General features: G+C 34.1%; 4 protein-coding genes, 1 long non-coding RNA gene and 1 pseudogene across 6 annotated transcripts; 3 read left to right on the plus strand and 3 right to left on the minus strand.

Moving 5' to 3' along the window:
- Window positions 1-232: 232 nt before the first annotated feature.
- LOC120154015 (transcription factor PIF1-like) lies at window positions 233-4,013 on the plus strand. The gene is made up of 6 exons (XM_039165875.1): window positions 233-1,090; window positions 2,794-2,889; window positions 2,988-3,057; window positions 3,122-3,186; window positions 3,313-3,696; window positions 3,824-4,013. The coding sequence occupies exons 1-6, from the start codon at window positions 257-259 to the stop codon at window positions 3,917-3,919; spliced, it is 1,545 nt and encodes a 514-aa protein (XP_039021806.1). The 5' UTR covers window positions 233-256; the 3' UTR covers window positions 3,920-4,013.
- A 3,157-nt stretch (window positions 4,014-7,170) lies between these two features.
- On the minus strand, window positions 7,171-8,643 carry LOC120154016. Its single transcript, XR_005518846.1, has 3 exons — window positions 8,586-8,643; window positions 8,045-8,086; window positions 7,171-7,572 (listed from the first exon to the last, which is right to left on the minus strand). It is a non-coding gene; the product is annotated as an uncharacterized LOC120154016 (long non-coding RNA).
- Window positions 8,644-9,529: 886 nt separating this feature from the next.
- LOC120154014 (26S proteasome regulatory subunit 4 homolog A-like) lies at window positions 9,530-12,571 on the minus strand. 2 transcript variants are annotated; one of them, XM_039165874.1, is made up of 6 exons: window positions 12,005-12,571; window positions 11,286-11,531; window positions 11,016-11,185; window positions 10,709-10,946; window positions 10,489-10,614; window positions 9,530-9,762 (listed from the first exon to the last, which is right to left on the minus strand). In XM_039165874.1, exons 1-6 carry the CDS (start codon window positions 12,485-12,487, stop codon window positions 9,679-9,681), a joined length of 1,347 nt encoding a protein of 448 aa, XP_039021805.1. In that variant the 5' UTR covers window positions 12,488-12,571; the 3' UTR covers window positions 9,530-9,678. The 2 variants fall into 2 exon arrangements, 1 of the variants encoding a protein (XP_039021805.1); XR_005518845.1 differs by having other exon boundaries at window positions 9,679-9,762; window positions 10,489-10,627; window positions 10,730-10,946; window positions 12,005-12,569.
- Window positions 12,572-14,377: 1,806 nt separating this feature from the next.
- Window positions 14,378-14,873, minus strand: LOC120154055 (annotated as a pseudogene).
- A 21,426-nt stretch (window positions 14,874-36,299) lies between these two features.
- On the plus strand, window positions 36,300-44,433 carry LOC120154228. Its single transcript, XM_039166044.1, has 9 exons — window positions 36,300-36,529; window positions 36,727-39,924; window positions 40,005-40,091; window positions 41,463-41,615; window positions 42,491-42,654; window positions 42,737-42,884; window positions 43,194-43,316; window positions 43,409-43,496; window positions 44,104-44,433. The coding sequence occupies exons 2-9, from the start codon at window positions 37,108-37,110 to the stop codon at window positions 44,301-44,303; spliced, it is 3,780 nt and encodes a 1,259-aa protein (XP_039021975.1). The 5' UTR covers window positions 36,300-36,529; window positions 36,727-37,107; the 3' UTR covers window positions 44,304-44,433.
- A 1,863-nt stretch (window positions 44,434-46,296) lies between these two features.
- LOC120153890 lies at window positions 46,297-47,872 on the plus strand. Its single transcript, XM_039165753.1, has 5 exons — window positions 46,297-46,601; window positions 46,679-46,739; window positions 46,843-47,282; window positions 47,378-47,603; window positions 47,709-47,872. Exons 1-5 carry the CDS (start codon window positions 46,596-46,598, stop codon window positions 47,726-47,728), a joined length of 753 nt encoding a protein of 250 aa, XP_039021684.1. The 5' UTR covers window positions 46,297-46,595; the 3' UTR covers window positions 47,729-47,872.
- The last annotated feature ends 11,325 nt before the right edge of the window (window positions 47,873-59,197 follow it).

Genomic DNA, 59,197 nt, shown 5'->3' on the forward strand with positions numbered 1-59,197 from the left:
CATCAGCCAAGATAACACTCGCTTATAAGTTAGTATTTTTTAGAAGAATAGGAAACAATTCTCCAATTTTACAGTGTTAAGAGAGATAGTAGAGAGGATGAATCCCTGCTTACCTGATTTTGAAATGGAAGACGATTATCCAATTCCTTCATCTTCTACCTCAGCTCGCCCTAAGAGACCTTCCATGTGAGCTCATACTTTCTTTCTTTCCTTTTTGTTTAATCTACTATTGGGGGGAATTGTGGTTGATAAACTGATGAAGTTGCGAAGCAGGCCGGAAGACGGAATCATGGAGCTTTCGTGGGAAAATGGTCAAGTTGTTATGCAGAGCCAAAAAAACCAAACATCTCTCAAGAAGTCTCCGACGTTTAAATTCCACGGCGCCGGCCAATCAGCTCCTAGAGAGATCCGAGCGTCGCCATTGTCTCATCAGCAGCAACAACTATCGGTTACCGATCATCTCTTCGTGCAAGAAGATGAAATGGCTCCGTGGCTTCAATATCCTCTCAACGATGCCAACTTCGACCACGATTTCGGCGCTGATCTCCTCTATCATTCCACCGCGGCCTCCGTTCCTCCGCTCGGAAAAGTTAATCAAGTTCCTGGCCCTGCTGCGGCGTCAGGTTCTAGGCCCCTGATGCCGCCTCCGAGGAGGAATGAGTTGGAATCGACGACGATCCATAACTTTGTTCACTTCTCCAGGCATAAAACGGCGAGGGCGGAGCAATCTCAACCGTCAAATTTGAAGAGCGTAGAGAGGCAACTGACGGTTGTCGATTCCAGCTATACTCCATCGATAGCTCCCGAACGGGGCGCCTCCCAGGCCAGGCCAAGCAACACCGAGACGGCATCTGGTGGAAACAACAACAATGCCAGCGCCAACATGGGCGCCGCTCCAGTTGCCAACGCTAGATCAGCAGGTGTCACCACGGTTGCCAACAAGGACAATTTAGCCACGTGCGAGGTCAAGGTGACATCACCACCTAAAGGCTACAGTGCCATCCCCGAACCGAGGGCTCAAAAGGCGGCCCCGGCTGAGGACCGGAAGCGTAAAGGAAGAGAACCGGACGAAGCCGAATGTCAGAGTGAGGTTAGTTTATTAGAGTAAAATTCTTTCCTCGCTACTCCGCTAACGTGCGCCGCAGTTGTTCGTCTTTTAATTTTGCACTGTTTGTGAAATATACACGTTTCATCATTATCCGAGTTGAAATATGCCACGTGTTTGATACTATTGGGGTAGATAGGGGAGGTCAACATGGATTTGGTGACGGTTGGGGAGGATTAAAAAAAATAGACAAAAGAATGGGGCTTAAAGTTTTAAAAAATAAATTATTGGATTAATGGCGCGTATCACGGGACTGGGGTTTCCCCTCCCAATTATTCCCCTGATTGTCATTGTCAGTTTGCTTTTGGATAGTTTTTACTCTTTGGGATTCTTTTGTTGCTTAAAACATTCTTTAGTGTTTTCCAGTTTTCGTTTAGCTTAATGTTACCTTTATCATGCATGTCAAGGGACGTAGGGACTTGTGAAAGAATTAGCCATTTAGGCAATATTAGGTAATCATAATAACGGGCACAAAATTTATACTAATTAACGAATTTCTAAAATTTCAAATAGAGATAGACTTCTAAAATTCTACGGGTATGAAAATATTTTTAATAAAAAATACATAAAAGACATAAGGGGTTGTATATAAATGATCCTCGACTATAAGACGTTATTTTGTTAAGTCTTTCTACTATTAAAAGTTACAGAATGATCCCTCCACTATATGATGTTTTATTGAGTCTCTGACTATTAAAATTTACAAAATAATCATTTGACTATTCATATGTTCTAAACACGTCTTTTTCTGTTAGAAAATTGACGATAGTCTGAGCCGAAAGTTAACTTGATGACTGAGATATAATCTCAAACTACTATTATATCCTAGTTAGCATATTAACGTTCAGCTTAGAAGTCCTTCAATTTTTAACAAAAAAGGACGAGTTTCGACATATGAATAGTTGAGTGACTATTTTGTAACTTTTAATAGTCGATGGACTCAACAAAGTAACACTCTATAGTCTGAGGACTATTTTGTAACTTTTAATAGTCGGAGGACTTAACAAAGCAACACCTTATAGTCAGGAGATCATTTGTGTACTTTACCCAAAATATAAAATACACGATAATTTCAAATTTTCAGGGGATAACTACCCCAGCCATCCCCCTTAGTCCATCTTTAGGTATTGACATGTAGGACTTACACAGAGTTTTATGTTAGGTAAGACGAACTTTTAAAATTTTAGAATGTGATAAACTTATAAATTTCCGAGGAATGAAAATAGATAATTTGTAGAAAATATAAAGAAAATTTAAAAGAAAAATTAGCTGACCCTTTTTTCCCATATGTAATGGGGTAACGGGGAGGTATGATAGTAGGCTGCCCCCAACGTCAAGTTGATAGCAACTTCCGTAGAGACCTCCGAATTATGAAATGCTCTCCGTGGGACTCGATCTTACGACCACAAGGTTAAGAGCCTTATGTTCTACCAACTGAGCTGGACGGGCATTTTAATTTGAAATTTTAAGAGACGATTATTTCACTTGTTCACCTTAGTCCATCCCTGTTGAGACACATTAATGTGGGATTTTTTCATTAAAAAAGGGGTTATTTTACATCATGTTCTACATGTACATGTTGGGAACCAAAATAGATTTTAATTATGGAGGCATCAAACATTTTTCTTTTCTTCTTTCTATCAAAATTCCTCTCTTGCCTTTCACTGATAATCTTATGATGGCCAAAGGATGCTGAGTTTGAATGCGCTGACACAACGAAACCACGTGGATCAACGTCTACAAAAAGGTCTCGTACTGCAGAGGTCCATAACCTCTCAGAAAGGGTTAGATTTCATTAACGCTACACTACTGTTAATGAATTTGGCATTCTTGTGTAACCGCATTCCCTAGTTTAGAGGTGTAATATCCCATTCATGTGCAGAGACGGAGAGACAGGATAAATGAAAAGATGAAGGCTTTGCAAGAACTTATACCTCGTTGCAACAAGGTTTGTTATTCCTGATTTAGTTATTCCTCTTTCTAACGTTATTGACTTCGCATATTCCCGAGTCTTAGTCAGACAAGCATCAATGCTGGATGAGGCAATTGAATACCTAAAATCACTTCAGTTGCAAGTTCAGGTAATTGTTTGGTTAATGTTAGTGACATACTTTTAAATTATGATTGTTATGTACTATTGACATTTCACGTAATGATGCGGAATGAGCTTGAAAATTATATTTGAGACTAGACTCAACTTTTTGTAGATGATGGCCATGAGCTGTGGCATGGTCCCAATGATGTTTCCTGGTATTCAGCAATACATGCCAACAATGGGAATGGGAATTGGGATGGGGATGGGCATGGCCATGGGAATGGATATGGGAATAAGTAGGCCAATGATGCCGTTTCCCAATGTCTTGGCTGGCTCAGGATTACCGACATCAACTGCTGCGGCACATTTGGGTCCAAGGTTTCCTATGCCAGCCTTTAATATGCCACAACCAGTTCCAACTTCCGATCCATTGAGAACCCAACCGAACAACCAGCCAGATGCAATGCTAAACCCGAACCAGCCACAAGTTCCAAATTTGGCTGGTCCTGATCAGCAGCATCTCAGTCTTCAACAGATGCAAATACTCCATCCACAGGTAAATTTCTAATTTTGTCCTTCCTATAGAAAATTTTCCTAAAATGTCTGATCTAACCAGCTCAAACACATTAAGATCACAGTTTTGATGAGCATGCAGTATTGATTACGAATTTCAACTTTTACAGGGTCAAGCAACGGCACAGCCAAGTTCTAGTAAACCTAGTGCCAGCTCGGCCGAGAATCTTGAAAATCACCAATCAGGTGCGTGCGTTCTTCTATAGTTGTACATTATTAAAAGATTGTTGCCGAAAGCATTGTGTGGATGGGAAATAAGAAGACGGTAAATGCCATGAACCCCCTCTAATAGACTTCATGATCAGGGCCTGCTGGCATAAGTTTACCAAGTATATAGAACTCGAATAGTACGCTGAAATGGTCCAATCATGGATGATTTCTAATACAATGTTTAGGATGTTGATCCATTGTTGCTTCAGCACGATGCTCTTTTCAAGGGTTGTTCTGATGTGCGGTGGTCTAATCTAAGGCTAATTTATGGTCAGATTTTAACCTAAGATGTTACCATGCCCAACATAAAAAGTTATACAATTGGTAATAATTTCGGTTACAACCGATAATGTTATATTTCGACAGATTTTAGCCTAAAATATTAACTGTCTATTCTAAAAGATTATACAATTGATAATAATTTAGACTAAAATCAAAAATGTCTTGATGATAACCTTTTAAGTTGTAACCGGAATAATCATGTAATTTAGATGAATTATTATGAAAAACATGATATTTTCGATTTCAACATAAAAAATTACCCAATTTACTCTAAAAAAACAACGCTATACTAGCTTAAAGAGAACATTTCTACCTTTTTTCAGTCTTATATTAAACAGTTATATTTTAGACTCATCCCCTTTTCAATCCACAACATTTTCCTATGCATTTGCAGGTTGAAAATCATGCATGGACACTCTCTGGATAAGGTTTTGGTCTTTCTAAAGTGCTGTAAAGAGAACATTAGCTAACATGTAAAATTATTATACCACCAGTACAAATAATTTCCTTGTTCTCTTATTTGTCTCCCCCTCCATTTTCTCCAGATTTTATTATGATTGTAATCCATAAGGTATATATATTTATTTATTTTGTTTAGTTTCAGCAGAGATGTAAATATTCAAACAGAGTTTCAGAACATTTTAAGAGAATTTTTTGCTTTAGCCTTTAGGTCTCAAACCTGTAGACATGAGGCTGTATCTTCCCCAGCTGTCTTCTGAACCTCAAAAAGATGCAAAGGAGAGAAGGCTCTATGTTCCCTTAAAATTTCTTTTTTCAGTTTCAGCTTTTATGTTGAACTTAGAGATGGCAACGGGTCGGGTTTTTTGTCAACCCGACCCGAAAATTTGCACCCTCCACCTGAACTCGACACGAAATTTTATACCCTCCACCAAACCTAACTCGACTCGAAAAATATATACACTCCACCCGACCCTACCTGATATAAAATAAAGACTTAATTAAAAAATAATAAAATTTTTAAGGAAATTACATTGTTATCCCCGGTTCGGAGTTTTTTCACCCTCCACCCGAACCCGACTCGATCTCACCCCTTAAAAAGTTCAACCCGCCCCGACCTAAACCCGAATTTAAAAAAAAAAATCTGATCCTATCGGATCAAAACCCGTCAAATTCGGGTTAAATTGCATTTTAGTTGAACTTTGCCCCAATTCTCTGAACCTTGAAAAGGTGAACATGAAGAATGGTCATTGTTCCCAATTTTTTTATTACTCTTTTTTCAGTGCAATTTGAGGTCTGGGACAATGTTCCCCCAGTAAAGGCAGGCCCACCAATCATCCCCCAACCAAGAGAAGCCGACATCTCCATCAACCAACTCGAGTTCAATTATGTCGAAATTCAATTAACACTACTCAACTTGAGCTTTAACTCGATTCAAATTTTTAATAAATCAAAACGAACTACTTGATAACCATCTTGAGAAGCTCACTAGCAACTCAAAAAAATACTCCGTGTATCAAATTTTTAATTTTTTAAATTAAATTATTAATAATATTAACTTTTACATGTTATAAAAAATATAATATAAGATTTTCATGTACTTAATGTTCATGTTCGAGCTTAATCGAACTTGAGTTTAAGCTTAAATCAAACTCGAGTTCAAGCTTCAATCGAGTTAAATCTAAGAATGTTTTAAGTTTAAGTTTTGGAACTCGATTCGGACTTCAATCTTTAATTTCGAGTTGAATCGAGCTCAACAACACTCTGCTCACTCTCCTGTTCGTTAGGCTATGTGAATACTTGATAGAGATAACTGAAACTGTAGGGCAGGACTGTATGGGCAAATCTGAAAATGTCAGAAGATGGAAGATAATGAGGCAAAGAAGACAATTCTGTTCAGGATTCGGAACGTTGACCGACATCCTATGGCAGATACAGAGTTCATTCTATAACAATGATAGGCCCTTGAGCCCTATGTTAGCAGATTGCTCGATTCGGAATAATCAATTTTTACATATTTGAGAGATCTCATAATTCACAATGTTAAAACCCCATCCTCGTAAACAAAACTGATCTTGATGCAATAAAACAGTGTACACAAGAGCATATGAATATTATTGAAGTAGATGTACAACTAAAGGATTGCACAAGTTGAAGATAGTAAAATACCTTATCACTCAAAATGCGGAAAACATCCACTCCCATAGCTTTGTCAAGCTCCTAACAAGAAGCAAAACCGGATTTAGCAGGCACGTGACTTGACCATCAGCAAAAAGGAATCAAGGTTTTCCAAGTAGGAAGAACAGAACCGACATTCAATGCGTCCGGGGAGCTATCAATATCGTAGAGAAGTTTTTGAAGATGTTCATCCTTCAAAGCTTCACGGACTTCACCGGAAGACGCTGCATGACGAACATGGTAGCTTTAAACAGTTGTGTGAAGGGATTTAATCAGTTTTGGCATAAAGACAGTTTTATCTAGAGGTTCTCTGGATCAGGAAAACATTGAACAATCATCCTAAGCTGGGTCTCATTCAAGCTTCTACTGTACATCTAAATCGGGGGCGGAACGAAACCCAGAGAATCAATTAGCTGATGTGGATAATCTTTTTGGGTCCAGGTGGAAAAACTTGATGCGAACCAAATCTAGCTAAAAGCAACGCATTCGGCCTACTCTCAAATGCAAAAATTATTCTACTAAAGTCTAACACAATGCCAATAGCCTGCATCTGCGTTATTTGTAGCACTTCACTCGGGTCATCAACTTCTAGTTTCCTTTCCACCTGAAATCCTGGATTACACCTAATAGATATGAAACAAATAACATTTGAGCTTTTGAAAGTTCCAGGAAAAGAAAAGGAGGGCTTGAATAAGTTGTTTGAGTTGGGATGATCTCCAAAAAAATTTACACTGTAACATGTCAAGCAAGCAAGCAAACATGTTTCCTTTGCACTGCCTTTAAAACCATAAAAGTACAAAAAGCATTCGATCTTAAATGCAATGGTAGCTTTCATTGATGATAAGTCTTGATGAAGGTTCTTAAGAAGCATTAACAGATATTGAAGTTCATAATATAGCACATACGAAAACAAAGTACGAATAAGGTTTTTAAACGTTGTAGCAGACAATTGACAAGGAGAACGATTCATCAAAAGACTGTTTATTTACCAAATTTTCTGAAAAAGTGAAAATAAGCATCCAAGGATAAACATAAAACACAGTTTTTGAATTTATATACTATGGAATTAAATCAATCGAAAACAAGCAATTGATGAACAGAGTGCTTACTGGATCTTCCTTCAGATAATTCTGGCTTGACACCGGGGTTCACCGCATCATTAATGTGGACTCTGACTTGACAATAGTTGTTACAACTTCATCAACAGACCCTGAGTTCACACTAGGGGTTCCTGCAGTATTCAGAGACAATGATTCTAAATTAGATTACTCTGGTACGATAGAGCAAAGGCCAACATGAGCTAGAAATAATCAATCTTTTTTTTAATGCTCGCTTCCTGAAATAGACCCCTTAGCTAAGTTATTTTCTGGTTAAACCCAACTCGAGTTGAAATACATATCAGTTATATTTGCAGTTGATTTCCAGTTACATAAACCTTGGTACGGATTACTGAACAGACCAGAAGAGGAGTGTTGATATTATTGATACCAGCAAAGCAGAAGAGAAATTATGAATTTATCACAAGAAAAGCAACCCCAAGGCCCCAACCTCGGTATGAAATAACTTTTTACCTTTCAACATGTACCAATCTATAAAAAGAACATTTTTAGAACACCAAATACATTAAAAGCGCAAGCATCATTAACGAGAGAAAAGAAGCATGATATTTACTGAGAAACATCCAGTTGAGTCAAAGTTCTCACCAGATTTTTCTTGAATGGACTCTGGCTTCACACTGGGGGTTTCTGCATCATCCATAAAAGATATCAGCCCCCATTTCTAACATCACAGGTGACAATGCCAACTTATGGCTTCAGCTCCAAAGTGCTAGCAGGTTAAAAGGACAATAAACCCAAAATTTCCTTATAATCTTTGTTTGCAAAAACTTGACCATAAACCATTGGTTCGGTTCTTTAAGGCAACACATATTCAACTTCACCAGAATGCTTTCTTGCTATTGGTAAAGAAAAAGTATAATGCATGCTAAGCTAATCTTTTTACAGAATACAAGTTGATGAGAAAGCATTAACCCAAGAAACGCCCGTAATTTAAAGCAAAATTCAAAAACTTAGCAACATACGTGAAGAAAAGATGGAATGGAAGAAATTGTGGGAATCATATTCATACCTTTATGTGTCTTGAAACATGCCACAGAACAACAACAAAATGGAAGGTGTAAAATAAACAAATACAGCCATAAATGAAAACAGTTAAAAGAAGAGGAAAGGGAAGCGAAGAACTTACCAAGGAAGAAGACGGGGGGGCACTTGTAATGTAAAAGCCTTGTGGACGACAGTTGGGGAAATTGGATTGGAATTTGGAGGCCTTTGATTAAAGTTTTAAATGAAAATGAATGTTTAAACTATTTTATTTAAATCATAATATTTCTATTTTATAATTTAAAATATTTTAAATCAAATCAAATTAAAAAAATACTTTAAAAAATTAAATCAAATTTTACTTAACAGTCGCACCCAGTAATTCCAACAATCTTGGAAATTATTGTTGAGAACAATAATTATTTTTAATACCTAAATTTAAAAATAAAACAAATCTAAAAGATTAAAAATCATTAAAATTATTTTTATTTGATACTTTCATTCTACTTCCAATTTATGAACAAATTTACGACTACATATTAATTAAGAAAGTTATAAACAAATATAATCACTCTACAATGTTAAAAAAATTTACAACCCCACATTTATATCATTGAAATTTGCAGATAAACTTTAAAAATCTTATTGAATTTTAATTAAATTTTACAATTCGATATTGATTTTGGATGATCTGAAGAAAAGGTAATACTAAAGAAAAGTCATTCCAAAATTTTGTTTTAATAATTAACAAAATAATTTTACAAAAAAATAAAACTAATAAAATAACGATAATTTAACTAACAAAATATTTAAAAATTATTTTTTATTAATTTCAAAAAATTATAGTAATTTGTTATCGTTAATCATTAAAATAAAATTATAAAGGTATTTTTACTTGAGTTCTATCTCAAAATTAAAACTGAATAATAAAATGGCTTTGCAACCAAATACCCTTTTTATATTAATTTCCAAAATCTCTAATTATTTATCTACTACCAACCCTTTTCTATATTCTCATTCTTGCCTGAGATAATATTAAAATTAAAAGAAGAGCATGAACTCTCAAGCCTTAAAGCAGCAGCCAAGAAATCACGCAAAGAAGTCTCCTTGTAAAATGTCTCAAAAGGTTTACAGCTTTTTTAGGCTTCAAAATGCTTAAAAAGGAGGAAGAAGAACAGAAGGAATCCAGAATAACAAGTACAGCACTGAGGAAATATTGCTAAAACCAAGTAATTCTGCTACATATAAAGTCCTTCTGGAACCCCTTCTTTCTTTTTAAACATCACCTTTTCCTTGGCCTTCTTAAAGTCTGCATGTGTCACCTGAAACAAACCATCTTTTAAAATCAGCCACAAACCAATAGATGACATATAGGAGATCCTTTGCATCTATATTCTCACCGTCTACACTCTAATACAGCCACACATTTGCAGTATTATCACTGCATTATAAGTAGATTACCAAGAAAAATAACCTAAAATTGATGTGTGAAGCATTCTGCTTGCTGAGAGGGGAGTTCAATGCGGTTTCTTAAAGACCTTTGAAGCTTGCAGTGCCAAACGTTTTGACAATATAGTTTACACTTTTTCCCACCTTTATTATTATTATTTTTTTGAAAAAAAACCTAGATCTTAACTCACACAACCCTGCAGACTGCTCGAACGAGTGTAACAGAATATTTCTGTAATGAATCCTTTTCCCCCTCGCTAATAATGATATATAGCATTATTTCAGCGTATCGTATGGAAAAAAATAGAAGAGAAAGCATAATTAGATGCACGAATGCATGCATGGCAATTTGCAAAAGATTTGCTATTATAATTGCCATCAGACCAGCTTTTGATTTTAATACATGCATATCGAGAATGTAACCTTGAAGTGTTGAACTTGTATGGTAGTAAAAGTATCAATCAGGTTTCAATTCCATTACCTATGGATCGAGGGTGTAATTTTGTAAATTAAGCTTAATATGTCAGAAAATATACCTGCATATATTATAAGAAAAGAAGAGCAAAAACTTTCATTATTATGAATTTAACAAGTCTAACCTTCATGCGTCGCTCTCTTAAAGCAAGCAAACCAGCCTCAGTACATATTGCCTTTATATCAGCTCCAGAGAACTCATCTTTAGTCATCACAAATTCTTCCAAGTTCACATCATCAGCCAGCGTCATCTTTGATGTGTATCTGTAGTCCAAAGATTTGAAAGAGCAAAACTTTATGAGTACAAGAGAATAATGAAACATGTTTGATACAGAGAATCAGCACTCTCATGAGATAATCACATACCTGGAAAATGCGCCTCCTTGTTTTGATGTCGGGCAGGGGGAATTCAATCTTCCTATCAATTCGACCAGGACGAAGCAAAGCTGGATCAAGACTTTCAATTCTATTTGTTGCAAGAATCACTTTGACATCTCCTCTTGAGTCGAAGCCATCTAATTGGTTCAGCAACTCCAACATGGTCCTCTGAATTTCACGTTCACCACCAGAATGGGCATCATACCTGTATGGCAGATTAATGAGAAAGATTCCAAGGTATATCCATCAAGGTATAACTTTTTCACCGACTTGCCTCTTAGTACCAACTGCATCAATTTCATCAATAAAGACAATAGAAGGGGAAAGGTCATCGGCAACTCTGAAGAGTTCCCTAACTAACTTGGGACCATCTCCCAAGTACTTCTGAATTAATTCACTGCCAACAACACGTAAGAAAGTTGCTGATGTAGAATTAGCCACAGCCTGAAAGTACATAAAGTGATATAAAATAAGATCTAACTTTATACGAAAAAAGATCTACAGAAATGCTGTAAGAGTATAAACTTCAAACACAAAGACGCACCTTTGCGAGCAAGGTCTTGCCTGTCCCAGGCTCTCCATACAAGATAACCCCTTTTGGAGGCTTGATACCAATGTCTTCATATAGTTCAGGGTGGGTAAGAGGGAGCTCAACTGCCTCTTTAATCTCCTGTATCTGAGCATCCAAACCTCCTATATCGGCATAAGATTCCAAAGGAGCCTTTTCGACCTTCATCACTGATACCATTGGATCAACATCATCTTGCAGAAGTCCAACAACAGAAAGAACCTGAGAACATACAATAACCAATCATAAATTTCTTTCGAAAACAAAGAAATTACGAGGGATCGAAGAGATGCTAAACCCTCAAGATAATAAGAGCTGTATACTAATATTTTGGACCAGCACTCTGAGATGATACATCCCATGCTTGAGCTCGTTGGACCCATTTAAGAATTAAACAAGTAACTAAAAGTTCATCTTTGTAAAGGTCATCAATTTCACAAGAATTCTCTCACATAAGATATTAACCCAATCATCATTCTAAATTGCAACAGTTCTTTTAGCTTGCAGCAGCTGATATAAAAATAATATAATCACCCAGCACTGATACTAAATTTATAAATATAAATATACACACACCACAATAGATCAGTGTCCTTTCGGATGAAATACTTCAGTTTTCCTTTAAAAATCTCAGATCCTTAACCATAAAAATAAAAAATAAACAAAAATCCAGAAAGCTTAAGCCTTTAATTTACCTTATTGTGCATCAAAATAGCACATCCAGGCTCCAACTGATCCTTATCCACAAAAGATAAAATCCCAACATAATACTCCGGTCCAACTGACGATGAAACAATCGCATGATTCTCATCGATCAGCTCCTCCAAATTACCCACGCTCATGGGCGATCCTCTCAAATCGTCGACTTTAGATCTATCTTCCTCGGCTTTCTCTTCCTGCGGCTTGAGCCGTTCCTGATTAGCAACGAACTCTTCTTCCATAAGTAAGTAGTCCTTGACCCGCTCCAGTTTCAACAGCCGGAGCTTACACTTGGTATGCGGCGTCACAGTCGGGATACGCGCCGCCGCTTCGGGTCCTTTTTGTTTTCGTTGCTTACGACCCACCCTGGCTGGAGGTGCCGCCGGCTCAAATTTCTTCTCCTTTTTATCAGATCCATCCTGTTTCCGGTCCCCTGGAAAGCCTTGCCGATTCAGACCGCCGGGTGTTCCCTGACCCATGATTTAGGGTTGTTTTGAACGAGATTTCGAGGACTTTTTTTTCTTTTTTGAAAATAGGGTGCTTTCTTTTAAAAAACAGGGGAAGGGTTCTTATCTACTAATTCATATATTAAGGCGCATTTCGGTCCTAGACATATATTGCATTTCCATTTTGATCCTTTTTTTAGTTATGACCCATGCGTTAAAAGAGGGACGAATATTTTGAGTCAATAAAATTGTAATCACATACTCTTATTTATGTAATTATTTTAGTTTATATATATATATATATATATATATATTAAATATTTTAATTTGGAATTTCATTTTTTAAAGATTTAAGTATAAAAAAAAAGTTTCTACACTATAATTATTTTCACGAATAAGTATTTAAAGTATTTTCAATCTATTTAGGTACCTTACGTTATAAATATTACCGTTTAAACCGTAACGATCGTTAAATGAAAATCATTATCTATTCATTTGTTGACACGTGATCATTATTTGAATTTCATTTCTAATTTTCTATAAATTTCAAATATATAAAAAATAAAATATTAAAATTAATATTTTAATCCTAATATTAAAACTAATCTTTTAACCTAAGGGTGCGTTTGGTTCACGGAATGTAAGATTACCAGTGGGAATAAAATATTACTAGGGAATAGGATTACTGTGAATGTTGTATTTTGTGTTTGGTTGGTTTAGCATGAATGTAAGATTACTGTGTTTTGTTAAATGAATAAAAGATTATTGAAATGTATATTTAACAAAATTGTCTTTATTATATTTGTTTTTTAACAGGTTGGAAAATATTTATATTTTTTTTAAAAATTTAAATTCATAAAATTTATATAATTTGTTTTACAAAATTAAAAATATAAAAAGTTTTAATGAAATGGTAAAATTTTATTTTAACACCTAAACTTCATATAAAATTTTAATTATAGAATTTTTTTTTGTAAATCTAAAATAATTTAATGATAAATTTGTAATTTAATCTTCTTATAATTTTTATTATTCAATGACAGAATAAGAATATTTTTTAAAGAAATTTTTTTAAGGGCATTTTAGTCCAAAAACGCCGGTAATCCAACAATACCTAAGGAAAGGGAGGTAATGACATTCCCGGTAATATACCCAAAAAAATACACTATTGGTAATGTAAGATTACCGGGAATGACATTTCCGGCCAACCAAACGGGGGAATGTGGATTCCATTCCCCCAACCAAATACACCCTAAAACTAAAAAACCTAAGGGGATGTTTGAATCAAGGAATGTGGAATTCTCATAGAAATAAAATCCATATTCTCATGTTTGGTTGGCCGGGAATTTCATTCCTGGTAATATTTTACGGATAGTAGATTTTTTTGAGGTATATTATCGGGAATGTCTTTACCTCCATTTCCATATGTATTGTTGGATTACCAGCGTTTTGAACTAAAATGCCCTTAAATTTTTTTATTCAAAATATTATTCTTCTGTCATTAAATAATAAAAATTCTACAAATATTAAATTACAAATTTATTCTTAAACTATTTTAGATTTATAAAAAATATATAATTAAAATTTTATATAAAGTTTAAAGATTAAAATAAAATTTTACCCTTTCATTAAATATTTTTATATTTACAATTTTTTTTAAAAAATATAAATTTTATGAATTTAAATTTTTTAAAATATATATATAAATATTTTTCAACTTATTAAAAAAAAATATAATAAGGATAATTTGGTTAAATATATATTCTAATAATCTTTTATTTCTTTAACCAAACTAAAAAAGATTACATTCCTACTAAACCAACCAAACACAAAATACAAGATTTTCAGTAATCTTATTATCTAGTAATCTTACATTCCTACTAATAATCTTACATTCCTATTGATAATCTTATATTCCGTGAATTAAACACCCCTAAAATTAGCACGATCCCCTCCTCCATTTTCTGCTGAAACTCTCTTCCTCCCCCATTCTCTTCTCCTCCTCCGACCCAAAAACCTAGCAATGGGAGGCGTGAGCGCGATGGTGAACGGAACAAGAACAGGGAACAATGCCTTGTTACAAATCACAGCCAATGCAGGAGCTCCGCCAGTGGAAGCAGCAAGCTCAGCCGTCCGATTCCTTTGCTTCTCCTCGACCCTTGAATCTTCCATAAAAAAATCCATTTGATTGTGCAGACGGGTTTTGGTCGTAGGAGAAGCCCGAGAGATGTAACTTGTCGAACAATGATTCGACTTCGACGTTCTGCTTGATTGCCACGAAAAGGCCGGTTATGAAGGCGGAGGAAACTGAGAAGTGGACGCCAAGTGCCACTTTCCCGTATTTCTTGAGGAAATCCTTGAATCGGCTTCCACTGAAAGCAGCAGCCATTTCTTGAAGCTTTGTGGTGGGTTAGTGCGTTTAGGGTTTTTGCTTTCAATGGATTTAACGGATCCAAGAATTAAAAAATAGGATCCAAAATCGAGAGTGTTTTGATAATTTCATCTAAATGTCACAGTACTCAATATAATTGTTTTAAGGGTAAAGTATAGTAATGGTCACTGAACATTTCTGAAGCTTGCATTTAGATCTCCCAACTTTTAAAACTTGCAATACAGTCCCCCAATAATTTTATTTTCTTATTAAATATAGATGTATAGAAAATAAATGATTCAATTTATATTTAAATGTATGAATCATTTATATTTTTGATATATTTTATTTTGCAATATGTTCCCCAACTTAAATCACTGTTAGAAAATTAGGGTAAATTATATAAATGGTCATTGAACTTTTCAGGCACTGGAATTTAGGTCCCCAACTTTTAAAACTTGCAAAACAGTCCCCCAATAATTTTATTTTCTTATTAAATATAGATGTATAGAAAATATAAATGATTCAATTTATATTTAAATGTATGAATCATTTATATTTTTGATATATTTTATTTTTCTTGTATAAACTAGTATTTAAAATATGTTTATATTTTAATCAAAATATTTCAATATACGAATAAAAATATATTTATATAAATGTATATTTATATTTAGATGTATAAATAAAAAAAATATTCATATATTAATGTATGAATCATTTATATTTTTTGAATATTTTATTTTTAATAAGAAATTAAAATTATTAATTATATTAGAAATACTCAACTTAAGATTATATATATAATCATGAATTATAAATATGAAAAATATAATTATTAAATTAAGTTTAAAAATATATAAACCTTAAATTTATTCTTTTAAAATATTGTATCAACTAATATTTAAAAAATATATTAAATCTATCAAACAATTTATCAAATATAATATTTTTTATTGTAAAAAATATAATATTTTCCCATCATTTATTGCTTTCAAATTTTTTGCCGAAGTTCAAATCTCATTATTTCCATTTTCCATTATATTCTTTTTTTCTGGCATTGGTCATACTATTAGTATAGTATTATTGTATATCTCTTAACACAAACGATGGTGTTAGTTTAGTGGCTCCACCCTGTATCTTTCATTTGCGTGACTCAGGTTTGAGTTTGCCCAAGACCCAAATTTTACTTCTTTGTAACTTAATTTTCTTCTAATTAGGTGGTGACATGTGTCACCAATAACATATATCATGATCATGTGTTAACACATGTCAGGTCCTGGTTAAATGATTAATTTATTAAATTTTATTTAATTTAGGACCAAATTGATAGCATATATAAATAATTAGGTGGTGACATGTGTCACCAATGACACGTGTCATGATCATGTGCTAACACATGTCAGATCCTAATTAAATGATTAATTTATTAAATTCTATTTTATTTAGGACCAAATTGATTATATAAATAATAAAGACTGAATGTATAATATCAATTCCTTTTAACTGCCACTTCATCATTTGTATCAATTGGTAACGACTAGTGGCTTAGTTGAAACAGTTAAATAATTATGTTGTATGATTGATAAATTTAAAAGATCGATGACAAAAGTAAAAAGGGCTAGATAGTTAAGTTGTCAACCTAGTAGTTTACACTTTTATTTATACGTCAAAATAACATTTTATAAATTTAAAATTCGAATTATTTTCAACCTCTTCTATATCCTAACTACTTTTTTAATTAAAAAATTTCTTCAACAGATAAGAATTATACTATTATATTTATATAAAAAATACGTATCACATGAAATAAGATGAAATTAAATAATAATAAATCTGACATAATTGAATTTAATTGAATTATTTTGGAATTTAGGGTTTAGAATGAAATTGAATTACTTTGGAAATTAGGGTTTAGCATGAAATTGAGGACTGCTTTGCAAGTTTTAAAATTTGGGGGGACCTAAATTCAAGTGTCTGAAAAGTTCAATAACCTTTTATATAATTTACCCTAATTTCTAACAGTGATTTAAGTTGGGGATCATATTGCAAACGAAATAAATGTTGGGGGACTGTATTGCAAGTTTTAAAAGTTGGAGGACCTAAATGCAAGCTTCAGAAATATTCAATGACCATTACTATACTTTACCCTTGTTTTAATTAACTATATAACCTACTAACTTATTTGACTAAGTGCCCCAATAAAAAGAAAGATGGTCAACCTTTTTTTTTTCAACTTTTAAACTTTTTAAATTTGAAAAAAATACAATCAGATTAAATTCTTCCCAATAAAATAAAACACATTTGTTCTATAGCTCTTATGACAAATAAACGTTGAAACTAATAGAAAGAGTGTGCATAAATTTCAACAACAAAAAATTTATATAAAAAAGTTAAATACAAATGAAAAAGGTGTATATAATTTTTTATTTTTAATATAATTATTAACTATTGATATTTTTTAAAATAAAATAAGTATACAGATGCTATCTTGTGGGCCACATAGATCTGCCCCTGGTTTATTGAGGAAGAACGAAGGAGGATGAGAGTTTCAAAAGTGAATGGGGGAGGACAGTTGAAGAGGAGAGGTGATTGACGGTAACTTTTACATTTTTACATTTAGGTTAAAAATTAGTTTTAATATTAGGATTAAAATATTAATTTTAATATTTCATTTATTCTCTTTTTTATACATTCCAAATTTATAGAAAATTAGAAAAGAAATTTCAAATCATGGCCACCTGTCAATAAATAAATAGATAACAGTTTTTATTTAACGACCGTTACAATCTGTGTATATAAAGTAGTAATATTTATAACGTTAGGCATTTTATAAGTCAAAAAATACTTTAGAATACACTTATTTATGAAAACATGTATAATTTAGACACTTATTTTATACTTAACCCTTTTTTAAAATAATTATAATTATATAAAAATTACCAGTTAAATAATAACTAATATTTAACATTAACATAATAAATTCAATGTGTTCAAAATATTAATATTATATTTTTACTTTTTTAATAGAGACAATTATTTTTATTAAAAAAGTGGAAATATCTAAAATTATAATAACAATTTATAACTACCATCGTAAATTAAATATATAATTTGAACAAATTTTATAACATTGAAACAAATCACTTTAGATTATATAAGAACAATTCAACAAAACCTATAACAAAATATATATAGGAACAAGTATGGTTGCATCGACAAACAAACCACAAAACAATATTAGACTATTGAAAGACCACTGAGAACAACAAATCAATTCGAGCGTCGTGAGAAACTATTAACGTCGCGAGAAAATATTAACGTCGCAAAATCGCGTATTCAAATTCAATTTGGGAGTCTATAGCATGGAAGATCAATAGGATTACAAATAAGCATCATCTTGATCAGTCGTGATGTCATCAAATCCAACACTGAAAAATATAAAATAAAAAGAACGACCAAACGACCGATGAAGAAAATGAAAAATGTTTCACAAAGACAGAAAAATTATGCCACAAAAAAAGAATTATTCTTATTGAAAATTAAATAAAGAAAATAAAGATAAAAGATAATCGACAGTCGGTACCCAACATCAAAATCGATGTTATCACCGACTAAACAAAATCAAAAAAGAAAAAAATAAATTTAATTTATAGAAAGCGATATAAACTCTAAAAAAATTATTATGTATATATAAATAATAATATATGTCATATATTTAAAATAATGTCGTGACATTGCAAAAAAATCTCATTTTTTTCCTTTGATTGATTTTATAATATACATGTCTTTTCCATTTTGGTTATATAGTTGGTGTTACAAAGATAGGCATGGGTCGGGTTTCGGTCAACTCGATCTCACCTGAAAATTTTACATCTTTCACCCGACCTGACTCAACCCGAAAAATATATATCTTTCATCCGATCCGAAATAATAATAAAATATTATTTTTATTCAATAAAAACAGTAATTTAATTAAAAAATAATATATAGAGATATTATTGTAATTATTCTTAAATATATAAGGTAAAATTATATTTTTTTCGTGTCTCATATCCATCCTTATATTGAGTGAAATATAGAATGATGAAAGGAAATCAAAATATTTCATTATAGTGCTTATTAGCTTTTCATCTGTTGGGTTCGAAAAGAAAAATTGGATTTAAATAAATTAGATCAGGTTTTTTTCTCAACAAGGCAGCCTGAAGAAATTTTGCATTTTGTATTACGACATTTTTTACAGTGAACGGAACTCGTCACGTCAAGGTGACAAGTTCCATTAAAAAAAATTTATTCAAACTTTTTACCTTAATATGATAAATGAAGGAAATGCTCTCGACATAAGATATAAGGTATGTTTTCGTCGAAAATTTCCTTGCCTTGATCGGGATTTTTATCTTGTTTTCTTATGTTTGCTTTGATTTTCATAGTGCTCTTTTGATTTTGTTGGCTTTTGATGGATTGGAGGAAGTTGTTTGAGGGAATAAGGAGCAGTCGTTGGAGTTTTTTCCACCGGAGATTAGTGAGGGTTTTGTTAAGGCGCGTTCGTCAACAGATGTTCTAAATGAAGGAATTTCTACTTGGAAGCACTCGTTGGTGGCTATATTTCTTAGACGTACTCCTAATTTTGGGGCTATGCAGTTAATGGTGAAATCCTTATGGAGTAAAGTGGGTGAGTTTGAAGTGAGTCTTGCTGGGGAAATCTGTTTGTTTTTCAGTTCGGGAATGATTCGACCGTGGACTAGGTGTTGGAGAATTGTCTATGGCATTTTTTTTTGCTCAGCAAAGTTATGTTTTATTAAGGATTTGAGGGATAAAACCCAAGACCTAAGTTGTGTGCCTCGATAAAAACGTCCCTACACTTAAATGAAGGAAAAGAGTAAAACACAACTAGATAACAAAAATAATTGGATAACTGATTTAATGGACCATCGCAAAAAAAAAAAACGATTTGTCGATACATATGACAATTCAACTTATCACACTTACACCCATGATTATTGCTAAAGAATGTTTCTTATCACTATGCTATTCACGAGTTTTCGAGTCGAATCGAACCTAATTTTAAATTTTTCAAATTTGAGTCGAGCTCGACTCGGTTCGTTTACAGTGAGTTGAAAAATTGGAACATTTAAAAATTATGTGGTTGAAAATTTATGAATTTTATTTTTAAAACAATCAAAGGAAATTAAAAATTAGACCACATATCAAACACATATTGATTGATTTGAATTTTTTTAATGATCGTAATCGATCAAACACTTAAAATAATAACATCGGAAATGTAAAGCACGTTCTTTGACATAAAAGAATTTAGACACCTAGACGATGAAAGATGTATTATTTGAGATTTTTTTATAACTAAGCCAAAAGATGATAATGAAGTGCATTGTAAATTTTGTCTTAAATTAATTCTCTATTATAATATAGATCCATTCAGTCCATATATTGGTAAAAAAAAACAAGGCCAAATGTTATATAATAATCTATATATCTATAAATAGTAAATGTTAATTTAAAAATTAAGATTCATTTTACTGATATAGAAATAAACTGAACTAAAGTAATAGAAGGATTAAATTGAATTATCTAATAGTAGAGAGATTAAATTGATACAGTTAATGTAATAGAGGGACCAACATCATGAAGGTACTTTCCCTGTGTAAAATTGATCTTGAATTAATACTAAAATTAAAATAAAATATTATGTTTTTCTTATTAATTTATAATTTTAATGGATTTAATTTTTTTTCTTTGGAAAAAGCTATCTAAGATCCGGCCCAACTAAAGTATGAGAAATGACGTCTCGTAATTTTGGCAGGCCTAATAAAACGATGGGCAAGTGCCAAGTGGGCATTATCATTTTCTTTTTCAATTGGGATGTAGTGGAAGACAACGAGGCAACGTGAGGAGGACGTGGACAAGCAGCAGATACGACGAAGCACCACCACCACCACCACCGGAAGGAACAAACATGGGGGAAAGTCTAAAAAAAGTTAATTTAAGATTAAAAAAATAGTGAAAATGATGGTGATAAAAAATGTTATGAAAGTATAATATTTTAGGTTTGATGTAACTTAAAATATTATATTTTTTATAATATTGTTTGTTAAAAAAATATTATGAAAAATAATATTTTAGATTGATAATAGAAAATACTGCAAAAAATAATATTTTAAATTCAATTAAAAATATTATAAAAATATAACATCTTAAATTATATCTAATACAAAATATTATATTTTTATAATATTTCAATCGTAGTCATTTTCTTCGTTTTTAATATTAAATTAGAACTACTCACAAAATTGTGGTGTAATAAATAAATAAATAAATAATACTCCATAAACTTGTGGTAGAGGTTGGTTTGGTGGTGACAGCTGATACGACTGACACAATTAAAACCCGAGGGCCAATTGTTCCCAGGTTTCTGCGTCTTATGAATCAAATCAACCACTCCCAGTATCACATTGCAAAACTTTTCTATTAGGGATGATACTTAGGTAATTTTATATTAAAAATTTCAAATAAATAATTATTTCAAAAATAAGGTCTTTTAAGAATTATTTAGAAGAATAACCCTAGTATAGTTCACATAGAATGATCTCGTAGCCTGTAAATGGTAAGTCAAATCCTCGTATCTTTCAACACGTGAGATATGTCCGACGTTGGTGAACTTTTCAAGTAAACTAATAAAAGAATTGGATAAAATGACCTCGCGCATTGCGAATAGCGAGGTAGCCTGAGAACCAAAATATCGTGAGATTTATAAAAGACCTTGCGGCCTGCAAAGCGCGATAATTTTTTAAATTAAAATTAATAACAAATAAATATAATTAATAATATTAAATATTAAATATAATAAATAATAAATAATTAAAATATAATAATAAATAAATATAGTAATTAAAATATATATTTTATAAATAATTATTATAATATATTTTATAAATTTTGAAATAATGAAAAATTATATGTATACTATATTAAATATAATAAATAATATTATAATTATAATATATCTTGAAATTTATAAGATAAAACTGATATTAATTTTTTGATAGCAATTTTTCGCCTTGCAAACGGGAAAATATATTTTGAATTTTGAATTTTTAATTATAAACATGTTGTGTTGAAATTTATTTTTAAGGTGAGTATAATATCATTATATATGAGACATTTTAAGTAAAAATGACGTGATAAACAATCAATAATATATCGCTTTAACAACAGACATGATAGGAAAATGACGCACTTCCTTTAGTGATTAATTTATTACCTCAGCCAAGTTCGTTGTCATATCACCATACCGTCTACCCCCATCAAATGATCGAAGTCATTTCTCATTTAGGATTCTAGCAAGGTACTTGTAGCCATCAGAATTCATGTGTCTCAGTTCCTGCAGCAAATCCTCAAACTCACGTACGGACTGTGCGTGACCTATCAATAAAAATGAAACAATTAATTTGAAATAATTTTTTTGTAAATATATGGTAAACCAAAATGGTGAAAGGCGTACCCATTCGAAGTACCATTAGGCGCTCATATTCGCTCTTGAACTTCTTCAAATAGTTTACGACAATATGTCGTAAATAGTATCGATGATAAATATTAGGGGTTGGAAAACAAGCCCATACGTTGGAGTGTGTATTTGATACAACACCTTTGTCAGAAATAAGACAAATCTTTTCATCTCTATCCTGCATCACATGTGATAAAACATATGTTTATAAGTTTGTAAGGAATAATTCCTAAGAGTTGATATCTTCCTTTTCAACAATTGCGAAGCCGATGAGAATAGTTTTTCTATTGTCGTCTTGTGCAACTGCCAATACCATTATTTGAGTGTATCGACCATGTAACCAAGTGCCATCGATTTGAACCATCGGCTTGTAGTGTCAGAAGGCATTAATGCATTACGAAAAAATCCAAAAGAGTCGGTATAATTGGAAGACACCTTGTACGAAACGATCATTTTCGTACGTCGGGATTATTTCCAATTTAACAATTGTTCCTGGAATATGTTCTTGTATCAGTTTAAGCCATGGTCGCAATTCATTGTATGATTCCTCCCATTGATCGAACAATTTTTGTTGGGTTCGATACATTGCATACCATGCTTTGTGGTAGTCAACAGTGTACCCGTATAGTGATGTAACTGAAGCAATACAGGTTGCAACTGTAACACGTTGATTTGATTTGAGTAGCGGAATAAAGGCTTAAGAAAGTATGTGTATATCCAAGTTATGATGATCTTGATTTAGGATGTTGACGGTGCATGTATATGGTTGAACGTATTTTATGAGTTTCCAAAGGTTGTTTATCGTCTTCAACCGTGATACACAAACCCTCTAATTACATCTCTGCTTCTTGTGGAGACATTCAGTGATGTACTTATCCGCATCAATTTTTTCATAGTTGACATGACAAAGTGACATATATTGTAGTTCTTGATTGCAACCATATCTTATTTTCCTAAAACTCATTCGTAAAAAAGAGTAAATAAAATTGCCAACTTACAAATAAACAAATCAAAATAAATAAAAAAATAAAACATTATATTAACCTGAAAACCATTCCAACTTAGTGATTACCATCACTACGTTGATTGCATTGCTCAATGTGTAGGAATTAGGAAAATTTCGGAGCGTTAAATGCTTCCAAATCAATTGTTGTAAAGTGTGATGGTGGCTGGTAATAAGAAATAGGCGTGGCAGCATGTAGAACTGTTGTAGCCGCATCGTATTCTTCGTTGTCTTCTGCTTCTAGTGGCATGTCAAAGTCTTTTGGTTCTTCATAGAAGGGGCCAAACTTATCACCATTGGGGCCAGGTTCCTTTACCGGTTCTTCGTCAGAATGATCCCCCTCAAAGCGGAATAGTTCATCATCGTTTAAATCAAAGTTAGTCGTTGTTGCAGGTGTTTGTAGATCACGAGACTGCTCATAAGACCGCTCATGAACCGGTTCCTCAAAATCAAAGTCACGTACACCAGTAAAAGAATGTATCCCCATATGTGTTGAGACGTTATCCGCAGAAGAAATATATGTTGAATATCGTCCAGATGAGAAATCATCGAACGAGTTAAACGTTTCATGGTATGACCACTGACTGGCGTGTTGAGAATATGATGCAGACTCATGCATATTGTATGGATTACACGTGGATTATTGCATTGGTGCCATGTTTAAGTCAAACTCGAATCTAGCAACACAAGAATGTCTTGGCATCAAAGACAATGATGCATCCATATCGTTCTATGTACCATGTGTGCTTAATAAATTGAAGTCGTTTATCAAATTTATCGTTTAACTGTGAACAGTTGGATCAAAGTCGAACTATGTTTGTCTCTAACTTGGTACACTGGTACCATCATCAGCATCAGAAAATAATGCAAACAACTCAATCGGCCCTCCAAATGAATATTGCAAATGGTTGTCAACCATCAACTGCGCATCATCATTGTCCTTAACGGTGTATATCATGTACTTTAATGGTTTTAACGACGTCAGTAGTCAATACTTAAGGGGTAAAAATTTTGTACCGCAAACATGTGGAACATTTTTCTTCACTTCCTTCATCAACTTATTATACATTAACTTCCTTGGTAGATTTATGATCATAGTATGTGCGGACTGAAACATGAAGTCAAGAGATGCATCACCGATCATTTCGTCATCACAATATACCAAAGCAGTAAGGCTTTATCTACTCGACAATTATTGAGTTGCTGTCATTAACTTCTTTTGCATTGCTTTTATTGGGAGGAACCTCACAGGTTGTAAGCTGTGATGTTATGTGGAGGTGACTGTTGATATCGTGTGTTGTAGGGTGCAAGATTTTTCAGTACCTCGCAGTTTGCAAGGCGCGAGATTACGGTCAAAAAATTGATACCAACTTTTACCTTATAAATTTCAAAATATATTGTAATTATAATATTATTAATTATTTATTATATTTAATATATTATACATATAATTTTCATTATTTCAAAAAAAATTATAATTATTATTTATAAAATATTTATTTTAATTATTATGTTTATTTATTATTAATTTCAATTTGAAAGATCCTCGCGCTTTGTAGGTCGCGAGGTTTCTCATAAATATCGGGATAATTTGATTCTCAGGTTACCTCGCGTTTTTCAATGCGCGATGTTATTTTATTCAATTCTTTTATTGGCTTATCTAGAAAGTCCGCCCACGTCGAACGTATTTCACGTGTTGGAAGGTACGAGGATTTAACACGCTATTTACAAGACGCGAGATCTTTTTATTAGGACGCTTTTGAGGTTATTCTTCCAAATAATTTATGGAGGATTATATTTCTTTAAATAATTATTTATTTTATATTTTTAATATAAAATTGCGTGATACTTCTCCGTGTAAAACTTTACTTATTTAGCATTACATCGTTTAATTTTAAATAATAAAATATAATTACGATATTAAATTTAAATATATATAACCGCTAGTCTTAATCTTGAGGTGAAATAGCATAAAACCTTATTTTATCTGAAATAAGGAGTGTGTAAAATTTATTTCAATTAAAAAAATTATTTCAATTAAAAAAATAACTCGATTTCAATTGTAGATATTAACTTAATCAAAAAAATTCAAATAAATTGAAATGATAAAATATAACTCATAAATTCGATTAATTTAAAACTTTTAACTTCATTCAACTTAATTTGATCGAGTACTACTATGAAATATTTATGTAATTTTAATTTTTTTTTATAATTTAATCTTTAATTTTATATTTTATATATTTGATCTTTTACTATTTTTTTGTAAATTATTTATCCTTATTAATTACTTACTCTTTTATGATCTTATCAATATTTTATTTTGAAATATATTATTTAAAAAATAAAATATAAATATATTTTATAATTAGTTTATATATTTTAAAAAATTTAGAGAGAATTACTGATTAATATAGCCAAATCTACTTTAAATTATGCATATATTTTTAAAATTGTAAATCTGTGTCATATTTTTCTTTATTAATTTAATAAAACTAATTATTATATCTCTCAATATCAAATCTCAACCTATATATAATATATAATTACATTTCCTGTTCTCAAATAAAATAACATGTATATCATATAACAAAGTAAGCGAACGGTCCAAACCTAACAAAGAGCATGTTCCAAAGCGAATAATGAAAAGAGAAAATCGCCTCAGTGACCAAAAAAAAGTTATAATATACGATTTTAACCAACTTTTTTTGGATTTGCCAAAATGACCAACAAATTCGCAACGCGAAATAAAAATCGCAACGCGATCCCCAGAATCGCAAATCAGTTTCCAAATTCGCAACGCGATTCTTGAAAATCGCGATGCGATAGTACAAATTCGCATTGCGATTTTCCATAATCGCAACGCGAATATGAAAATCGCAACGCGAACACATAAATCGCAACGCGTATCCGTAAATCGCAACGTGTATCCGTAAATCGCAACGCGTATGGGTAAATCGCAATGCGTATCCGTATATCGCAACGCGTATCCGTAAATCGCAACGCGTATCCGTAAACCGCAACGTGTATCCGTAAATCGCAACGCGTATCCGTAAATCGCAATGCGTATCCGTAAATCGCAACGCGTATCCGTAAATCGCAACGATAATCCGTAAATCGCAACGCGTATCCGTAAATCGCAACGATAATCCGTAAATCGCAACGAGAATCTGTAAATCGCAACGATAATCCGTAAATCGCAACGAGAATCTGTAAATCACAACACTGAAATTTTGGGTATATAACACTGAAATCATAAACTAAATCCCTAAATCGCAACTCATTCCATCTCCATCTATCACTCTCTCCGGCGACATCCGTTCCTATATCCAACGACATCCTTCCCAATCCGGCAACAGGTTTTAGTTTCGCAGCTCGTCTGTTTAGTAAATTAATTTACAACCATGAAATCATCTAATGTTGATCATGTTTGGATAGATTTGTGTTTTGGAGGGTCATGGGATAATGTTCATGGTGTTTTACAATATATGCCTTTACCCATGAATCTTCAACTAAAATTGTCTTTACAAAAGTTAACTTATGAAACTCTAATGCTACGTGTTTCAAATAAATTGAATTTAGAGCCCCTAAGTGGATTTAAGCTATCTTATCAGAGAAATGGTAAAGTTTATTTGTTAACCGACAATGAAGATGTTGAACGATTCATTGCTTACATTAGTGTTTCACAAGATGATGTTACATTGTATGTTGTTGAACCTAGAAGTAGTATTGTTGGGTCAGTAGCGGGTAGTAATCAACTAAGTTTTTCTCAAAACCCACAACCTTTCTCTAATCCAAATCCCAATCAACTTTCAGCACCAAATTCCGGTTTTCGTATTGACCAGTTAGACGATGATGAGCCAACAGAAAAAATTGTGAGTACTAGTCAGTATTCGAAATTTGGTCTTGGTCAATATCCGGACTTTGATATTGGTCAATACACGGATTTTGATGATGTTTCAGAAGAAGAAACAGACCATGCGTGTAATGATATTGATATTGGTCAATACCCGAATTTTGATGATGAAACAGCCGTTGCCGAAGAATGTAATGTTGATGATAATGAGGAGGAAGTTACGACTGTGAATGAACATGTTGAACATCCATTCTGTAATTCATATAATCCTGAAGAAGAAAAAGAAGAAGAAAAAGTCCCCGAAGAAAAGAAAATGCCACGGGCGTATAACTGGAATATGCCAGAATTACTTCAGATACCGGAAGAAGAGTTGATAAAGAAAACAGTTGATTGTTACACAAAAGTTATTCGTATCAAGAAAGATGATTGTTTTGATACAAAGGAAGACTTGAAGATAGCTTTATATACGAAATGTGTGGAAGATGGCTATCAACTAAAAGTTAACAAATCAAGCAAAGATCGTTTCGAAACAAGGTGTATGATTGACAAAAACTGTACGTGGCGTATGATTGCAAAGAGAATAAAAGATTGCAAAATGTTTCAAGTTAGGACTTTTATTGATAAACATACATGTTCAAGAACCCAAGTTTTTCCTCACCATAGACAGGCAAACAAAAAGGTGTTGGGTGGTTTTCTGGCTGAGTTAATGTTTTTGAATGGCAGGGTATATCGGGGACATGAAATTATGACTGACATGAATGCTCGGTTCAAGATTAGTATATCATATTCTCAAGCTTGGAGAGCCAAATGTTATGCCTTGGAATTGTTGAGGGGGTCGCCAGAAGCATCGTTTGCCCAACTGCCGGCTTATTGTCACAATTTAAAGCTGAAAAACCTGGGTCGGTAACTCATATCAAAACAGATAGAGATGGACGCTTTGAGTTGCTGTTTATCGCCATTGGTGCTACGGTTAGTAAATCAATATAATTTTGTTGACTCATTTTTGTTAGTTACATGCATTTCACATTTAAATGATTATATTTCTTGTGTATATTATTTTGTAGATTCGTTCGTTTATTACTTGCATGCGCCCAGTTATTATAGTTGACGGAGCACATTTGAAAGGTCGATACCTTGGAGTAAACTTATTAGCAGTAGCCATGGATGCTAACAATGGGATATTGCCAATAGCTTACGGGGTTGGCAAATCTGAAACCTCTGATTCATGGACATGGTTTATGGGGCATCTTAGGGATTGCATAGGTCCTATTAGCAATCTGACAATCATATCCGATAGGGCAAACTCAATTGACAACGCTGTTAGAAGGTGTTTCCCAGATGCTTTTTATGGACTTTGTGGTGTTCATTTGTATAGAAATCTAAAATCAAGGTCTGCTGGTATAAAAAAGCACAAATGGACATACTGGAAGGCTGTAAAAGCTTATCGGGAAGTGGATTTCAATAAGCATATAAATTGTTTAAGACGTGTTTTGCCTCAGTGTGCTCAAACACTAGAAGATGTCGGGTTTGAAAGATGGTCAAGAGTACATCAACTTGGAGCAAGATATGGTTTCATGACGTCTAATAGTGCAGAATCAATCAACGCTCTAAGTCGTCATTCCCGGAAATTACCCATTACTATGTTAATGGAGTTTTTTCGAGCCTCTATTCAACAGTGGTACTACAAGAAAAGAAACCATGCAGGTATTATTTCTTTGAATTCGTAACTTATCATATTTATATATTTTACTAAGTATTGTTTATTTAAATTTACAGGAACATTGGAACATCGTGTTACACCATGGACTGAAAAAAAGATAACGAAACGTGTTGTGAAGTCAACGTCATGGAGAGTTGAACCATGTTCAAACACTTTGTTTCAAGTACTGGATAATAACTTAAATGGGCTAGTCGATCTAAATGCAAAGACGTGTAGTTGTATGAAATGGCAAACATCTGGTTATCCGTGTGGCCATGTTATAAAAGTTGCTCTTCATTTAAACCAAGATGATTCAAGCGCATACGCTATGGATTGCTACACTACAGAAGTTTATCGACAGACTTATGCCGAGATTGTCTACCCTATTCCACATCCTTCTGAGTGGGACATACCAGATGACTTACAAACAGTTTTGCCACCAGCCATGGACAGAAGGCTACCTGGCCGACCAAAAAGTCACGATCGTATACCGTCTAAGGGTGAAGAGAAGAAGAGATCGACATGTAGTCGGTGCAAGGAAAGTGGTCATACAAGGTTGACATGTGGATCACCAGTGCCATCAAAATCATCTTTTCCTCTACCAAAATATGGATCCTCATCAAAATCCAAAGCTCATATGGTGTCAAGCAAAAGGCAATCATCTTTAAAATCCCAATCACGATTGGCTTCACCTTTTGAGACTGTTAACTTAGGTGATTTTTAAATGCAAACGTTGTATTATGTGGATTTTATGTGTGAACTTTTAACATTTTCAGTTGAATTAATGACTCAGGCCAACCATTTTGACTTAACCAACTCTTGTTATTCAGTTGTTATCACTATTAGGCATGCATTTGACTATCGCAACACGGAAAATACAATCGCAACGCGAAATGAAAATCCCAACATGAAAATCGCAATGCGGAAATGAAAATCGCAACGAGAGAATCGCAATGCAAAATGAAAAACGCAATGCAAAATGAAAATCGCAACGACAGAATCGCAATGCGAAATTAAAATCGCAATGCGAAATGAAAATCGCAATGCGAAATGAAAATCGCAATGCGAAATGAAAATCGCAACGAAAGAATCGCAATGCGAAATGAAAATCGCAATGCGAAATGAAAATCGCAACGAGATAATCGCAATGCGAAATTATAAACGCATTGCGATTTTCATTTCCGCATTGCGATTTTCATTTCGCATTGCGATTCTCTCGTTGCGATTTTCATTTCGCATTGCGATTTTCATTTCGCATTGCGATAGTCATTTTTGCCTTCAACATAATGCAGATTGAAATCAACAAAATCAACCATTACATTTCAATCAATTAAACAAGCACAAATAAGAATTATGTTCGCATCAATTACACAAATCAACTTTTACAAATCATCTTTTACAAATCAATTAAACAATCAAAAAATAAGCAATAATTCTTATTTCCGATCATCTACTATTGAATCAACTTTTACAAATCAATTAAACAATCAAAAAACAATCAATTAAACTATTGAATCAACTTTTGCAGCTCGACATCATTTTCACGCAGTTCACTTCTGAGATTAACCTGCAGAAACCAAACATTTGTTCAAACAACACTTTCTACACATCTAAAACCTACAAACAGCAAATTATTGAATTCTAGTTACTTAACCAAACATTTTCATTTATAAGTATATAAACTTACCAATTGTTTATGGACATTTTTATAACGCGGATGCAGGTAGGCAGCGTCTCGTATATATCGATTTAGCCATATAATGCCGAAACCACAAGCCTACTGCAGCTTTATCTCTATCGGTGGGAGGTAGATACTTGATGCTTCCCGTCGTCAAACGCTCCAACGCCAAGCATACGAGAGGACCACAATCTCCTCTGGCTCCGCTCGTTTGTTGTGGCGCGGTCTCGTCTCTAATAACTGTAATATTGAGCTTCTTTGGCTTCTTGTTTCCAGAACGAGTCCAATAATTGATCGCATCCAAGAATTTAGCCAAATGAGAGCTCCATCCCTTAATAACATCTCTTAAATCAGCCAATGATATGTAATTTATCATGCTGTCATACACTATTGTCTTAAGGGATGGGAGCTGAAGCTCGACGAGAATCCAATGTTTACGTTCCAAAACAGGGATAAACACCTGCAATCATAAGTAATAATTCATTCATTTGCGCACTTATTTCATAAAACCTTTAAACTCAATCTAAAATAAATACTAACCTTATCGACCTCCCATCATGCAGGATAAAGTTTAGCTTGTCCATTGCCCAAATCAAATGATTCATCTCGTGCATTCTTCAAGTGAACGGCGTGAAAAGACGTCGGCATTATTGTATATCGTATATTTTTATTTTTCTTAAGTTTTCTTATTATTAGAAGACGTGTCACCCACGCATCGATATGCTGTTTTACAAAAAAAGACATATATTAGTGACTTACATAAATTTAAAAAAAAAATTAATCAAATTGAAATATAAGAAAAATATAAGACTTACCCCCCCATCGAAATAGCCATTGTCTTCGACCCCTAATAATACGCCCCACCAAGGCCGTTCAAGCAACAAAAAGATATCATCGGTGAGCTTGCATATGTCAGTGAAACACCCCTTGCTCCGCTCATGTAGATAAAAATCAAATGCGGTCTTAGCCCAAAGGGTGTTATCCAAAATTGTGTCCGGTAGTTGTTCCCTCTCCTCTTCAGATACCGGTATGGTACTGGCCGGTAACTCATACGAGAGCCAACTTGAATCCATCATGTCCGCACGTCAGAGGGTTTCTCAAGAAGCCTACATATGACGCCATGTGAATCGGGCTCTTGAATGGTGGGAGGGACCTCTTCAATGATGACAGTGGCCTCTTGAACGGTGGGAGGGGACTCTCGAGGAATGATATGGGGGGCCTCTTCAACGATAGGAGTGGACTCTTGAGGGATGACAGGCGAGTCGGGCTTCTTCTTGCGGTGTCTTCGCACTATTGGGGTGTACGGAGACTTAATAGCACGTGCACGCTGTCTGATGCGTGAACTCCGTCGTGCAAGCATAACCCGACGTAAAGCATCCACTCTATCGGGCCGCTAAATAATTAAATACAAAAATCAGTAAATAAACAGACATGATATTTAAACAGTGAAAACAAAGACAAATATGTTTCAAACTTGCATTGTATTCACCCAAGTCATTATTCTATCATAGTTCACAAAATGCATCAGATAACAAAGAAAAATATGTTTCAAACTAATACCCTGAAGTTAGTATTTGTCTTTGTTTTGTCTATTGGTTGAAGTAATGCAATCCATTCAAGTTTCAATTTGCAGAAGAAGAAATAGTTTACTTTCGCAACACGAAACTTAAAATCGCAACGCGAAACCAAAATCGCAACGCGAAATGAAAATCGCAACGACAGAATCGCAATGCGAAATGAAAATCGCAACGAAAGAATCGCAACGCGAAATGAAAATCGCAATGCGATTTTGGTTTCGCGTTGCGATCTTGTCGTTGCGATTTTGGTTTCGCGTTGCGATTCTGTCGTTGCGATTTTCATTTCGCGTTGCGATTTTAAGTTTCGTGTTGCGAAAGTAAACTATTTCTTCTTCTGCAAATTGAAACTTGAATGGATAAATTTACTTTCAACCAAAAGACAAAACAAAGACAAATACTATTTCACAGTGTTAAAGAATACACAGTTTAGCAGAATTGGCAGCAACCGAACAAATTTACTTTCAACCAAAAGACAAAACAAAGACAAATACTATTTCACAGTGTTAAAGAATACACAGTTTAGCAGAATTGGCAGCAACCGAACAAATTTACTTTCAACCAAAAGACAAAACAAAGACAAATATATTTCACAGTGTTAAAGAATACACAGTTTAGCAGAATTGGCAGCAACCGAACAAATTTACTTTCAACCAAAAGACAAAACAAAGACAAATACTATTTCACAGTGTTAAAGAATACACAGTTTAGCAGAATTGGCAGCAACCGAACAAATTTACTTTCAACCAAAAGACAAAACAAAGACAAATACTATTTCACAGTGTTAAAGAATACACAGTTTAGCAGAATTGGCAGCAACCGAACAAATTTACTTTCAACCAAAAGACAAAACAAAGACAAATATATTTCACAGTGTTAAAGAATACACAGTTTAGCAGAATTGGCAGCAACCGAACAAATTTACTTTCAACCAAAAGACAAAACAAAGACAAATACTATTTCACAGTGTTAAAGAATACACAGTTTAGCAGAATTGGCAGCAACCGAATAAATTTACTAAGCAATCTAAGTGAAATGGCTAATCTAAGTGAAATTACGAGTAAATTTATCATTAAGTTAAATATGGAAAATCTTAAACTTACCTCGTTGCGTAGAGTATGAACCTCATTCTGCAACGATACTATCATCTCACGTAGAGCGGCAACCTCACCACGTAAAGTTGACACCTCCACACGCCATGCACCATCGTTATCGCGTAGAGTACCGATCTCCTCACGCAAGGCATTGACCTCATCACGTAACTCCCTTGACTCATCCCGTTGAGGTGGAGGTGGAGAACAGGGAGATAGGAGTCGTGGCATCTTTGCCGGTCGCCTATCATGAGGTGATGGTGGAGAAGAGGCTCGATGATGTGACGGGATAGGTGATGGCTCTCGTTCTAGAGATGTATAGTCGGGTCGATCGGGTGATGGCTCTAGGTGAGGTGATGGCTCTCGAATTGGAGGAAGTGGATGCTGCTCATCATCCGTGCCATCAAAAAAATTCTGACTAGCTTGCCACCAATCAGTGGCAAGCTCTTCCTCCGTGGGTGTCAGTCTTTGTAATGGAATGTTGGCCTCCTAAAATATAAAAACTCAAACAAAGTTAAACGTCTACTATTAATAACTTGTTTATATATTATATGAAAGTATTTGTGTTAACTTACATTATTTATTGTGGCATATGGTATTAAGTCTTCCCAATCCAACAGAGTTTTCCTCTTCCAGGAAATAGCCCTGGGAATATCATTTGACGTTTTTATTGCATATGTACGCATGCTGGGGAAAGCCTCGAATATCCAAATCTACAAACAATATAATAACAAATTAGTAATTGTTAAATAATTAATTATAATTTTAGAAACATTATATAGAAATTCTTACCTTAAAGGCCCAAACAAAGCCTGACAAAGTGTATTTGGACCCATCGCCCCGCAAACTTTTGCGGTCATCAAAGGCAGACGACAACTTAGTCCAGGTAGCTTTCCATATATACGAACCCCACGGAAACAGATTCCATGCATTCAGGTCCTCTACCAATATTATTAGCTCCCGATGAATAGGTTGTCTGGCCTCTCTGCCTAAAAAGCCGGCATACACAAGTAGTAGAAGGCATACTCGGACAACATCGACGTCTTCCATCCGAGTGAAACCAGCTTTCTTATTAAATAATTTCTTCAGGTCGTCGACATGTAGGTTCGGCTTCTCCATTGACTCATCCGGAAAAACCCGGGATAACCATGATGGGCGGGCGATATGACGAGTGTACCGGCCTACATCATCGTGTCCGAATCGTAGACCAGTGATTAAGCAGAACTCCTTCCGCCCAAAGCAAGTATACGCTGGTGGAAAATGAAACCATATCTCTTCCTCACCACGTTGTATACTGTCGGGTAGATTTGATGTCATGGTCTGAAGCCACAAATGGGTCAAATTAGCATCTCCACCCGGATGCTGTACTCTCAGCCATGGCCCGAAGCAGGTTTCCTCAAACAATTGTCTTTGAGCAGGTGAAAGCTTCTTTGCAATTGTAGTGGCCAGGCTGACTTTATTTCTCAAGGTCAATTGAGCCGAAAAAAATTTCTACAAAAACAATAAACATACCAAGTTAGATATACCAAAAACTACACTGTGAAGATATACCAAAAACAATAAACATAAAAAGTAGTAGTTTATTCTTGAAACTAAAATTTGCAACACTGTTTTGTCTTTTGGTTGAAATGAAAATCGCAACGAGAGAATCGCAACGCGAGATGACAATCGCAACGAGAGAATCGCAACGCGAAATGAAAATCGCAACGAGAGAATCGCAACGCGAAATGAAAATCGCAATGCGATTTTGGTTTCGCGTTGCGATTCTCTCGTTGCGATTTTCATTTCGCGTTGCGATTCTCTCGTTGCGACAGTCATTCTCTCGTTGCGATTTTCATTTATCTCGTTGCGACTCTTCTGCAAATTGAAACTTGAATGGATTGCATTACTTCAACCAAAAGACAGAACAAAGACAAAGACAAATACTAACTTGAAAATCGCAACGAGAGAATAGCAACGCGAAATGAAAATCGCAACGACAGAATCGTAACGCGAAATGAAATCTAAGTGAAATGGTTAATCTATTATTGAAATGACCAGTAAACTTATCATCAGTTTCAATATGAAAAACCTACAATAATGCAAACATTCCAAAATAAAAATAATTAAAAAAACTAACCCTCGGAGGTTGATTTTCCATTTCTGAATATTGTGAGGGATTTCTGACCGTGAATGGTTGTGAGGGATTTCGCCGGAGATGGGGACGGAAATCTTCGGAGATGGGGACAGATTTCTTCGCCGTAGAGAGTGAGAGATGGAGATGGGACTGAGTTGTGATTTTAGGTTTTAGGTTATGAGTTGCGATTACGGGATTTTGTCTTAATATTCTTTTTGTAATTTGAAAATAAAATACGCGTAGCGATTATAATGGCGCTTTAAATATCGCGTTGCGATTTACGGATACGCGTTGCGATTTTATGTATTATCGTTGCGATTTACGGATACGCGTTGCGATATACGGATACGCATTGCGATTTACCCATACGCGTTGCGATTTACGGATACACGTTGCGATTTACGGATACGCGTTGCGATTTATGTGTTCGCGTTGCGATTTTCATATTCGCGTTGCGATTATGGAAAATCGCAATGCGAATTTGTACTATCGCATCGCGATTTTCAAGAATCGCGTTGCGATTTTGGAAACTGATTTGCGATTCTGGAAACTGATTTGCGATTCTGGGGATCGCGTTGCGATTTTTATTTCGCGTTGCGATTTTGTTGGTCATTTTGGCAAATTCAAAAAAAATTGGTTAAAATCGTATATTATAACTTTTTTTTGGTCACTGAGGCGATTTTCTCTAATGAAAATTATACTTTATTAAAAAATTTCAAAAAATTTGGGAGGGCGATCGATGAAAGGGAGAGGAAAGCTAAATTTCACCAAACTCCAAATACCAGAGCTCCACGTAAGATATAATATATATGTTTATTTTAAAAAGAACAGTTGCAGTTGCTTAAAACCGAACAAGGTTAAAAGAAAATAATAATTGTTAATATTTATTTAATAATAATAATTCTAACGCGAAGCTTAATTCTTGGCAATGTCAGCTCTCGCAGGTTCGAGAATCGAGATTCAGCAGCTGCAGCCGTGAGCCTCGCTCTCTTCTCCACCATGACCGATTTCTCATCTTCATCGATATTTTTTCTTCACTTTTTCTGCTTTCGTATTTTCATGTTCTTTTCTTTTTGGTAATGTTTGCCTCTCTCGATCCAAGCTAAAAAGATTATCAGCTCAAGGCTTCGAACACATGGATTTTATAAAGCAAATCGATATTCAGGTACTTTTCTTTCCCCTCATTTTTTTCTTATTTTATTTTATTTTCAAATTTTGATCGATATGCTACTGAATTTCGGTTGAAACTTTGCTGATCATGTATTTTTTTATATTTCTTTTTTCTTTGAGGATTCGGTATACATAATCCTGAGCGACGATCATGAAAAATAAGATTTATTTCCTTTTTTTTTCTCTTTTTAGATTGGTTTGCATATTCTTCCTTTGGATCTAAGCTGATCTGATTGATTCTGGAATCTGTAGAAGAGAGGCAGTTCGCAGTTGTATGCTTAGAATTGTTGCTAAATTTTGGCTTTGGATCGGAGACGCTAATATATTGCGAATAGATTGTACCTAATTTTTGTAAAAGTGGAAGCGTTGTTACGTAAGTGTTGGATTTGATTGAGGTAGCGTTTGTATGCATAGAGGAATACTAGATTTTGACTGAGAGGTTATGAAGTTAGTTGATATGAGAATAGCTTGATTATGAAATATCAATTAGTGGGTTGAAGTGGAAAAGAGTGGCTCAAGGAGCTAAGACATTGCGTATACAAGTAAATAGACACAGGAGCTTGTTTGTGGAACATGATCGGGGAGGTGCCTATCTCATCTGATCAATTGATTCAGCAAGAATATGCACCTGTTGGTCCCTACGCAAGAAAGAATATAAATAATAATATCTCTGTACAGACAGGTGAGGAATTCACCATGGAATTTCTTAAGGAGTGTGTTGGCACAAGAGGGGTTCCTACTATACCAGATGCAGCTCAGATATCTGAGATGAGAGTTGTGATCAATCAGAACCAGAACCAACAGCTGGTGTATGAGGACCTAGCCCAAATTCTTGGATTGAAAAGAATGGATTCTGAGTGTGTTTCTGATATTTCTGATGTTGCTTCTGTGCAAGAGTCTTGTAGAGGGAGTAAAAATGGGTCTTGTGTTGAAAAATTAAGTATATACCAGAAGGAAAATGGTGATGTGGGAGAAGTGGAAAGGAAGGCTTTTGGTGAATTGGACTGCGATAGAAGCCATTTGAATGTTTTTGAACCATCTTCTACACCCACTTCCGTATGCGACTTTCCTAATTCCAGCAACTTAAGTGGGCAGGGAGCTTCTGATGGATCTCAATCTGGGAAAATGAAACTTCTCTGTAGCTTTGGTGGAAAAATATTGCCCAGGCCTAGTGATGGCAAACTCAGATATGTTGGGGGAGAAACACGGATTATTACATTTCAGAAATGTCTTTCTTGGGATGAGCTTGTGAGGAAAGCACTAGATATTTTCAACCAACCTCATGCAATCAAGTACCAACTTCCAGGTGAGGATCTTGATGCCCTTATATCTGTTTCTTCTGATGAAGACCTTCAGAATATGATAGAAGAATATAACGGGCTTGAAAAGCTTGAGGGTTCTCAAAGGCTGAGGATTTTTCTGATTCCCTTGGGGGAGCCTGAAAGTGCATCTTCCCTTGAGGCTAGCGCTCTTCAGCAGAGCAGTCCTGATTACCATTACATGGCAGCTGTTAATGGGATAATAGATCATGGTCCTAAGAAAGATTCTGGTGGAAAGTGTTTACCCAACGAAGGAAGTCAACTAGGACCTTCTTTGGATCATAACCCTAGTTTTCTTAATGCCTTGCATCCATCTCAAGTTTTCAATGATTCTCAATATACAACCAGACCCCAACTTGCATCTCTGCCTATTTCTCCACAACCTTTCCAGGATGGAGATTCCAAGAGTGTTTGTGCACAAGCAGTTGGTGGTAACTCCAGCAATGAAAGCAACAGTTGCTTCGCTACAGCTCACTTAAATCCTGATAACAGTGGCATAAAAAATCCTAACTATGAGCAAGTTCAACGGGTTCCTCCTGCTTTGATGAATTATAATCACCCTTACGTAAAGGTTGATGCCAGCCAAGCCTACCAAGCACATGAAGGGCAGTTACAAAACCCTGACCCCAGCAAAAATTCCGTGCATATTTCAGTTTTGACTAAAAACAATAGTGATTGTTATGGGGTGTTACGTGAGAGGCCTATCTCACTTGCTGCTGACCCATTGAGCCTGTTGTCAGCATCTGTTGATCCTATGGACTCTCACCCAGGCATGATACATGCATTTTCAGAATCAAAGCTGCTGGAGCTTGGAGGAAGGTCCAATAACTGTTCACAAGAAGGAACTAGCCCATCTTCCCTTTTAAATCTTGCAACTACTCGATCTCCTTCAATTTTAGTGCAGGAAAGGTTGATGCAACAACAAGATAATATTGGTCTAATTAAGTCTGGGGCACAAAATGATTTGTCAGATAGTGATCCTACATCAGAGTCAACACTGGATTTGCTGATATTTTCTCCAAATCCTGAAGCTTCATGCAGGAATAAGCCTATTCATAAGGGAGCTGATGATAGTAATGACAAGTGCCAAACAACTAAAATTAATTCGAGTAAATCCATTTTCATGACACCTAATAATTATGATGAATATGCTGCAAGTTTGGATGCCAGTAACAGGTCTGGTAAAGTTGATCCAGTTTTGCATCAAGGTGGAAAGCTTTATGATCGGATATCCCCTGACTGCAATATGGCATACAACAATAAATTGTCTAGTGCAGACTGCAATCAAACTTTTGGTGTTGCTATTGATACTTGGAAAGAAGATTCACAAGTCTCCCAGCCTTCATCCTTGGATATAATGGGTAACATAAAGCACCCACAGACAGTGGGAAAAACCACATATGATAAAATTGAATGTTGTGATTTCAGTGGGAAAGTAACTGCTGGACAAGGGAGCATTACTTCATGCAATGACAACCCTGAAGTCACAAGCTTATTTCCAAAGACCATGGAAGACTTAAGAGGTGAGAGTTCAGTGGGTGATCTTATCTCTATGTCATTGAATGGCCCAATGTTGCTTGAACGACAACAATTGCAGTGCATTGCAAGTCAAAAGGATATATCTAAAGAAGACATGCTGAGGAGCTCAACCAATTTGCACCTATCTGCCGTTCATGTTCACTCTGGTCTGTGCTCGAACTTGCACAAGAATGACCTTCATTCTATCTTACCAAATCCAGAAAAGGACACAGCTTCTAGGAGAGAGGTTTCTCTCATTGATGATGACCTTAATTATCCCAATCAGAATGCTGGGAAGATGGTCCCCACAGGATCTGTGCGTGGAAATTCAACTGCAGAAGAGTTTACGTTTACCCAGACAGAAACCTCAAGCATGAACCGATGTCAAATCCAGCCAGACCCCTTAGTTATTTTGGATGATGTGATCTCAAGTGTGCCTTCCAGGATTGAAGTTTCATCTGCAATTGCCCCACCTGTGGATGTGACTGGCAATGATACTGTATCTCCTATTGCTACAGATTTGGTGGATATCATTCCCAAACCTGAGTCTGAGGTAAGACGAGTTAAAGTTCATGTACAACTAACCTTTTCAGATGCTGGTTAACTTAGGTACCTTAATGGTTTTGGCCATAGGATGCTGCAGCTGATGATCAAGACAAGGATAATCCCTTCAATGATGCCAAGATAGCTGAAATGGAAGCCAGCATCTATGGCTTGCAGGTTCCGTACTGAACTGATTTATACCTGTTTCAATAAAAAATTCTTTTATCATAGATAATCAGTTCATGCAGTCTAGTTAGGTGAAATAATTACCGTTAAATATTCAACTGCAAATATTAAGTTCCCCGTTCTTTGGTTGAGAAAGCATTCTTTTTGTTTTATTTGAATAAGGTTGTATTTCCGTTGGGTTTTGTTAAATTAAATGTTGATGCTGCCACTACAAGGGATTGGAAGAAAAGCGGGTTAGGAGGAGTTTTAAAAGATTCATCAGGTTCTACTATAGGCTACTTCAAGGAAATTGCTGGTTCGGGACCTCCTACGTTGATGGAGTTAAAGGCTATTCTTATGGGGTTGTCTTTCTTTGCAACCTATCGACAGAGGATCAAGGACCGTCTGATTATAGAGAGTGATAGTAAGGTGGCTGTGGATTGGATTAAGGGGGATGAATTATGTCCGGTTGTATATGCCTTCTTGATTAAAGATATTGTTCATAGGCTTAAGGCCTTTGAAGGTGTTGTTAGATGGGTTAATAGGACAGCCAATTTAGAGGCTGATGCCTTAGCTAAAGAAGGCATAGGCTGAGTTACTAAGTTGTTGATGGCTGTTTAGAGTTGTTTCTTCTTTTTCTGTGTTTTGTAAGGGTATTACTACTGTTGTTTTCGTTGATTCTGTGTTTTTAGTTTGGGTGTTTTATGGGTGTTTCCAGCTTATTTGGTTCTGTTGGGGTGTTTTGTTGGTTGTATCTTATGTAATTTTATTGTTTCAATAAAATCCCAAGTCACTCTTTTCCTCCTTCCGCTGATTAAGGAGCTTCCCTACAAGCTCCATTAATCACGAAGGGGGTTTTTAATGAGGCCTGAAATTCTTATCAAAAAAAAAAAAAAGGTTGTATTTAGTTGATCTGCATTGAAGTTCTTATTATGTATATGATTATGGCATCCTCATGATTTCAAACATGGATAACATGCAAAGTAACTTGCATTAGTTTGTAATTTGTTCTTCTTTGCAGAGTTTGGCCTCTCTCTCTTTTATATATATATATTTTTTTGCCTCTTCTCCATCTCCTTTCCTTGTCATGACTTTGGCTCCATATATGTTTGTAATTGTCTTTAAAATAAACTCTAATAGCTTTCCTTTCTTTTTTCCACTCAACAATATCTCTATCTATCTACTTTTTGTATGGTAATCAAACCAGTGGTTTAGTTAGAACATTTGATTTTTTTTGGACTTCTGGTCATAATTTCTCTTGTAATAAAAAACTTTTGAACAAATTATTTGCCCCTTGTTAGTCCCTGCCCCGTTCAGCTTTACTCCTTGCTTGTAAAATTAGCTTCTGAAGGAAATTTAAACTTTTCTGATTCTGGTGGACAGATTATAAAAGATGCTGATCTAGAAGAACTGAGCGAGCTAGGATCTGGTACATATGGTACTGTTTATCATGGAAAATGGCGGGGAACAGATGTTGCTATAAAGAGAATAAGAAAGAGTTGCTTTTCTGGGAGATCATCAGAGCAAGACCGACAGGTTGGGTCTCCGGAGATATTTTTCTTTCATCCCCCTTGTTTTTCTAGTTTGTGATCATAAAAATGGAAGAGCTGGTATTGATTCTCATAAGAAGCTTCATAATGGTTCAGGGTACAAAATTGAGGATATATGCCTGCATTTAACACTATATCGGTTCATATTGAAGCAATCTTGTGTTTATTGATATTCATGACGTGTGTTTCCATTTGTGCTAGTTAATATTTGGGTGTCGAAAATTCTTAAGAGGAAAAAATGGAATATAGTTTTCTGGATAGATACTTTTGGTAGTGCACTTGCGTTCTGGGTTTCAGCCAAAAAATTAAAAAAAAAGGGGCTGTATGTCATGGGAATCAAATTCATCGGGGTAACCTTGCCCGTCTTCCAGTGGTCTATTTTCTTTCAGCCTTCTTTTCTTGAATTCTGTTGAAGTGTTCTGTTCTTATTGCAATTGGAGATTCATAATCTGCTTTTGTTATTTTCATAAGCTTGTCAGTTCTCGAGTTAAAGTTGTTTTTAGCAGCTATGATATTTATTGCAGAAAGAATCGCTATAATATTTAAACTGTTCTGCTAATTGAATGTTTTTATGAAGAAAGATTAGCCCGTGTTTTTTTATTGCTTCAAATTTTAAATAGTCTTGGGAGGAAAGTAGAAGATGGTTTCTTTTCTATTCTTCAGGGTGGGATTTGGGGTTGAATGAGCAGTATTAGGATAACTGACTTAAATGTGAAAGAAACAACTGAAAATATATGGAGTGATTTGAGTCCTCTGGGCATTTTGTAGTTGTAAGATCCTTAAACCAAATTTGTAGTAATGTTCTTCATAGAAGTTTGAGTTATTGCATGCCTGAAGCTGATGAATATTTGGATGCACCAGATCCAAGACTTCTGGAGAGAAGCACAGATCCTCTCAAATCTGCATCATCCAAACGTGGTCACATTTTATGGAGTAGTACCAGATGGAAGCGGAGGAACGTTGGCAACTGTAACTGAATATATGGTAAATGGATCGCTTAGGAATGCCCTAATCAAGAAGGAAAGGTAAAATATAGGTTCAACCTCTCAATTTTATAGTACACTAATTACTAATGCACTTACTGGCTTTTTTGGAATTCTTATGCAGGTCACTTGATCTTCACAAAAGGCTCATAATTGCCTTGGGTGCAGCTTTTGGCATGGAATACTTGCATTCCAAAAACATTGTTCATTTTGATCTGAAATCTGACAATTTGCTTGTCAATCTAAGCGACCCAGAACGACCCATATGCAAGGTACACAATATGTTAAATACAAACACTGCTCTAGTGGGCATTTTGATTTCAAGGTGCCTCACGTGATATTCTAAACTATAAATGACCAGAGAAAAATTCTTAATTCTGGTTAACTCCAAAATTATTTTTGGTCCAAGATAAATACTCATCATATGTATAGAAATAGAATAACCTTAAACCTTCATGTTCTCCTCATAACTAGTCTATATGCTGTAACTTATCATGTTAGGAACTAGGAAGGCTTATGTTGCTGAAAGGTTTTCATTGGCTCTTCAATTGAAGCACAACTACCGTGTGTTGTTTCCACAGATTGGAGATTTTGGATTATCAAAAATCAAGCGGAATACTCTAATTTCTGGAGGTGTGCGAGGAACCCTCCCATGGATGGCACCAGAACTGCTAAATGGTAGCAGCACCAAGGTTTCTGAAAAGGTCAGTAAAGCCATATTCTAGTATGTCTTGCCACATTGAAGGGAAGAATAAGTACACGTGAAAGCCAAAATTTGTTATATTTAATTTGACAGGTTGATGTGTTCTCATTTGGAATTTCAATGTGGGAAATTTTGACTGGAGAGGAGCCATATGCCGATATGCATTGTGGTGCCATCATTGGTAAGATTTTGATTTACCAATATGCTAATATCCCTGATTGTGAATGGAAAATATACATTCCTGGAAAAGTGATTGAGATGTTATGACATGATTTTAGTTCCACTGTGGAGGGCATAAATTTGCTCAACTGTTGTATCAGTATTTTCTTTGAAGTATGAGGATTTGCATGTGATTTTCTCTATTCTTTTTCTATGTATGATTTTTTTCTCTTTTATTTCTGGTAAGTCAACAATTTAGGAAGTTCCAAAAACAAAGACAAAGAGGCTGGGAAAAACTCTAAGATACTTTATTTAAAAAGGCTTCTCTGGAATTTTACTCGAGTTAATAATGATGATATTGATGATCAATCAAATGTTGTTTGGTTGAAGATGAAGATCACAAAAAGTTTGAGTTGTAAGGATGTAAGACAGATTTTTCTCATTTGCTCTTGCTCTATAATAGTATAAAACAGCATCCTAAACAACTCATGTAAATAAATTGAAGCCATAGCATACACTTAACCATCTTTCATTTCCAGTTTTTCACCGTCCGTCTGAAAAGAAAACAAAAACCTTGTGCTTTTCACCAAAACCTGGCTTTCTGTTTGATTACTGAATTATGATTGCAGGAGGGATCCTGAAGAACACTCTTCGACCTCGTATTCCAGAATGTTGCCATCCTGATTGGAGGAAGCTAATGGAGCAGTGCTGGTCTCCTGATCCTGGATCGAGGCCATCATTTACCGATATAACAAACAGGCTGCGATCCATGTCTATGTCGTTTAAGCCGAAGGGAACTAATAATCAGGCAAAACAGACAGGGCCCTAAGTTAACGGTATGACTCATCATTATACGCTAGCACCTATTTTGTTATTAGGTACACCTGTAAAGTTTAATATCTCCGACAGGTCCTCTGAGAATTTGCATAAGTAGAGTTTGATCATCAATAGCAAAATTTGTTCCCACTTTTCAAATAAATGTCTTCTTTTGTTTATTCTTTTGTAAGAGAGTAAATTCGTGTCATAGTAGTAAAGCCTGAGAGAAAAGCATTTATTAATCCTTCCGACTGCTGATTTTGATGAAAATTGCGTCTGTATATGTAAAAACTTCTAGCAAATTTCATTATTAGTATGAGATTGTAATCAAAGATTAAAGAATGGGATTTGTAGATACCGAAATTCAAGGTGATAATGCAAATAATTGAGTTCTTGAGTCCGAAATTTCTTTGATCTATTTCCAGCTTTTGTCATTTCTTAGTTTTCATTCATACTTTGGGACTCTTAACTCATACCTAGCTGTATTTTTTACCGTACATCTATTCTGTGTATAGTTATTGGCTGATTCTGATAGGAGAAAAATTAGAATAAAATTAATCAGATAACATTTGTATCTGAAATATTAATTACTTATTTAGTCTATTTTTTTCACGTTTCCAATCCGCGACTTGCACAATGAAGCAGATAGTAGTGTTCATGTACACCTTTTGATTCCCCCCCCCCCTTTTAATATAAAAAGGATGCAAAATGGAATAAGGAAAAAAAATTATAGTTTGCAAATAATTGGACCGAACTTCAGTTTTTTAGACGAATCTATTGTTTGTCTGCCTATATAATGTCCAGAATTCATGGCAATGCAAATATTCTCCGACACCATGAATAAGTTAAAACAAATATCATACAAACCAGAGATGAAATTATCCCATCTTAAGAGCAGTTTGCAGAACCTACATAATTGTCATCAGATAATCTTAAATATTGTAATATCCACCCTATCCCCCGACAATAAACATATTCCCAATTTCCCATAACAATAAGAATACATACTCTTTGGCATTATCTGTAATATGCCTCAGTTTCCAAACTAATTTCATTTCTTGTTGCCATGTAATTTTAGACGATTTTTTTTTATTTATGTTCTATACAAGGAATCACCTGCTTTTTGTTATGCAAGAACATCTTTAACTGGCTATACTCACTAACATAACTGATTTCTCGACGGTGTTTCCCTGATAATACGGTTCCTCGAAAGCAGTGGTCAGATGTCGAACTCGAACGAAAGCAATCCGAAGTTAAGAGGGTAAAACGGTGCAGTCTGGACAGTAAAGCCATGGATGTTTCCTGCTGGTTACGTCAAAACGAACGTGGGCAGACATTCCACCTCAGGATCCCATGCCGGGGGGGGGGGGCACACACATTCTACATAATTCCTGTAGAACCCATCGCCACTTTTTACGCCATGAACAGCACGGCGACACGTCGAATCACCTGAGGTCCGAAGGTTCACATCAAAATTTGTGAGAAGGAAAGGTCGAGACACATGCAAAGAGTGAGCTATTGTGGCATATTCTCTTTTACTTTTTGTCGTTTGAGACAAAACCAGTCGTTGTCTTTCCCCCCATTTCCATTAACGTTCCTCATATCATTGATCCCCGCATTTAATGTCCCAAAATATCTAACACCTTATTGATACGTATAACCATCATTCATCTCAAATTCTCTTTAATTTATTTGTAAAATGACATTATTGGTGTAGGATCCAACTCAAAATCCCAAATGATCAATTTTGAGATTTCCAGCTCATCTTTCAACAATGCTACAATACAAAGCCTCAATTCACTACATGGAAAGCTCGAGTGCTTACTCTAAACCATATATGTGGCAGTGATAATCAACTTCAAAGAGTTTTGGGACCACCCAAAGATCGATTTTTAGTCGTACACGTGTCTGGAGAATACAAATGCCAACAAAGTGCAAACCTCGTTCTGGTTCTTAATTAATGGTTTTTAAAACTAAATCTCGATTTTTTTTTGCTTATATAAATAATCCCACCCATGTTACTATGAAAACTCAACCCAAGTAGCCGACACTTCCCCTCTATCTACTCGGTTGTTTCTCTCTCACCATCTTCCCTAACACCCAAAACCCTGAACTTCTTGTCTTCATCTCCACAAGTGCCTCATTTATCTTCTTTTTTTCTTATAACAAAGAATCTTTAAGAACATACAGACAGAACCAGATAGATCTCTAAAGTCCGTCTATTTTTGAACGAGATTTTGCTGTCTTTCACTCGGTTCATATACTATATAACGTCACCAGTTTTTGTCCCAAGCAAATACAAAAAATGCAGGTGAGATTTGAACTCAGAATCAGATAACATAATCGAGTTGCATTGTGTACTGATCCCTCATTGTGAATTTATACCAGATATTTCAGTGGCTCTTTAAGGGAGCTGGTGAACGTGGAGTTCAAAATACCACTGGAAAAGGTGAGCAAAACCTAAAGACGCAACATTTAGCGACGTTTTTTCTATGGAAAAACGTCACTTTATCTATTCTTATAACACATATTGTCTGGATTTTTCTTTTCAGATGAAGAAGATGAACCCAAAGATGTAGTTCCGTATAAGAATAATAATAATAGAAGATCAAAGAGGAAGAGGTTTAAGCCAGTTATATTTCTGTGCAATAAAGACATTGCAAAGGCTTGCTTTTTCAGTACTATCTATTTGAGAAAAGTCGACACCTCTCGTACGACGCATCACCACCACCACCAACAACAATCTCATTCCCAAACCATAATGAAGATGAAGAAAGGAGGATTCATCATTGCTAATCACAAATCGGATTCGAGCAAAGTGTCACCGTTAAGTGAAGCTCAAGTAGTAGTATCATCGACCAACGATCATCATCAATGTGGTAGCAGCAATGAAACGAAAGACAAAAAGCCCAAACCCATGTCCCGTATGAAGGAGTTGTTAAGATGGTCTGCTTCGTCCAAGTCCGAGAAAGTAGCAAAGTTGAGCAAGAAGGTACTGAAAAAAGAAGCCTGGATTCACTAAAACTTGTTATTTAGTAGCGGAAAAAAGTGTAATAACAAGAGCATTTTGAATTTGCTTTTTCCCAGGTTGATGGTCGACGACTTTGTATGAGTGAGTCTCCGAAGATTAGTTTGAGATGGGATGGGGACAGATGCTCCACTATTTCTTCTGTCATTTCTGGGTTTTCCATGGCCTCTTCTTCGAGAAACGATGAAGCCTCCTGCAGCGTGGTTTCGTTGAACTCCACTGTTCTACATGGCTTGGATCGTAGCTCCAGCAGGAGAGGGAATTGGATAACTACAGACTCTGAATGTAAGGCTCTACTCATACATATACATACATATAAACGTATATACAAATACATGTACATATATATAGAGAGAGGTATATTTATAATGTTTATATTGTTTTTGGCAGTTGTGGTGTTGGAGCTATGAAGGGAGAAGCTTAAATTTGCAGGTTGAATATGTGAAAGAAATGCTGCATAGCCATAGCTTTAATTTCGTTGGACAAAGATATTTCATGTATCAAATGTAAACATTAGTGTTAAGAACTTAAGGATCTGAAATGTTCAAGTGTAACACTCGGAAGCTAATGAAGATGGGTCTACATTATGACTTTTTAAAAATAGTATATATGAAAATTAAATGGTTTCTGGTGTTATTGGCCTAAGTTTCTTTAAAAACAAAAACAAAGAATTTATGCTTGTATGTAAATAACTATCAATATCTATTATTTAAGGGATTTATCAAAAATTTTATTTTAGTTTTGGAAATTTAAAAATACTTAAATTCACATTTTCATATACCTTAACAGTGACAATACTAATATATAAATCTAAATAAAGGTAGAGTCCGTTCAAACTGTATCTTCTATTTTTTACTTATCCAACAATTCTAACGAGCGTAAAACTAAATTTTTATCCTAATCCACCTAAATATATCTCTAAATATATTTTTAAAAGTCTAAACTATGTAATTATTGAAAATTGAAAAGGAATGAGTAGAATTGATACAGGATGAGATTGTGCAATTGAAAGTGGTAGAAAAGAATTTAGACATTTGAAAGTGGTTCTCATCCAAAATCATTTATTACCAAACCCAATTCATTTTGGGCCGCTTGCCCAACAGCTTCCACACATACAAAGTTAAAAAAAAAATGGGGCGAGAGAGGCTCGACCTCAGGATTACTCTTAAGCAATGAGACCTACGCGCTAGCCGACTGCGCCACCGCCCCATTAATCACACTATCACCATTTCGTTTATTAGTTTTTGTAAGTAAATGAGTCCAACCCCAACAACTTGGCTCGTATTCTCTGAGTGACTATAGATTGATTCATTTTTTTAAGGATCAAATGGTGGAATATGCATCTTCATCGTAATGTGATCAGCCTACATTCGCACCCAAGTTGTCTTAAACATGGAGGATTTGAGCATCCGAGAATAGTTTGGCTTTTAGCCTGTACTGCAGTGAGCTTTTATCATCTTTGATTTTGTGATTAGTTGTTAGCCTTGTCAAGATTTATCCATAAATCTTTTGAGTATGTATGGTTTGTTTCGGTCCGAGTACCTCTTCATCCGCTACGTATCCCAAATTTATACTCATAACGATTAAAGGAAAACCACTTGGCAATTGATTGTATTAAAGAGAATATTTATTATCATATTGTTGTTCATTGATTGGTTACCGCTGATTTTGCTCGTCTGTTGAATTTCTTCACGTTGATGAAAGAAGTGGCGGGAACATGGGCATTGGAAAATGACAGGCACAGTATAGTACTTTTGAAAAAGATCATTGCAAAAGGATTAGTATCAGGGATTCGAATAACGGACCGAAAAATATTATTGCTGACGCTATTTAAAGGTAGCGCCATCATTCGAAATTGAGATTAATGAAATTAACGGTAGGTAGCGGATTCACGCCAATAACAATCTGTTACTCCCGTAATTTAACGGGTAACAGTGAATAACGCCGATAACAAGACGCTATTACTGTTACATATCGTTACAGTGAAAAAATCTTGTCATGCGTCCGTCATGCGTCCGTCAAGCTTCGCCTCATGTGAAGAAGGTAAAAAATAAAACAAAAAAAAGTAAAAAATCTAAGTTAAATATAATTTTGTAGAAGATGAACTTGAAATGTTGATTTTTTTATTTTTTTTTGGTTTAGAAAGATAGGTCGGGGAGCTGAGTGAGGAGAAAATAAAAGCTTCCGGAGATTTCTTATCACTTAAAAGTTTAAGAGTTTTGTGGGTGACCCGTGTCCCACTCTAATTTTTTTTTATTTCTTTATATAATTTTTAAAATATAATTTTAAAGAAGATATTACATTGACATCCTCTCGTCTTTTAGAATTTTTAATTTAATCTTTAATTTAAAATATAAATTTTATTTTTTATTTAATTTAGTCCTAATTTTAATAACCTAAAATTCTGCAATTTAAATTTTACAATTTTATTTTAATTTAGTCATTTTGTGTTCTTTAAATTTATTTAAATTTTACTATTTTATTTTAATTATGTTTAAATGTGGCTTAAAGAAAGTTGTGTAAAACTTAAAAAAATTCACGATCGCGACACCCACAGTGATCCCGGTGATATTCATTATGTCCGTAACCACGATAAACGTGATACAACCGAAAACGCGACTGCAAACGCTATTTAAATCTGTGATTAGTATTTTTCAGAAGAACATCCCTGTGCCCTACAATCTTTACATGATAATCTCTTTCAGTGAGAAAGTCGTTATCATACGTTAAACAAATGCAAAGCTTTCCCACTCTGAAACCGTGGGTTAAGCTAACTTAAGAGATATGTCTCTAGGTTTTTCATGAAGGAAAAAAGAAGAAGAAGAAGAAGATGCCGTTAAACAAATACTGGTGAAAGCTTTTTATGTGCTATCATTGTTGCAGAATCATCAAATATGTTAGCTATTATTGTGTGTGTATTCTCGTTTTTTCTTTAGCTATTATTGTGTGTATTCTGGTTTTTTCTTTGGACCACACTGCTCTTGGCCGCTCTTTCATGTCTTTTTTTTAGCTTTGGCTTGTTGAAAGGAACTTTTCATGTATTTTAGTTAGGCAGCTGCAACTTTCCTGGTTTGATATTGATTATTCAAGTGCTTTGCTGAAGAAAAGAAAGGACAACACTGCCTTCATCTTTCAATTCTGGTCATAATGGTTAAGTGTTATGTTAATTAAAATCCGTAATTGTAGATACGTTTGTATTCTGTAGGAGGCTATAATAAAGTATGATACAAAATTAAGTAACTAGTTATGTTAAAAAATTTAATGATTTCAACCTATCAATTAATTCAGATATATCTCTATTTATTTTGATATTCGTATAAGATTCATTTTGATTCTATCATTTTATTCTCGTATCGATGTTATCATAAACACCAATTATAAGTGATTGCATGAGATTACTTAGTCTGATTTCATGTTTAAAAAGTTGTTTGATCTAAAACGAGTCGGTTGATTTTATTTTTACCAGTGAAGTCAAAATAAGTTTCTGCAATACTAAACCAGAAGTTTTTAGTATTTGAAGAAGGGAAAAAGGATAAAAAGCTTTTCTAAAGATAATAATATACAAGTCAATGGCACCTGATTCTCTTAAAAGATTTCATCATTTTGATTGTGAAGGATCAAATAATTTGCATTATTGTGAATGATCGAACTTAACATACATGCATTGGCCTGGCCTTTTCTCTTTAATTCACTTTCCATAAAGTGCATGATAGGCAATTTTCAAATTGAATTCATTGTGCAGAAAGCTGCAATTATATGTATACACTTTAGAAGAAAAGGCTGCAAAAGATAGGGTCAATTCAAAGTTAGGGTTTTGGCCTTCTACTCAATTATGGTTTCAACCAACCCTAAAGGATACAAATACCGCTAATATATCCTTTAACCTACATACTTGGCCATTTCTGCATAATGCATGGGATTCTCACCCATTTTTTTTCCACGTCGAGTTTACTCGTTACATTTGATCTTTATATTGAATTTGTATGAGAAACCAATCAATGGAAAGAACACTCCTTCAAAGTTAAAGTCGCCACGCCATGCATATTGCTTTAACTTTGTGTATGAGAAAAGCAAAGGAACGAACAAACTGCACCTTTGTAGGTTAGAAAAAAAAAGTAAATGACTTTTTCTATTGCTTTGTCCAAATGAAATGCAAACGATCGTTGAATCAACTTTTTTGTTGTGTTCCACCGCCGGTTCAAGCTTTGCTATAAATGTTGTGTGTGTTGTTGTTGTTTTATTTTTTATTTTTTTGGGGGGGAGCAAAAGCATCGCACCTGAAAAAGGGACGATACAATAGACTTAAAACGATGAGTGGCATAGAGAAAGTAATTTCAGCAACTTAAATTGTTGATTCGTCAGGTGTCAGTACGGGCGAATTCTGTAATCTTTTTTTAGTTTGTGATAAAAATATAAAGGGTTAACCACACGAAAGATTAATTATATTTATATTTTGTTTACTTTTAATCATCGATTTAAAAAAAATGAGATATAATAATTTTCGTTTATATTTAATTAAGACGTGATCACCTCGAGTTAACTATCGTTAACATTAGTTAAAATTTTGATATAATTACACATTTGATATGTGTTATTTACCTATTCTCTCAATTTAGTCATATTTTTAATAAATTAAAATAAAATAAAACCTCCAATTGAATGATGTCACATGTCATGACACGAGTCACCGTTTGGTTGGAGGACTAACTTTATTTTAATTTAATATATTTATTTCCACCAATCAATGATTGATATGTGTCACCCTTTGGTTGGGGAAAAAACAAAGGAGAGCAAATTAGGGTTAAAAAATTCAAACCTTGGTCACTTACAAAACTAAACATGTATCTAACCATTAAGTCAAGACTATTGTTTGGTCTAAAGTAGACAACATGATGTACTTATTGTGTATCTTAGTGTATAAATACTTAAATTCATAATATTTTATATATATTAACTTAAAAATATTTTTATATTAACTTATTAAATATATTTTATTATTAACTTAATTTAAAAATGTTTTATTTTCATTTTCATTTAAAAATATATATTTGATGTTAAAATTTATTTAAAAGTATGACTAAATTGGTAGAATATGTAAGTAACAGATACCAAATGTGTGATTATACCAACTATCATGTCACGTATTTTGTTAATTGTTAACAACAATTAACCCATGATGACCACAGCTTAATTAAATAAAAACGAAAGTGATCATATCTTAGTCAAATAAAAACGAAAGTGATAATATCTTATGCTTTTTGAAATCATTGACCAAAATAGACAAAATACAAACATAAGTGATCACCCATGTAGTTAACCCAAATATAAATTATTAAAAGGTTAAAATAAAAAAAATAACATAAAAAACTAAATTAAATTAATAAATTTAAGAGAGACTTAAAAATAATTTTATCACTTATCCAAGCCCAAGTCAATGAATGATGAGAATGATTGTGTTTTCTATAATTTATAGCATACAATAATTTTTATTTTTTAATATAATTAACTATTAGTATTTCAATTATTAGTTAATTAATTCGAATAAAATATTATTGAAATTCATCATAAGATAATCCTCCCACTAATTGATAGATAATAATAACTTTTATTCGTTTCTCAAGCTAATAAATGAATCACTTTTTAAATACATTATATACAAATATAATAACAATGAAAATATATATTCTTTTAAGTGTAAATATTTAATACACTAATAATGAGCTAGATGATAATACACCATCAAGAATATGATAACTAAATAATTTATCAAATGAATGGCATTATTAGTATCTACTTTAAAAAGCGATTCCTTATGCCGAATTCTACTTGGAGCAGGAAAAAGGCCTTTTCTATCTTAAAATCCGAATCGATTCTTTTGACTAACTTGTTGGAAGGGAAGAGGAGAATATATACACATATTTTTAGTTTGTATAATATATAAATTAATTGGTGTCTAGTAAGATAAAATTCTAGATCTCTTAAAAGAGTTAGAACTATATCGTTGTAATAAAATAAACTGAGTTAAAAGAATGATATCATAATAAACATTTATAATATTTGATCTGAATTAATAGTCAAAAAGTTAAATATAAGTGATTATATATATATATAAAAGTTAAAATATCACGAAAATTGATCTCTATATATTAGCATTGTTGATGTAAAATAGGCGAGGTGATGGCTTATCGTGATTTAGACATTTAGAAAGGAAATATTTAAGCTTAGGTGAAGAATAATTGATCGACTATGTTCTAGAAGCAAAAGATGGAACGGGTTCCCACTCTTCATGTCCAAAAAAATCTTAAGGGATGCTTTATTATATGTCTGGTATTTGATAGTCATATGATTGACTTGTAGTTGAGTTGGATATAGAATTACGAAGGTTGAACCTAAATCATTACGAGTTTAATATGTTTACTCTATGACCCAATATACGGGTTTATCAGACCATATGAGTTATTGGTTATTTACAAGGTTGAAAGCTGTAACACCCTCAACCCGTACCCGACCCGGATACGAGTCTGAGGTGTCACATTGACTTTTCAAACTTTGACTATTTACGAAAAATCAAGAAAATTTAAAACTTTCATTAAAATAAAAGCTGTTTATTTACATAAATTGACCAAAATAACCAAAATCGATCAAAGCATATTCAACTCAATTAATTAGTACATGCAAACTATATTCATATTAACCAAACACATTTAAATCATCTATTCTCTGATCTGAAACTTTGTAAGGAAAATGCTGACCTGTCTTGCTCCTCTTAGCTTCTCTTTGATTTCCAGAACCTACGTGTGAAACACTCACACGCTAAGTCTATGACTTAGTGAGGCATTAAACTTATAAGAGAAACTCTAACTTCTTAACCATACATGAACATATCATACTATGCTATCACACAAAACAATATAACATTGCGTATAATCAAATATACACAGAAACATACACTCATCATTTACTTCCATTAATCTTATTTCACTATCCATATTATTTTCATTTATATGTGTTGATCATACCCTCTTGAACCTAACCTTTTTAACCAAATTATGCTTCGTGTAACCAAACAATACACATATCATCATATGACTCGTACAATACACATATCAACATATATCACAAAAGCATATTCTTCACATATATATATTTATTGTTATATCTTTGTCTAGCCCATGTACATTTCTGAGAACTGTAGATATGTGAGTCTATGGAGGTTGTGCACTATGCTGTCACCACAGCTCGTAAGGGGTCCCACTAGGGGCTATGAGATTTTGTCCCGAATGACCTATGAAATATCCCGAAGGATCACTGTATGTCCCGAAGGACCGCGTAGACCCTCAACTCTTGGCATGCCAACTATACCTATAGCTCTCGTATCATATAACATGGGCATTTTCACTTTATCATTTCACATGTCATATAAGCTCATAGCTTCATTCACATATACATGTAGTCACATAGCTTCTTTTCATATTTTCATAGGATCACATAGCTCATATTTTATACTTTGTTTTCTCATGTTCACATATAACATGTCATATGGCTCATATATTTCTCATGCAGTCATATAGTTCAGTTTCCCATATGTTCATATATATACATCACATAGCACATACTTCTCATATCATTACATTCAAAAGCATGGTAATCCATATAATCAAGCATACATACAATTCATGTCATTCATATACGTATAATCATATATTCATGCATTCTAACATAGGAAATAGACTTGTCAAAAATCTTGTTTCCATTTAGCACCATAAACTAACTAATATGCACTCACCTTGGCCTCACTTGCTATCAATTACTCCTATGGCTTTCTTTCTCTTCTGGATCAATTCTAATCTTTCAATTATTCCGGAACTTTCTCTCGATCGATATCTACACAAGCATATATTTATACTATCAGTATACAATTGATATAATATAATCTATCACTGCTTAGACTAAGAGAAAAGCTAATTTCATCTTTTAATGAAGGCATGCATCGATGCACTCTACCGTGTATCGATGCATTCCTTAACGGGTGCATCGGTACACAAATCCCATTCGATGTTTGTATTTTAAACGGGTGCATCGATGCACTCCTTATGCATCGATGCACTATTGGCATTCGATGTTCAATATTTGAGAGTGCATCGATACACATTCAAGATGCATCGATGCACACAACCCAGAATTTACATTTTACGCACGAATTCACTCTCTTTCAGCTTAACTCTTCATCTTTCACCTCCTTTAATATTCCTAACTTTCATATACATACTTAAACTCATTTCTACTCCATAATCACTTCTTTAAACTCAAAATTCTATATTCCATATGAAATCCAAGAATCATACTAAATTTTCTACTTGTTCTAAATTCAATTCCATCACTTCATATCCCTTAATTAAGTTGATGACAAGTCAAATTTGTCTTCCAATATGAGTAATGAACTCTATTCTAAGATTTCATTCAAGAACTCAAAATCTTTAATCTCTCATATATCTTTCATCTTGTTGTTTAAGAACAAATTAAGCTTTCCTTAAGCTTAATTATCATCTAGTGATCATAACCCAACCTCTAAATCAACAAATAATCAAAAAATCATAAACTTACCTTTGAGCTTGGAGATACGGGAGGAAGAAGAAGAAGAAGAAGAGAGTTTCCAGATAACTCTTTCTTTTCCCCCACGTGATTCATTCTTATAAAAGGGGAAAATATATTTCTTATCAAATGACCAATTTGCCCTTTAATTCATTCAATAATTACCAAACAACCTTCGACTATATTTCCAATAAGTCATTAAACTATTAAACTATTTTACTTTTATCACCAAATTTTAAAAATTCTCATTTTAGTCACTGACCCGGATTTCGGGATGTTACAAAAGTCATACGAGTTATCTGGTTATTTGACCCAATGTAGTATTATTTTCCGAACGCAACCTAAAAAGAATTTGTTTCGAAGAAACTTTGGAGAGGTGTATGCTGAAATATGATTCATAAAATGAGAGGCATTGGACAAGCATCAGATTAACATCATGGTGAGCAAACAAAGCAAAGAGGGGTAGCTATCGGATTTGACCCCAGTCGTATAATATATGATATTATTTTGTGGTGTGAATTATGTCTTTATGGAGAAAAAAAAATAAAGATGAGAAAAAAGCATAATGGCCCATGCAGCCGAGAGAGAATTCAACCACTCTTCCTCTCTCATTAAAAAACAAAACCAATGGGGTTTAATTGATGTGGTAAATAATTTGATATCGTTTAAGTAAGATATCAAGTTTGAGTCCTTATATATAAAGAAAATTCATGTTGAGAGATTCACCCACTAAAATAAGTTGTACAAAATCGATCCGAATTAGTGAATGTAAAACTTTAGAGAAAAAAAAAACGAATCAGATGCTTTGCTTACCGTGTGGCTCTCTCTCTCTCAAATTAAATTTATGTAAATAAGAATGCATGCATGGTTTAGACCCACAAGTCAAAGGAGAGATTGCTTGAGGAAGCGGCCTTCCCACCACTTCCTTTTCTTTGTCCCTACCTTTTCCCTTCGTATCCTTTTAAGATTCTTTATTTTATTTGATTTGCTCAATTAAGTGGACGATCGACAAATTTTTTACTTAATTTACCAAATTAAAATATATATTATTTTTATATCAAATAATTAATTCAATACAAATTTATTAATAGTATAATTCAAAACGTGATCCATGAGTGGTCCCTTGGTAGTTTAGCAACTTCCAAAATAAGTAAATAGTTTAGACACCATAGCCGCTCCCATTTTTCATGGAAGTAAAAGCAATTCACCGTTTGGAAGGCAATTGTTTACTACATATATTTATTTTGGCTGTATCTAATCGTTAGTCAACGGATGATTCATCAAAAGAAAATTAAACGTTATATATCCAAACCCTTGTGAGGGCATTATAATTATGTTTCTTGATAATAATAAAAAGATACACATCAAAAAATACTTTTATTAAAATAAAATTTTGATCAACAATATTTTAACTTGGACATGGACAATTAATCTTTTCTACTACTATTATTATTATTATTATTATTATTATTATTATTATTATGAGGGCTAATCGGTAAATTCATCTACAAAATATAAACATTTAATGATATAAAAACTTGAATGTCAAGTTGGATTCCCCCCCCCCCCTTTTCTTTAATTTTGGTACCTCAACAAATGTGCATCCAATTCAAAACTCACTTTACATTCACTTGTGCTAAAAACTTTCCTTACCTCTCTCCTTTCTCTTTTGGATTTTTTCTTCCCCAACCTCTAGCCTTGGTGCTGGTTCATGGATATTGAACCATTGTGGGAACTTGGGGGGTGGTTTTTTCTTTTCTTTGCTTGCATGGCAGCACCCAAAACACATTCCACAGTCGCCACCGCCGCCGGATCTGTCACCAAACCCCATTCTTTCCTCCTCCCCCTCCTCCTCACCCTTTCCTTGTTCATCTTCCTCCTGCTCCTTAGCCCTACTACCACAAACCACCCCATGAACTCACCCAATGTCAGCCCCTCAATCCCTTTCAAAAGGCTTCTCTTACGTGCTTCCTCAGCGTCAACCCCTTCTTCCATGAACTTTGATCCCAAGCAAACACGAAACCCGCGTACTTCGACATCGTCGTTCGGAGCCGAAGCTCATGAAGTTCCAAGTGGACCGAACCCTATTTCCAACAGGTGATCAAAAGGGGCTTGGAGTTTGAAGATGAATATGGAGTACCATGTGAAGGGGGGAATTTAAAGTTATTATTTGTTTTGGCGTATCTTTATGAGTACTGGTTTTAGTTTGGCCATTAATATACTGCTAGTCCTTTATGTGATGAGTTTGTTTTAGCCTTGGTGTTTTTGAACTAGAAATGTATAGGATGAAAGACACACTATGTTTTTCTACATGTTTCATATATAGATGATGATCATGGTGGTATGGTTTATATTTCTCGCTTTTTTTATGTTTTTTTTTATGCTCGTTTTATGATTTATGTTTAGAGTTTGTGATTGATTTAATCTTTTCAATTATCGTAAAAAATTATTATGGTTCGGATATGAGACTGGTGTTCTTCGAAAGGAAGGGGAAATCGGGGTGGACCAAGATGACAGCTGGCAGTGAGAGGAGTGTCGGATCAGATCTGTGTGACAGTGAAGAAGAAGAAGAAGGTTTGTTTTGTTTTTGGTCGGAAGAAAATAAATAATTTGGTGAGTAATTTTTGGACGTAGCTTTTGTCTTGTGGAACACATAACCCGAGAAAGTGGAGATGCTAAAGTCATGATTTGAAAATTATTACCGTGTCATTTTCCTGTTGTTGAATTCAATGTTTCTCAATCTCGTCCTTTCTCATCCATTTTAATTATTGTGTTTTTTCTCAAATTAAAAAAATCTTAAACCCCAAAAAATAAAATATTTCACATTGCATTGTCGTCCAACAATTTGTTTCATTAATTTTTAATTATAAAATTTTGACAAAAGGGTAATTTTGCCCTCTGTATTAGATTTAATTTACTCCTATCATATTTTCGCATTAATTTAACCCTCAAATTTATCCAATTACATCATTCTATACCCAATCTATAACTTAAAACCCGAAATTATAAATTCTAAGTTCCTAGGTTAGGGTTTTGGATTTATAGTTTACTGTTTGTAGGTTGTGGAATTATGATTTAGGGTTTTAAGTTAATGATAGAGTATAGAATGATGTTCTGATGGTTAAATTGATGCAAAAATACGATATGAACTAAAGTGATAAATTAGGTCTACTACATGGATAAAATTTACCATTTTACCTAAAATTTAATTCAAATTATATAATTATGATTTTTAGTACCATTTTGTTCTTTATAGCTTATATAATACGAATGATATGGACAAGAGA

This window comes from Hibiscus syriacus, unplaced genomic scaffold (assembly GCF_006381635.1).
Source record: "Hibiscus syriacus cultivar Baekdansim isolate YM2019G1 unplaced genomic scaffold, ASM638163v2 tig00111105_pilon, whole genome shotgun sequence".
NCBI classification, from domain to species: Eukaryota; Viridiplantae; Streptophyta; class Magnoliopsida; order Malvales; family Malvaceae; genus Hibiscus; species Hibiscus syriacus.

Coding starts and splice junctions, on each gene's coding strand:
- LOC120154015 (XM_039165875.1), top strand. CDS start 257: ATGAAGTTGCGAAGCAGGCCGGAAGACGGAATCATGGAGCTTTCGTGG. Junction 1,091..2,793: donor AAGCCGAATGTCAGAGTGAG/GTTAGTTTATTA, acceptor TGATGGCCAAAG/GATGCTGAGTTTGAATGCGC. Junction 3,058..3,121: donor ACCTCGTTGCAACAAGGTTT/GTTATTCCTGAT, acceptor CCCGAGTCTTAG/TCAGACAAGCATCAATGCTG.
- LOC120154014 (XM_039165874.1), bottom strand. CDS start 12,487: ATGGGTCAGGGAACACCCGGCGGTCTGAATCGGCAAGGCTTTCCAGGG. Junction 11,532..12,004: donor CTATTTTGATGCACAATAAG/GTAAATTAAAGG, acceptor GTATGTTCTCAG/GTTCTTTCTGTTGTTGGACT. Junction 9,763..10,488: donor TAAGAGAGCGACGCATGAAG/GTTAGACTTGTT, acceptor GGTTTGTTTCAG/GTGACACATGCAGACTTTAA.
- LOC120154228 (XM_039166044.1), top strand. CDS start 37,108: ATGATCGGGGAGGTGCCTATCTCATCTGATCAATTGATTCAGCAAGAA. Junction 39,925..40,004: donor TTCCCAAACCTGAGTCTGAG/GTAAGACGAGTT, acceptor TTTTGGCCATAG/GATGCTGCAGCTGATGATCA. Junction 41,616..42,490: donor CATCAGAGCAAGACCGACAG/GTTGGGTCTCCG, acceptor TGGATGCACCAG/ATCCAAGACTTCTGGAGAGA.
- LOC120153890 (XM_039165753.1), top strand. Junction 47,283..47,377: donor TAGCAAAGTTGAGCAAGAAG/GTACTGAAAAAA, acceptor GCTTTTTCCCAG/GTTGATGGTCGACGACTTTG. Junction 47,604..47,708: donor GATAACTACAGACTCTGAAT/GTAAGGCTCTAC, acceptor TGTTTTTGGCAG/TTGTGGTGTTGGAGCTATGA.